General features: G+C 35.2%; 3 protein-coding genes across 5 annotated transcripts in view; 1 reads left to right on the top strand and 2 right to left on the bottom strand.

The window, feature by feature from the left end:
* Positions 1-25,384: 25,384 nt before the first annotated feature.
* Positions 25,385-52,690, top strand: LOC126820727 (collagen alpha-1(I) chain). Its single transcript, XM_050548817.1, has 49 exons — positions 25,385-25,708; positions 29,837-29,971; positions 30,709-30,731; positions 30,874-30,903; positions 31,348-31,401; positions 32,556-32,624; positions 33,822-33,920; positions 35,089-35,133; positions 35,432-35,485; positions 35,874-36,035; positions 36,610-36,663; positions 36,918-37,016; positions 37,161-37,259; positions 37,407-37,550; positions 37,793-37,891; positions 38,202-38,309; positions 38,988-39,041; positions 39,351-39,458; positions 39,637-39,681; positions 39,954-40,007; positions 40,179-40,277; positions 40,412-40,519; positions 40,690-40,743; positions 41,066-41,164; positions 41,392-41,490; positions 41,615-41,668; positions 41,811-41,864; positions 42,278-42,493; positions 44,046-44,099; positions 44,454-44,507; positions 44,718-44,879; positions 45,598-45,705; positions 45,931-46,038; positions 46,207-46,314; positions 46,540-46,647; positions 46,843-46,896; positions 47,192-47,245; positions 47,442-47,495; positions 47,742-47,795; positions 48,100-48,153; positions 48,322-48,393; positions 48,675-48,710; positions 48,943-48,978; positions 49,211-49,288; positions 49,449-49,605; positions 50,050-50,153; positions 50,604-50,708; positions 51,470-51,691; positions 52,038-52,690. Exons 1-49 carry the CDS (start codon positions 25,603-25,605, stop codon positions 52,188-52,190), a joined length of 4,359 nt encoding a protein of 1,452 aa, XP_050404774.1. The 5' UTR covers positions 25,385-25,602; the 3' UTR covers positions 52,191-52,690.
* Positions 52,691-53,823: 1,133 nt separating this feature from the next.
* Positions 53,824-67,093, bottom strand: LOC126820812 (cysteine sulfinic acid decarboxylase). 2 transcript variants are annotated; one of them, XM_056101235.1, is made up of 16 exons: positions 66,787-67,093; positions 65,072-65,175; positions 64,279-64,412; positions 63,169-63,262; positions 61,534-61,624; positions 61,089-61,195; positions 60,440-60,555; positions 58,955-59,089; positions 58,018-58,134; positions 57,438-57,502; positions 56,746-56,824; positions 56,193-56,274; positions 55,746-55,863; positions 55,038-55,092; positions 54,594-54,683; positions 53,824-54,113 (listed from the first exon to the last, which is right to left on the bottom strand). In XM_056101235.1, the coding sequence occupies exons 2-16, from the start codon at positions 65,172-65,174 to the stop codon at positions 53,934-53,936; spliced, it is 1,566 nt and encodes a 521-aa protein (XP_055957210.1). In that variant the 5' UTR covers position 65,175; positions 66,787-67,093; the 3' UTR covers positions 53,824-53,933. The 2 variants fall into 2 exon arrangements, with proteins under 2 accessions (XP_055957210.1, XP_055957209.1); XM_056101234.1 differs by lacking the exon at positions 66,787-67,093 and adding an exon at positions 65,850-65,976 and having other exon boundaries at positions 53,825-54,113.
* A 2,458-nt stretch (positions 67,094-69,551) lies between these two features.
* Positions 69,552-72,089, bottom strand: part of LOC126820597 (fibril-forming collagen alpha chain) — a 22,125-nt gene continuing 19,587 nt past the window's right edge. For both annotated transcript variants that reach the window (XM_050548643.2, XM_050548642.2), the window contains 5 exons: positions 72,062-72,089; positions 71,636-71,739; positions 71,051-71,125; positions 70,575-70,772; positions 69,552-70,167 (listed from right to left, as the gene is read on the bottom strand). The exon at positions 72,062-72,089 is cut by the window's right edge and continues 114 nt beyond it. In XM_050548643.2, the coding sequence (XP_050404600.1) occupies positions 70,021-70,167; positions 70,575-70,772; positions 71,051-71,125; positions 71,636-71,739; positions 72,062-72,089 (552 nt within the window). In that variant the 3' untranslated portion in view covers positions 69,552-70,020. The remainder of the gene's footprint in view (positions 70,168-70,574; positions 70,773-71,050; positions 71,126-71,635; positions 71,740-72,061) is intronic.

Here is a 72,089-nt window from a genome sequence, read left to right as displayed (position 1 = left end):
GAGGTATCTTCAAGTTCAAGATGGTGGTTCAACTTCTCTGAACTTTGTAAACTGTATTCAAACTATTATATTTGCCGGATATATCTCAGACCCCTCAAGGTATTATTATTTACTGGTGACACTCTCTGTCGCTTGAGAAAGGGTCTTTTTATTTGTAAATGTGGTATTGTTCACCCTTGGAAGTATAGGCAAAATCTGATGCTGTGGATTCTACCCTAAATTTTACCACTAAATAAATTGGCGAAGACGCAGACTTAATAATCTTGTGTTACTATACAAAACTAAGTAGTTACGAACTTCAGTTCCGTTCATAAACACAGTTGTAAATCATAAGTCTCTGGCGGACGAAGTTCTCTGGCCGTTTCTGTCCACTCTACCCCCACTTCTGTCCTAAGTCTATGGTTTTTGAATCGCAAAATTCCACTTGAAAATAGTAGTTTTAGAACATCGATATGAGGGAAATTTTGCCCGAACAGCGGCGCTACGGCCTACTCTTATCGAATTCCAACTGCCAAGGGATCTTTTACGTGCACGCCAATGTGTAAACGATACCTTGTCCAATCCGAACGACTAGACAGCTGTCATTGCTGGTCCTCCGTCATGCACCACTGACAAGGGGAAACCACGCCGGATACACCCGATGAACTTTCTCGGCCAACACCGGGATCCTGACCTCCAGACTAGCGTGTCAGCATCTTACTCACTTAGCTACTGTGACTCCTAACCGATATTGATCCTGTTCGTCTGCCATTTTCCTATGTTAGTGCAAAGTGAATTGTGACAGTAAGTGGTGTTCTTGCCGAAAACACAGAGTTGTTCTTTTTCAAGGGGGGATGCAAAGGACTTTGTTTTACTACTGTTGTGAATTGTCTGTTTTTATGCATAATTTCACGATGCCCCCCCCCCCACATTTATTTAATGCTCAGGTGTTGTTCTAAATATATTAACTTAGACAGATGAAAAATTACATTACCCTTTCAGACTACACTTTTCAGAATAGGAAAGTAATTTGGTTGGGTTACTGCTGTTTTTCATTTCATGGTAATGTATAAAATCCAGTGAACATGGTATGTGAAAACTATGTATTATTGGGTAAAAGACTGATCAATGTACTAAACACTCAAATTTGGACATGAACAGTTGAGTAGTCGTCCAGCAGTTACCATGACAGCAACAAGGTTAAAAGGAGAATTTCACAAAAAAATAACTTGGGTATGGGTATTTTGACAATTCTCATGAAAAAAAAAAAACCCCTTCAAAATCAATTCAAATAGGTATCTGCAGATATTCATTCACAGACAAGTATTGCTCATACTTGCTCCTATTGTATGATTAAAACATATGGTTAGATATTGAGGTAAAACTACTAAATTTATAAATCACTAGTTTCCCAATAGTCCAAGTATTTCAAATTTTTACATTTATTACATCATGTAATAACATATTACAATTTATCCCAGAATAATTATTTAACATCAAAGTAACAATTTAACAAATGTGAATTATGTGAAGTCATGCGTATACAAAAATATAACCAATTTTACAATAAAATAACGTTGGTATTTTGAAGTTATGAGTGAAGTTATGCATAAACAAAAATATAACCAATTTCACACTAAAATAACGTTGGTATTTTGACAAATTTCATGAAACAAATGTAAATAGGTATTGTTAGATAGACATAACAGTGATCATAGTTGCTTCTATTGCAAAATTAAGATGAGATGTTGAGGAAAAACTACTAAATATTGATGGTTACCATAGCAACAGATTTAATAAATTACCTTTTTTCCGAATACTTTCAGTATTTCAAATTATTACACTTACGTGATCATTATATCATGCAATAACATCAATATTATGTGAAAATATTATCAAATATTTGGTGAAACCTCACATATTATGATACATAAAGGGAGTCACGGTGGCTCAGAGAGTAAGACGCTGACTCGCAAATCAGGAGGTCTCGGGTTCGCTCCTGGTATTAACCTAGAAAGTTCCACGGGATTTTTCGGCGTGGTTTTCTCTTGTCATTAGTGCAGGACGGAGGGCCCGTCAAGGCAGTGTCTAGTCGTTCAGATGGGACGAGACCTAGCTAGGTCCTGTGTACACAACGTGACAGTTGAAATTCGAAATGAAGAGTAGGCCGCTGTCCAGGCAAAATTTCCCTCAAAGCACACTGCATTGCGTATGCCCGTCTTCTTTAGCCAGTCTGATATAAAAGTTGGACGTTAAACCCCATTTCATTTCATTTACGATACATAGATTCGATTTTCGTTTCTTACGAGATCCTATCAACACTATAAGAAAAGCTTTGTCATAAAGTCATACTGTTGTTAAAACATTGTATGTTAGCTATAAATGTTATTTTGTTCATATCAAATACCCATGACAACACTATATTTACAGTTTGTGTCATTACATTTTTCAAGAGATGTACAGAGAACAAGCTAAAAAGGCGATGTCTCATCCAAATCGATTTTTCGGACATTACTTATTGATGTAATGAAACTATGGGAAATGCGCATTATCGAACATAGTCATATGGTATTTCAGGGGCGGATCCAGGAATTTTTCCAGGACGGGGTTTGCCAGGTTCCTGAGAAAATGTACCCCCCCCCCTTCTCGGCTTGAAATTTTTTGAGAAATACATTGTCTCTATCGTCATTTTGGCGTATATACATACACATTGATCTTTTTAAACAGAGAAATCCAACATACTGTATGACGTCAATTTTTATTATGAATTAATACGATGACATTGTGATTCGATTTTATTGATGCAAAGCATTAATTGTGACATCACATATGTCTATATCATTATCTCGCGCTTTGAGTGCCCATCCTGTCGCACCATCTGACGATAAAGGATAAAGCACAATTAATTATGACACTTTTCTCATAAAAAAAGGTTGTATTTATGTAATCTGTATTTATGTAATGTTTTACCATCCATTCTCACTCAATAAGAAACAAAATTGTCGAGCTCCAAAGTCTCGACCAATCAAATTGCTTGTCACTCTACTTAAACTGAGCCGAAAATGCTCATTATCGAACTTAGTCAAGCTATTGATGTAATGAAACTGCAATAAGTTTCATCACTCTAACTAACTTAGAAGCAAAGTTATCGTTTCCCAAAGCATTGAGTACTCAAATTGCGTATCTCTGCTCATCATGGGATTCCTTTAAGGCATTCACCTAATAAACAACTCCACCAAGTTTGAAAATTCTAGCTCAATTATAAGCAGAATTATTTAGTGAGACGAACTTGCTTACCTTTACAACATGTTTATAACTTGTATGTAAATAAAGAAAAGAAACACCACGAAGGGACCAGGACCTCGTTCATAGTTCTACAGCTCAAGTAATGGATAGAACTGGAAATGTCACTCATTCAGAAAGCAAAGACGAAAATATCAGTTTCTGCAAAGAAGATCCGTGATTGGTGTTCTGCTAATCACCGGATTATGACATGATGTATTAATTTGTCATAGGGTTATTGCCCCTGAACCCAAAAACTCTTTAAAGATGTCTTTCCGCGTACAAACTATGAATTGATGATATATTTGGACTAAAACAAATATTCAAGCAAATTTATCTATCAAAAGTGCTACGAATCTCTTTCTAAACATTTGTATACGCCTACACGTATTTTACTGACATATAGTGGTCGCCCCTTCCTGTCCTGTGAACACGATAGAGGCTACAATTTTTACGGATCTTTTTCAAATTTGGCGTGAAACCTGGTGATCACGAGAGTTATTCCCCAAAATTTGAAAGGTGAAAGTTGATATTCAGCACTCATTCACTCGCGAACGCGATAGAGGGGACAATTTTCAACGGAATATTTAAAAATAAAATGTGTAAAGCATTATGGCCATGAAGGGGTCAACACTATTCAGTTTTCTGCGTTTTATCTTTATCTCAACATTTTCGAAAACATTGTGAACGCGGTAGAGCATCCATTTTCAGTTTATTGCCCATTTACCTTAAACATACATTATGTAAGAGCGAAATCTGCCCATTGCAGGCCTTTCTTTGGGCCTGGAATGTTATTTATATTATTAATTAGACATTAATTAAGTTAACCAGACCATAATCAACTATCGATGCCATCGCTAGCCTATGATATTTAGCAGATCGGAATACATTTTTTGAAAAATAATTAAACGTAAAAATGGATAATCGAGACTTTGTTCTATATCGTACCGAATTTAGTAATGATGATGGAGGCTAGTCCAAAATTCAAAGCTAATATCTCGGTTCAGAGTGGAGCAATTTGACTGAAATTTTCAGCATATTCTATTTACGTTACCTATTTTTTTTAACTCTTTATCTAATCTCCCATAATGCCCTTTTAAATATCGAAGTCTAAGTAAATTATTGTGTTATCGCCTGCCAACTTCTTAATTCGCCATTTAATCACAGAGTCTAATAGACGTTTAAGTCTCTCGGTGTTCTCACAACTGTTAGCAGTAAGAAGCAGCCCCTTACGTCACTCGAGCTGACAGAGACACTATTTCATTATGGGCCCACATTTTCATGTGGACGTATATTATCGTCGCCCCTATCCGTCCGGACGTCCGTCTACAATTTGGTTGTGGCCACTCTACAGCTCACAATTTTTATCCGATTTTAACCAAACTTTAAATATAGATTTATCTCCCAAAGATCCCCGTTCCTTTTGAAATTGGCATGTATTGGACTGGAAATTCGTGGATTATGGGCCCTGATTGTACGAAAAATTACGTTTTTACCTCGTGGACACGCTAAAGGTTACAAATTTTATCCGATTTTAATGAAACTTGAAAAGTATGTTTATAATCCAAAAATCTCGGTTCCTTTCGATATTCGCGCATATCGAATCGTATGTTTAAAACCCAAAGATTTCGGTTCCTTTCGATATTCGTGCATATTAAATCGTAACCTTCTGGATTATGGCCTCTGATTGTACGAAAAATCACATTTTGAGCTTGTGGTACCACCACTCGGCAAGCCTCGGCAGATTCCAGTACCTTACATCTAGCCTCGGCTGTATGACGAAGTCCGCTATTTGCACTACTTTCAAGTTTCCCGATTACCAACGGCGTTGCCCATGACGACGCCTTTGAAGAATGTTTTATCATACAAATATTTCAAAGTCTGAAGCTGTTTTTCTTTCAAGTTTATCCGATTTCCTTCAAACAAAGACAACTTTGCACTAAACATTCTACACATGCTTCGAACGACGCAATTTTGATAAGTTCTTTTTAAAAGCGACATGTTTTCCTAATAAGTAAACCGGTGTCGCATCGCAATTGTATAGGCGTAGGCACACATCACTTACCATCATACAGCCGAGGCTAGATGTAGAATAACGGAATCTGCCGAGGATTGCCGATTGATGGTCACAGTTTTTATCCGATTTACAAAGAACGTTCGAATATATCACCGTTACTCCATAATGGCGGCTCAGTTCGAATTCCGTGAAATTCGGATCGAAACTGCCAGAAAAAATTGTAAAATAGTGTAAAAGTACGGTATATCAAGGTTGTGGATTCTCTTTAGATCACAATTTTTATGAAACTTTAAATTTATGTTTATATCTTGTATGGCAACCGCTTGTTTTTGTATATTGAGCGCTCCATGGGTGGGTTTTTTTTCAGGGAATCCCAAAAATTTAGAAATACTGTGTGTCTCTACGTTCCATGTATATCAAATATGCCATTGGAAATACAGTGTTACTGCTTAAATTAGAGTTTTCGAGATTTTTTTTTACATAAACTTCCTTTAATTCCTTGATGTATTGTCTTGTCACCGAAACTTTTTCTGTTAGACACCCTGTTTTGACCTTGCTTGGGTTTCTCAAGTGCACAAACCACGTTCGGGATTTTTTGTAGTGGGGAACCACTATACACATTTCTACAAAATCAAATGTTTCGCTAAAAGGGGGCACAACTTCGAAAAGTAGGAAGTCCACCCCATACAATAATCAGTTACCATTGATATGCATATGCAGATCGACATATTATCTACCCTTGAAAAACATCCATTGAGCTCTCACAGAACCAAAATGTGAGGGTTTAACTAATTGTCAGTCTGGAGATTAAGGGCTGTCGGCTCGAGTGACATAAAGGTTGCAACGTAGATTGTCTGAACTCTTGGCGTTAGGGAGCGCTTGATGTGTACGTTGATAAACTTGATAGTAAGCGGACGTGGAAAAGGTGAAAGGCCTAAACGTATAAAAGAATTTACAATCCGAGAATTTGATATTTATGATAAATGGACAGCGATTAAAGACAACGTCGTCTTTTATCTGCAATAAATTCTCCTCAGTCTTCACGTCAGTTGCTAGGCACCTCGACAGCTATGTCACGTGTCACAAACATGACTTTTTAAAAATAGATTTGTTATAGCTCGAGGTATTTCCTCACAAATACGATATTTTGAGAGCGATTTGAAGTACATTAATTAGTTTGAATATGTTTTTAGTCCAAATATATCAACAAATCACCCAGTTTGTACGCGAGAGAGTATCTTTAATGTTTGCAACATTCAAGGTAGCGTTCCGTATTGTATTGTAGTCCTTGTGCTGAAGCAAGATGTCTGAATATTTACTAGTGAAAACATGAAGTAAATAACCAAAAGTGGGAATTAAGCCGACAATTACACATCTACAACATTTGTATATTAGAGCGTGGCCTCATTGGCCAGAAATTCATCTGAATTCCAAGTTTGACTTTCAACGGTAATACTTGAAATAACTGTTTTATAACTGTTGCTTTGATGTAACCACAAACTCCAACGTCATAATGTGGACATATTATGCCGTCGCCCCTGTTTGTGTGTATGTCGTCTACAAGCCGTATTCTTAACGTATCGTCTATAAACTTTGTATACTTATTCCTTATACCCTAAGGATGATCACATTTTTTTGGTGCATGCCCGACCCCAGGAGCAGAGCCACGCCCAACTTTTTTATTTGTCAGTCGCCTACAGGCTGTAATTATTAACATCGTCTTGAAACTTTGTATACTTATTTGTTATACCCTTAAGATGATCTCTATTGTTTTTGGTGCATGCCCAACTCCCAGGGGCAGATCAACGCCCAATTTTTATATGCGTCTGTTTGTCGCCTCTATTATTTTAGGTACATTTTAAAATGTACCATATCAGTGAAAGCAGGAATGTGGACGTATATTGCAGCAGTACCGATGCTCTAGTTACATGTCCTAAGAGTTAAGAGCGCAGGGGTTGTTGGACTACACTACTCAATATGTTTTCAATCATAATATAATATTAATTTAATGTGGCCTGTTGTCTGGACGAATATATTGATTACCAAAGTAGATAACAATGAAAATATTTACACACCATACATCAAAGATGGTTATTATATAATCACCAGAGAGTACATCAAACATTCCAATATTTTGATGACATGTGACATCGCGTGTCCTTTCACAGCTTACCTATGACAAAATATGACAATAAACAGCATTCATGATTCACCTTTTCTATCAACGTGGTAATGAAAAACAACTTAATGGGTGTGTTTCCTCTAGGGGGGTATGCTTCAGGTTTTCAAATACGGATCATTGGTTACGCGTCATCACGGAATTCGCGAAACAGGGTCTCTTGGACCGTAACCAATGTGAAATTTTTAGCAGTTGCATGATTGTTTTTAGTATATGATGTTTTTGTGTGTTTACGTAATACCCATGTTTCCATTTATTTGATTGGTGGCATTCTCCTTTTAATTATTCAGTATTTAATCTAATCTCAAATATTTAGTTCTGATATAGCAACACAACTGAGCAATATTTGAATGATTAAAGTTAGATGTACCGTTAAAAGATATCAATAATTACTTCCTACGTTAACTAATGTTTAATGTTATCTACAGGCACGATTACGGTAATTGTATTATTAAACTGATTAATAATCGCTGTACTATCATTCATATAGCCATAATCAGACCAACTAAAGACCCGAGTTATTAAACCATCCTTTCTTTATGTATGGATATATATCTCAGCTGGACTGAAAGACGACAAATTCAGTTCACATATTTACTAAATAATACATATTTGGAGGATCAAAGTTTCGAATGAAATTTCGGTGCCATACAACCCACATATTACATACTATGTGCCCCTAATTTTATGGTTTGTGTAATCTCCATTTGAAATCAGATTTTGACTAAATGGCTGGATGGGTTTATCTGGTGGATTTGCATCGGATGTTAGACGTAAATTTGGACACGCACCACTGCCCCACCCGTATTATATAGACCGGGGTATGAAGAAGTAGTATGAAAATGGGGTGGGTGGTTATTGGAAGGACCTTCGAGACCTAAGCACTGCCAAGATTATGGTGTCCCAAGATACATGTAATTCAAAATAAAAACGATACTTTATTTTATAATAAAATCTTTCGAAAGGACATAAACCGTACTTGTATGTTGAAATTAAAAAAGACATTTTTATACGCTCAAATTTTCATGTGTCCGTCCGTACACAATTTGTTTGCGGACACTATACACGTCACAATTCTTATCCGATTTTGACCAAACTTGAAAAATAGGTTTATCTCCCAAAAGATCTCGTTTCCTTTCAATATTGGAATGTATCGGATCGAAACTTTATGGATTATGGCCCCTAATTGTACGATTGAATTCGAATTTCGTGAAAATCGGACCGAAACTGTCCGACAAAATGGCCACTCCTCATACGCAAATAATGTAAAAGTATAGTATTTCAAGGTTGTGGACACTCTAGGGGTCACAATTATAATCCGATTTTGATGAGATGTCTATATCACAAAGACCTCGGATCTTTTTGATTTTTGGGAATATCGGTCTGTAAATTCCTGGATTATGGGCCCTGATTGTACGAAAAAAAAAGTAGGACGTTAAACCCCATTTCATTTCATTTGTACGACAAAAATCGCGATTTTAGCTTGTGGACCCGCTAACGGTCACAATTTTTTTTTCAATTTTAAAAACCCCTTAAATATATAACCGTTACACCTTAACGATGGTTGAGTTCGAATTTCGTGAAAATCTGACCGAAACTGTCCGATAAATTGACCGCTCCTTGTACGCAAATAGTGTGAAAGTATATTATACCAAAAGTTGTGGACCCTCGCAATTTTTATCCGATTTTAATGAAACTTGAAATGTATGTTTAAAACCCAAAGATCTCGGTTCCTTCCGATATCGGACCGTAACGTCCTGGATTATGGCCCTTGATTGTACAAAAAATCACATTATTTTTTTTTTTAACTTTGAGGCCCTGTCCATCTCTTGCAAAATGTAGGCGTATCTTGCATGGCAACCGCTTGTCTTGAATTTCTGGTCGTAAAATACCAACATAATTACGTTGAACACAGACCATTTCATGCCCTTATTGGCACAACCAATAATAATTTCAGAAAAATAGATTAACATTTAATTGAAGCATATAAAATACTAACAATATTTCGTAACAAAGACGTATAACTCTAGCGGTGTTTTTAGAAAACTGTTGAATATTCATTCAGTGGGATAGAAAACCCATGTCAATTTCAAATATGGATTATTGTACCCTTTATTGTGCAGACAGAAACGGGCGGTAAAACAAGGGTGATGGAAATATACGACCACTTCATAAATTTAACGTAATCTTATGGAAGTTCTTAACAACAAAAGCTAAAATATAAATGCATTGTTCAGACAATTATACCACAGAATCTTTTCAAAGCGTCAATGCGGTTATACAGTATAAAGATTTAGCTTATGATTTACTTTTATGGACTGGCGGACGACTAAGCTGCCGCGGGCTTATGCAAACATCTTGTGGCTGACGAAAATTGTTATATTTTCATTAAATTATAAAGTGCTAATGTGATGTATGATATATCCATGTATGTTATATTTTTATTAAATATATATAAAACATCGAAAAATAAAAAAAAAATTACATAAAATATTTGGGTTTTTTTCCATCTAATTACCTATAACACCTAATCCTAATCCGCTTAATCCACTAATCCTAATTAGACCTTAATTGGATTAATCAAAAGTGGGCACAGTGAGGACACACCGCGTGGATAATGTAGATCTGTTAGAAGATGTAACAACAATATTCAACTGTATACTCTTGAATAACGTAGAAATATATAATATGATCCTAAAGCACTTGTAAATACTGGACCCCATCCGCCAAACGAACAAATTTTTCTATCCAGTTTACTTCAGTCTGGATAAAGAAAATCCATGTAATCTTATATTTACATTTGATACTTTGGCTCCAATTAAGTGAGTTTGATGGAATCGAGTGTCTCGTATCTGGAAACACATTTACGAAAAGTGATTGAAGGAAACAAATGAAACCTTGCACTAACATTGCTTATGAAGACAGGCTTAAACATGCATTATGCAAGAGCTAAATCTGTCTATTGCAGGTCCTTCTTTATGCCTTAATCATGAACTTACCAAGACCATAATCAACTGCCGATACCATCGGATACTCTAGATTTTCAATAGATTTAAATGCGATTTGCGGTTGATGATTTAACGTAAAAAAGGGTAATCGAAACTTTGTTTATGATCGTAACAACGGTAGCGATGACAATCGAGGCGATACTGTAATTTTATCGGAACTCGGATCAGAGTGAAGTATTTTTACCATTATAGCGAGAACTATCAGCTCTTTATATAATCTTGCATAATGCCCCTTTAAGCCCGTTTTCGCTGCATTCCGGCTCTCATTTTTTACAGTAACTTTACATGGAAACGGTCCCATATTACATTTCCATTAGACCGATTTTATAGCCGGCGAAAACGCTCGCGGTAACGCCACAAAAACGGGCTATAGGCCATGCAATGTGCTATGGAGGAAATTTTGGGCGATGAGGAGCGCCCCCGCCTTCTATTCGTCGAATTCTGGTTGCAATGTGTCGTTTACTTGCAAGCCAACGGACTTTGGAAAAATCACAGAAAGTGGATATTGTGGGAGGCTCTGTTCAGAATTTACCATTCTTTGCAGCAATTATGGGTAGGAGCGTGCTCGACAACCCTTTTTGATGGGCAAATGAGGCTGGTGAAGGGCTGAACTACTATTAACAAATTTTACATATATCCCAAAAAAAAAAACAAAAAAAAAAACAAACAAAAAAAAAACCCAAACAAACAAAAAAAACACGTCAGTACGATTTCAAAATCAGAGAGGCACTTTAATCAAATCATTCTACAAAACGACTTACTAAATGGATCGAAGCAATTTTTTGTGAACAGTATGTTGACACATTAGTGATTAATTCATCACAATTCCAAGACATTACGAGAAGGTTTAGGGTCTGTACACAGTCTATACATCAGTATCTGGTGTGTTCACCGCGAGTGTCAATAACAGCAGCACAGTGTCTGTAAATAGAGTGGACCAGACGATTGATGAACGCCATTGGCACCTGGAACCACACTCTCAGAAAAACCTGGCACAATCCATCGGCTGTGTTTGGTCTCGATACGACGTTATTAAGTCTCCTCTGAATTTCATCCCAAAGATGTGCAATCGGGTTTAAGTCCGGACTAAGGGCTGGTCTGTGCAAAACGTTGACACCGTTCTACTGTAGAAAGTCCCGAGTAACTCTGGCGGTGTGGGCACGGGCGTTGTCGTGCTGGAAACCGTTGTTTCGATGAACGCCATTGGCACCTGGAACCACGCTCTTAGAAAAGCCTGACGCAATCCATCTGCTGTGTTTGGTCTCGGTACGACGTTATTAAGTCTCCTCTGAATTTCATCCCAAAGATGTTCAATCAGGTTTAAGTCCGGACTAAGGGCTGGCCAGTGCATAACGTTGACACCGTTCTGCTGTAGAAAGTCCCGAGTAACTCTGGCGGTGTGGGCACCGGCGTTGTCATGCTGGAAAACGTTGTTTCGATGACGTGTCAAATGTGGTATGACGTGGGGCCCGAGAGCTTGATCGATGTAGCGCACTGCTGTGATGCCGCCTCCTCTCCCTGAACCAAGATTTTGGAACACCGCAAGACCCAATCTCTGGTTCAGACCGATTCCAGCCCAAACCATTATACTTGGACCTCTCCATGAGTCTCGTTCCATGAGTCTCGTTGGTCAGAATAACACTTGTCACGTCGACGCCATATTCTGGTCCTGTCATCTGCAGTTGATACGCGATACCGACTCTCATCTGTGAACAGAACCGTTCTCCATTGCCTGTGTCACCAGTTCTGTTGTTGCTGGGCAAACTGCAAACTGGTGGCGAGGGTGAGGATCGGTCCACGGTAAGATTTACGGCAATGGATTGTCTCTCTGGTGAGACATCGGCGCTCTGTATCGGTACTGACGTGCTGTCTCAGATGCCTCTGTGAAGGGATTCTGCACGTGCTGTCGCACAACATGGCGGTCTTGTCGCCTTGTGGTAACCCTTGGTCTACCAGTTCGGGGAGACCATCCGTGGTATTGGTGGCAAGAAAGCGTTGCTGAAGCCTGGAGATGGTCCGAACATTGACCTGGAAGTAATTGGCAACGGCTTGGGCAGTGTGGCCGTCGAGTCTCCCAATCGCCTGGTTCCTCTGAGCTGTCGTGAGTCGTGGCATGCTGCTGACGTTGTAGTGTGAATGATTCAACCAGATATGGGGGGGGGGTGCATTTTTTAGGGCTGGTCCCGGTGAACAGCACTTACGGCATGAGTTACATGAAAATCATGGAGAACACATTACCATCTCAGAAGTCAGTTTGCTTTTTTGAGAACATTTCCTGGGTTCAATTCTGTGTTTGGGAAGGAGCCTTATTGTTCAGGTATTGGTCACAAATATACAATTAAAACATTTGGCATGTTTTATGCAATGCGTCTATTCAGTGTAACATACATCGTCAGGCATTATATATAAAGTATATGAAGTGATTCATCATTATAATATAATAAATAAAACTAAAAGCTTTTTTGTTTTCGTCTTTCTCTCACGCTGACTTTTATTTTACTAACAATAAAATGTATTGATATAATATGGCTGTAAAACAGTCCGCTGTAATATTCCAATTATCTGTGTATTTCAGAACTATTTTTTTAAAAACCAAAAAGGCCAAACCTAAACATACCTACATTTTGTTAGATTTGCGATATTTTCATTAGAGATAGCGTTTTATGATATCTGTAATGCATTTAACCTTTCTGTGAAAACCAATAGAATACCAAAGCTGTGACGTTGATGCTGTAATTGTACAACGAATCTGAGTTTAATATGATGATGTCTTTAAATTGACTCAACGTTGTAGGTGATATTAAACTCATTCATTACAAAAGATAACACGAAGTTATTTTGAGTGTTGGTTAGATTAATAAAATCAATGTAGGATTTAGCTTACCAATTATGCTACTGTTAAAAAGGTAATTTCTACTCAATATGATATAGTAAAAAAGTTTCGTCAGGGCTGTACTTATATTAGATGGAATAGAAAATAAAATGAAATGGGGTTTAACGTCCTACTGTTGTGCACTAACCGGGCTAATGAAGTCAGACAGACGCCATGTAGTGAGTGTGCTTTTAGGTAAACATGCTACGGTCTACTCTTACTTCCATTTCCATCCATAGAACTGCATTTGGTTAAAGTTAACATTTCTATAAGATAGTTTGAATATTATGAACATACGTTTTAATTATGTCATCATCTTCAACCCCACAACATATTTCATCTAATATTGCATAGCCGACTGCGTTTTTCTTCCAGTGACCTAAATGGGCATACCCTTGTTAGCATATTTCGGACAGCGATTCTGGACATTTCGTTGAGTATACCTATCACCTTTTACATTGTCTCTTACATTCATATGGGGACCGATTAAGCCATTTGAAAGTACTAGCCAAAAATTTAATTTTTAGTGTTTTTCTCTAATATTTGAATTTTACTTATACATGTATGTTTAAATGAGAGTTAGATATACTGTTATATATACTGTGTTATATGTTGTTCAATGGTAGAGAGCGAGACATTAAGTAATAAACGAATCTCACATGTAAAATGGAATCTCCTTTATTGTTTTTATATAATTTTTATTTGAACATATCCGATTCAATTGTATAATCACGGCAAATACATAATTAGTTTTTCCGACTGCTGAAAATCTCCCGTCAGCTGGAGCCTTCTTCAGCTTATGAAACTGCTTATGATAAATGGGGCTTGTCAGGACAACTTATACGACCATCAGCTAAGTCGTAATGGAAACAACTATTGTTATAACAGTGACAAGCTTTACAAGTCAACAAGCTGCCCAATCTAATGTTGCCGATCGAATATCTTGCCTGGATTGCGCTTCCAACTAAATTTTTTTGTCATGTTGGGTCTGCAGTGTCTATATATCCAAAGCGGTACAGGGGCTCACAGAGACTCACTAAGACTTGGGTACTCTGGACAGAAAATCTTTAGATGTTATGTCCTAATTGGCATGACAGATTTCAATATTATCTAATAAATTATTGTTGTATTGGTAAACCTTAAAGAAAGATTTGTCAATATTGGATGGAAGTTATTCAATTGGAAAGGGTTTAAAATAAAAGGGAGGTAACTTGTACGAGCTTCTTGTTACTGATCACTTGTGTCGGAAAAAAAGAACAGAGTTCGGCAAAAGAACTACAACACGAAGATTTAGATGGCTCAAAGTTCGGCATTTTAGTGATGGGTTAGATAAACGGAAAACCATTATTGCGAGATCATAAAATATTTCTCTGTTTTTGTTTTTTCTTTTTTTTTGTTGCGTTTATTAATCAAGTTAGACCAATTTAAAGTTGATTTTTTATTATGAAAAAAAATAGGTCAATATGAATTAACGATTTTTTTTTGATGGAAATTACGAAATAAATGTAATTTTCAGAATTTGTTCTTTTTTGCAGTTGTGATGAGTGTTGTTTTTTTTTTCTTTCTTACATACCCAAGTCTATGTTTTAACCTTTACATGCATTATAGCATTACATGAGAAAAATGTATGATGAATGCCAAGTTATTTATTTGCCATAACCACTGGCCAGATTCCACGGAAAAGCAATGAAGCGAAACTATAAACACTACCTAAATATGTTTCTGGGTGTTAAGATATTCTTATTTGAGGCCATAAAACAGTTTTATAGTGGGTTATCTATCATTTTACGCTATGTGGTCAAGCCATTATGGTGCCAACTGATGTTTTGGGAGTTTTGACCCAGATCATATCCATAGTTTATAAAAAGCTGACCTTTTAGAACACAGGTCAATCTGTTAAACTAATCAGCTGACCAGTTTCTTTCACTGGTAGTGACTGTTGTATGTACTATACAAGTTTATTTAGAGATTTTAAGAACTAGGTTTGTTAACCTGCTTGCACTTATGATTTTCCATGCTACATGTTATCTGTTCTGATCACAAGTCTTGAGTTAATTGTGCTGCAACATAAATTTATAATATGCAAACACAAATCCTTTTTATTATTTTAAACCAAAATCACCATATCGTATATCAATATAAAATAATTTCCAACCAACTTCGTTTTGAGTTTAGTATTACGCCCGTCTTCTTTAGCTCAGTATGAGCAGAACAGTAGGACGTTAAACCACATTTTATTTAATTTTGTTAGTATTACAAGCAATGGACTATTCTTTCAAGTACGCGAATCCCGTCTATGTTCAAGATTCTTGATTTTCTTCAAAACGCCCATATGAAGTTGAATATAATTGCTACCTAAAATGGTCATTTATCTTTTTGCTTAATACCTCATTTTAACCGGTCGGTACCTTTCAATCAATTGAATGGGGATATACTTCAGTTGGCAGAGAGCTGGACTGCCGTCGGCTACGCGAAGGTACGTCAGAGTCAGTCTCTCCCTCCCTCTCTCTGGAAACATCCCCATGATACAAACTAGGTCATTTCGGGAATAACATATGGTACAATATTATTTCTATAAGTCTTTACATAAACTAGGTTTATGATTAGGATTAAATGGTATATCATGGACCTTATAATAGGGTATTCTAGATCAGAAATCTGTTGCGAACCTCTTTACTAATTCCTTTACTACTATAGCTTCCACTCTTGTTAAACAATGTCATTGTCTTTAAACAAATTTGATTATAATTCAACTTTATTTCCAAAACTAGGAGTCCTCATAGTCTAGATTTTTGCTTACAGCATGTGTCAGTCAGAAGAATTTATTTACAAAGTAATAAACTCGAATACAGGGCTTGATGACATTCCGGCTCGCTTTCTCAGGGATGAAGCACATGTTTTAAAAATACACTTAATTTGATAGATTTGTCAGTTTCTGAAAATGCAGTTCCTGGTGATGTTAAAGTTACCAGGGTAAAGTCATTATACAAGACAAAAAATTCACGACAAGTAAACAGCAATATGCCTGTAAGCATTCTTCGTATTGTCTCTAAAATTTGAGAGAAATCGATATATGTACAGATTGAAACATATCTCAAGAAAAATAATTTCTTCTATGGGCATCAATCAGGATTCCGTGGATACTTCTTAACCAACACTTGTTTAATTAATTTATTAGACCACTTAAAGGATCAAAATGTTAAAGGAAATTTTATAGGCATAATACTTTTAAACTTACAAAAAGCGCTCGACATGGTCAATGATGAAATTTTATGAAATAAATTACAAATTATGGGCGTCATATCCAATGATTTGAACGCATCTCTCGGGTAGACGCTAAAATATCGGTCAAATGACCGATCCGGCTGAAATTTGGTGTGAGGTCGTGGTCAGCCCCCCCCCCCCCCTGAACATCCCCAGATAATTTCAAGTCTTTACGACCACGGGAACTGGTAGAGGAAACAAATGGTAAAGGTGGGTAACACACTTTCCGATTCGCCAACTGTATCATGCAGTGTCCCTCACGGTAGTATTCTAGGACTTTTGTTTTTCCTTAGTGGTATGGCTATTAGCATTCCTGCTGATTGTAAGCTCAGACTATATGTTGATAACAGTGTCATTTTATTTTCACATAAAAAAAACTCAGGAAATTTTTTCTCAAGAACTTAGTGAAGCTTCAAAGTCTTGTCCTGACTTGTTGGTTGACAATAAGTTGTCTCTTCATTTAAATAAAACTGAATGCGTGTTATTTGGTTCTCACAGAAAACTAAATAAAGTCAGTAACGTTGAAATATCTTGCAATCATCATGTCATACACGCAAAGAGTACTGTCAAATATCTTGGTCTGTACATTGACAATAAACTCTCAGGAGAATTTGTTGTTAACAACATCACCAAAAAGTTCAATTCTAGGGTAAAAGTTTTATTTATACAATAAACTAAAATCAACTAGAAAATTATTAACAAATGTTCTCATTCAGTATCACTTAGACTACTCATGTTCTGCTTGGTTTTCTGGTCTCGGCAAAAAATTACAAAATAAACTACAAATAGTCCACAATAAAATAATACGTTTCTTGCATGGTATTGGACACGAGACAAAATAACTCAAAATTTGTACATGGATCTTAACATGTTAAACCTTGAAATCAGAGTTCGGCAGTTAAAATTAAGTTATGTTAACAAAATCTTGTATGATGCCTGTGCCATATATTATATAAAATCTAACTTCAATGTGATCACTTGTACAGCACTAAATCAAGTGTCTACAATTTTATTTCTATAACATATATTATTTTCATTTCATTATGCCATTTTATTGAGAACCTACTCCCCAGTGATGACATGACCTGATCTGCTACTAAAGGACCCCATTGGAAATAAAGCAGTCAATCTGATTAAAATACAGATCTATATTTCGTTTCGTTTTTTTATACTTTTGATGGCCTATACTACATGAAGATCTGACAAGTTATAGTGGGAGTTCACGTCAGGCTTTTGGCCCTATGACCTCAGACATTAATTAATCAATCAGCGTTGACGTTTCTAGTGGTTTACCCACAATTCCGTGCACTAAAAGGCCAAAAGCTCGCCGTAACAGACCGTTTCATTGGCTAATTCCTCACATCAACCAGAACACGTCAATGATATCAACTCTTCCAGATCCTAGTGTAGTAAAGACAAGTAAAATGAAATTTTAAACTATAGAAACGAAACGAAATAGGATCTGTGTTTTAATTGGATTGTAAAGCAGTGTACATTGTGTACTTTTTCGCTGGTTTTCATGGGTTATCCTTAAAAGCAGATTATTCATGACATATCATAATTCATTCATTTTGTATCTTTGTCATGAATGTATCTGTTTCTTGTCTTAGAATAATAAATAAATGAATAAATAAATAGATATCTTTATTTAAATAAAATCGCTTGCGCACAGGGGACATTACCACAGAAACCCCACGAGGTTTACATACAGATACTTTCGGGCTCCCATAACAGTTTGAGACCGAAACCACGGCACTTAGTACATGGACAGCCCCCACCCCGCAATCCGCTAAAAACATACGGAATCTCAATCTCTAACGCCCCCCCCCCCTTGAAAACACACACACCATACCAAGCAACACAACAAAAACAAAACAAAAGACCTTCCAACTATACCAATACTGCGAAAGACACTCGAATAAGAAATACCAATACATGTGGAACAGGTCTTATAAGGAAACTTTAAAGAAAAAGCCCAAATAACTTGTCTGAAATTTTCAGGTCAAAATATTGAACTGTTTCTGAAGAAGTGATCGCTATACTTGTTTCATGTACAGCATTTACCGTCCAAGTTCTGTATGAAATTTCAAAATGAAATCTTAAAAATTGCAAAGCTCAACCCTTAGGTAACAATCTCAAAATAGTTGCAAATATTTGGCCAGGTGGTTAATCATTCAAACAATCGTAATAACTTTAAAAACTCTGATATATTACATTTCAGTGAGGGGTATTTAAAAACACCATTTGTCGGTTTTATCAAAAATACCGACATTAGACATTTGTTGTGTCAAAGTCGTAGACATAAGCTGTTGGGGTATATGTTATGTATAAAATGTAGTGTTAATACAAGTTACTAGATTTCATGTTTTAATTGCTATAATACGGCTCAAGGTTACATACTTATATGAAATTTTGTTTATCATATAAATGCAGATTGATGACTGCCTTTTCGGAAACCAAGTGTTTTTCAATTTTCTGATCCCGTACACCTCACTCATAGGCATATTTTCAGAGAGAACAATGCTCACGGAAAGTAATTGTTTCTGTATTTCTTGTATTTCCTTTAAATACGTGACTGAACATGGCGGGGTAGCCAAGAAGAATCACAATATCCATCATTATATCTTAGTTATTTAAAACCTATATTTCTTGTATTTGTTATCCCGTCTTATGAATAAATAGCTGAACATAGCGGGGTAGCCCAGAAGAATCACCATACCCATCATTATATCTTTGTATTTAAAATCTATGTATATATTTAATAATCTAAAGTACAACACTGCTGACACTTTCAGTGTTCCATAAAATATCTTTAAATGTGTTGTTCATTTAGTTGATGTCAGAGCGACATGACATTTTTTAAAATATATTTTTATATAAGTAAGCGAATTCTTCTCGTCACCGCCAACGCGTCCGCCCAAATAAGATATGTCCGATTATTTTCTTCCAACGGTAAATACAATAGAGAAAGCAGGGGAATATCAACCCTTGAAAATCTATTTTTATATGCCCACATTTTCATGTGGACGTATCTTGTCGTCGCCCCTGTCCGTCCGGACGTCCTTCCACCCGTCCGTCCACAATTTGTTTGTGGACACTCTACAGGTCACAATTTTTATCCGATTTTGACGAAACTTGAAATATAGGTTTATCTCCAAAAGATCTCGGCTGCTGTCGATATTGGCATGTATCGGATGAAACTTCATGAATTATGGCCCCTGATTGTACGTTTTTAGATTGTGGACATTTTAGAGGTCACAATTTTGATCCGATTTTGATGAAACTTGAATTACATGTTTATAACCCACAGATCTTGGTTCCTTTCGATATTTGCCCATATCGGACCATATCTACCTGGATTATGGCCCCTGATTGTATAAAAAATCACATTATATTTTTTAGCTCTTTCACTGTCAATCTCTTGCAAAATGTGGGCGTATCTTGCATGGCAACCGCTTGTTTTTTTTTTTAAATTATTGGATTCTTTTTACTTTGATATTTTGTTCCAACGATAAAAACAATATAAAAACTAATCTAGGACGCTTAAACTACAGTCATCTCTACAACAATATAAACATGAAACATACAAGATGCCGCATAAACTCTTTTTACAAGTGTTCAATCACAAGGACGATTTCGGTAGGGTCTGTTCTTTTGACTAGGTAGTTATAATCGATGCTAGCAAACTACGACCAACGTAACAAGGTTTTGTTGATAAGGGCAACGAATTTCTGATAATTCTGATTGTTTCAATGACTTGCTTGATGATCATTTTGATGACTGGCGACCAGAAGAAGGATGAAAGGTTTTATGAGAAATAGTGAGTGACTATTTAGTTCTCAACTGACAGCTCCCTGTTTTTGTATTAGTGAAATCACCAATATGATCCAGTTTATCCTACTTTTAAAAGCCACAATGCACGTATAAACTTATATCACAATGGATATGTTTAGGTTAGGTACTTTTGAAAAGTCGCTAATGATGGTCGATATTTCATTACTTCGGGAGTTCTAATAGAATATCTTTAAAAATTGGAGATATTTATCTCACGCAAACGAATCTGATCTATTATATACTCTTCAAAAAAAGTAGGGGATATTGAAATGCAAATACCTATGCAGGTTGTGATATGATAAATAGTCACGGACATTTGACATGCTTTGAGAGTATGTTCACAGATGAAGAACTTATCGCCCCAACAGAAACACTGAGCTGCACATGCGACACGCAATAGGGGTTCATTGTCAAATTTGACACTTCAAGGAAGGGTTGATGAAAACTGCCGCGTGCTGGTTTATCCTATCCATGTTTGCTTTCCTATCGGTTCTTGCATAAGATTTACTGTTTAGCCTAACTTTGCTTTAGTGTGTTACGTTGAATTTGATCGGTAAATGTGTTCGTCGACGTCAACGTCAACCGACAGTACTCAAAGAATCGGCCGTGGCACTGCAAGAGGAGTGGGTCAGATTGCCCCAAATCCCGATTGGACGATTGATTAGGAGCATGCCACGACGAATTGCTGAATGTCTGAGGATTGGTGGAGCAATTACTCATTATTAAGACAAAAATCAAAAACGTCCATTTTCACCTTTGCGAGTAAAATGGGGCCGTCAGATAAGCCACCCATATGAACTGTTTATGTTCATGTGTAGGCAATTGGCCTGTTATTAACATACACTGGTTACCCCTAATAAAAACATCAGTGCATTTCCGCAGTTTTGCATTGTTTCTGAATATCCCCTAATTTTTCTGAAGAGCATATATGAAAGGATATGACGATGCTTTAAAGTGCTGTGCTGCGAATTATTTTCAGCTAGATCTGTCCCAAATTCTGTTGTTTCGATTCAACGATTGTAAGCCATAGCCGATAGGTCAGCGCTAGCTCGCTACCCTGGAGATCCGGGGTTCGATACCGGTGTTGGCCGACAATGTTCTCCGAGATTTTCCAGTGTGATTTCCTCTTGTCTGTGGTACAGGACGGAGGGTCTGGCAAGGACATCGCCTAGTCGCTCCGATGGGACGAAAACCCGAGGGCCCGTGTACACATTGGTGTGCACGTAAAAGAATCCTTGACAGAAGGAATTATATATAAGAGTAGGCCATAGAGCCGCCTTTCGGACAAGATTTCCTTCACAGCCCATTGTATGGTGTATTCCGTGCAACTCTCATTAGCCCAGTCGGTGGAGAGAAGTAGGGCGTTAAACCCCATTTCATTTGTGTGTTCTCCAATATGTTATAATTAAGAAGAGACCTCTCCGCACAAGTTAATTACTGTAGTAAGGAATGGCCATGTGATAACCTCATAATAACCAAATTATGGTCATTTCCTTTCTCTGAAATATGATACTGACATTTTACTTTTTTATCATTTCGTCGCATGGACGCCAGTTCTTATTTATTAACAATCTGAATCTTCTTTAATAAAAACAAAATCCATAAACTGGAATATATTTTATTTAGTTAAAGAAACACAAACCCAAAACAGACAATATTGCGAGGAATCATAATTATTATACGCCCAAATTGAAATGTGGTCGTATATTGTCGTGGTCCCCGTCCTCCGTTCCGCCCGTCCGTCCGTCGGTCGTGGACGCTCTACAGGCTAAACTTAATATCCGATTAACTTTAAACATATGCCCAATAATTACTGCCAGAGTTATGATCCTTGACCACTTTGAAAAATCTTGTTGAAGCTATAGGGCCTACTAAAGTTAATATCTGATTGACTTTAATTTATACACAGTGTTTAAGGTCACGAGGCGAAGGATCCTCATTTTCAACAATTTCCGATAATTACTGCCAGATTTATGACCCTTGATCACTTTGAAAAATTTTGTGGATACTCTAGAGGCTAAAGTTAATTGTTCAAAGTCATGAGACAAACAATCGAAACAAATTCTAATGATTTCTGATAATTACTTAATGGGTTATCACTCGTAATAAGATTTTCATGTGTTGTAAACGTTCTCCTTAATGACAAAAAAAAAATATGCAACAACCTTTGCTGACTGCCCGGACGACATAGCTGCTGTGGGCGTATGTTTCATTGTCTGGCAACCTATCTTATGTGCATATTGATTTGTCACAATAAAAAGGAAAAACTATTGGAATCTGAGTAAAGTTTGAATTGAAGCTTAGTATCATAATATAATACTTTTTAGTCGTTTCATTTTATATGGTATGATTAAAGGGTTATAGAAACTTTTTAGAATAGAATTTTATTGCATCGCAACGTCCTTTGGGGACAGCAAACAATATACAAAGTATTAAATACAAGTACAAAAATATAAACGGGTATAAATTCAGAGCACTCATATAAATAGACAATAGAAAACTTGCATACATGATACATATAAGAAAGTGCGAAACAAAACGTACTAAAACGTACCAATATCTTACAATAATATCGTGGAACAGATGACAAAACAGAAATAGTGATCGTATTTCACCAGACCTTTGACACACATTGTGAAAAATAGGTGGAGTAATATATCTCCTTGACTGACCATTATCAACTTTTATTTCTTTTAATCTCCTGATGCCAACCTACATCCCATGACCTACAATCAAACCATAACCCCCATTATTTTTCAAAACACTGGCATGCATTGCACATGGTCCACACGCGCAAGCCATGGTCTCTTGGCCAAAGATTCTATCAGTTTTATGCCTTGCTCGAATTCTTGGAAAGCATTAAACATCTTAACGGAATCCATTAAAGTAATGCCATCAATTATAGGTCTCGACCCCCGTATTTGTTTTACCGCAAGGGTAACTGCACTGAGATAATGTATCTTATTAATATATCTCTTTTCGCTAAACTGACTCACTTGGAAACCTCTTCACAGGTTGTAAACCATGAAAAAAGTATGGAGTTCCGTCAATGACAAAATAAAAACCTACTTGACCAAGGTCTTTCTCCTTCATAAGAATGATGAGAATGAAATCACAATTGAAAGTGATAACATATTATTTGATATAAGGGATATTAGAACTGTCGAAAGATGGCTTTCTAATTTCTGGCTATAAAGAGACATATGTATAGAAATAAATAATTCAACAACAATTGAACTGTCTAAAAAAATCCAGTAGTTTGGGCTATCTTTTTAAATTTTTGTTCTTTTTTGTTGCATTTCCTAAATGTTTGATTTATTTGTTTGGCAACAGTTAAAATAAAAAATCAAATCAAATTCGCAAATGCATTTAAAATGAACAAGTGAAAAATCATTAGAGTTGTGCATAGAAGTTCTGGAGCCGTGTCGGCTCAGTGAGCAAGACTTTGGCTCGCTAACCTGGAGATCCCGTGTTTGATCCCTGCTTTGACCGAGAAAGTTCAGGAATGAAGGTCTGGCAATTGGCAAAGTTCAACGAATAGTGGTTCTAATGGCACGGAAACCCGGGGTCCCATACGTACACATTGGCTTGCACGTAAAATTAGTAGGCTGTAAGTCTGTCCGGGCTAGATTTCCCCCATAGCACACTGCATAACATATTCCCGTTTTCATACATCAATCACATTTCATTTGATTTACATAGAAGTTTACATCAGCAATATTGTGGAGTCTAGACATTCAACATATCAAGACGTTTTCAAAACGAAAAAAGGTCGTTAAACCCAGAGATAAGGTTACATAGTCATTATATCTTGTCGTGTCAAAGAGATATTTTTTCCTGACTTGCCGAGCAATTAAAATGAAATATCATTTTTTTTAGACTTTCTAAAACGTCCACGGAATACATTCCTTTCTAGGACTTGGTGAGATAAAGAACACATTGTTTTAATTAAAATAGTTTAACATCTGCGAAGAATTGTTTTCAAGAAAAAAAAAAAAAAAAATCCAAACATTTGCTAAAGTTTCCGTTGTTGCTACGACACAGAAGCTCAAATAGTCAGTTAGGCAAAACTACCCGATAAACCCAGTTTGCTTAAATTAACAGCTGACGTTGCTGGACTGCTGTTTTTTGTAAATAAACTAGAGCACGGTTAAATTCCATGGGAATAATGTACTTTAGAAACCGCACATCAGCTCTTTTTACAAACTACTTTAGCAGAAAACATTTCTTTAACAATGTCACGAACACTTCAAAATAATCTAAACACAGTCAAAGTAATTTATTATCTCACCATGCTGGATATATGTCTGAGAAGACAACCTCCCTTGAAAAAATGCTGATCCCAATAATAAAATCTCAATAATAATAATACAAAAAATAAAATAAATGATTTGCGGCAATTGAACCATTTTTCTAAATACAGTCTTATTTGGTTTCCACTAATGCACTGGAAATGAATTTTTTGATATTCTAAATAATTGGACGGACTAATTACGGCATTTATATATGACAAAATATAAATTTCTTCGAAATAAAGACAACAAAATGTATAAAATGAAGAGTTTGATATGTTTTTAATTGATAAATGTCAAGTATGAAATGTCTCTGCACATTAGAAATATAAATTGGCTAAAAGGTCTTATAATGAAAGGGTTTAAGTTTAATATTTGTATTGAATAAAAGCTCTTTCTTTTAAAATATATTTCTGGTGTCTATTGAACACGTTATTTTAGCCGTTAAAATATGATATTATAATAATTTCTAGTGTATAGATGTTCGGGTATATAGTGAGCTATACAGTATAGAGTTACACCACGTTATGGTTGCTGCCTTCAACACACGTCTTCAGGCTGAAGCACCAAGGAACGGGCTCTGAGAATAGTATCGCTTCCAAGCTTGCGATTGGCTCCTTTTTTGCATGGGGTATATTAAAACAGCCTGATATTGAAATGAGCTTTGGTCGCAGTCCTAGAAGACTGCACGCATTTTGTAACTAGACTAGGAAATCTTGTGTCGGGAGAGTATACACTCTTCTACGCACGGGTTACCCTAGGAAAAAGAGCTAGGTAGCCGAAAAACGGCACCGGCCAACAGGAATTGATCAATATATAAATCCGTGAATGTTGTGAGAGGTCCGATTCGGCCTCAAGAAAATAAGTGGGGAGGCATGGCGTCTGTAACAAGATGTTTACAAGGTGTGCTGTCATTATGCTTATTAATAGTTACCGTTCATTCAGCCCCAAAGGAAAAGGAGGTTGCTGAATCCGAAATAGGTATGTGTTATAAATATTTACCTTTATTAATAATAATTATTATTTATTATATTGATAACCATTACAGTCACCATTCAACAATTTCGTTTCATAAAATGGAAACGGGCTAAAAAAGCAAGTTCTGTCTAGCGAACGGATTGATCACATGTATGTAATATATTTGCATATTTTCAAATGTATACATTATGCATATATATTGATAAACTTAGATAATTTTATTTTTAATTAAACTTATTATATATTTTTTTCAATGATGTATTGCCGTTATTTTAATAAAAAATAGTATTTTAACTTATGGAAATTCGTTTACAGAATTGTGAATGTGCTTAAAATAACGGGACAATTTTGTTTCAGTTAATGCCATGCATTGAAACGAAACTACTCTCTTTTGAGTTTATTTCTCAAATTATTTAGAATCATACAAATTTTGCAATGTTGACACGTTGTGAGATGTTTCTTATTGTCACGTGATCTCATTAATATAGGTCATCTCGGGTCATCCAATATGGCCGAATATACCAGCCTGCAAAGTTCATTATGCCACGTCTGAGAAACCTGCGTCAGCAGTTTAACACGATGACCGAGTTTACAAATAAATTCAAACATTGAATGAAAAAAAATAATTAAATAATAATTCTTTCTTTTGAAGTTATGTAATTTTTTAAATCTTGTTACCTTCTGTCTTTTTGTTTAACATTTATTTTTCTTAATTTTAAACAATTCCTACATCAAGTGATTGATCGATTGTAATTCAATATTATGCAACAGTTTAACTGTTGCATCGGGTAATTAATTTTTTTTCAATATTAAAGTCTTATATTACACGATATTGATTATTTATTGAACTATTTAAATTAGGTATGTAATATTGCTAGACCGATGGATTGATCGATTTGATTAATAGACTGCATTGTTTTACCTTTTTCATTGATAAACGGAATTTCAGGTGACTTCTGTTGATCAATACACAGAATTCCAAGTGACTTGTTTTGATCAATACTCAGAATTTCCAGTGACTTTTTTGATCGATACACATATAATTTCAAATAACTTCTTCGATCCATACACAGAATTTCAAGACTTAAAGTTGACATTGATTTTCCTGCATTCATCGTTCGGTTCGATTGACATATTAGAGTGATGGACTGAAATTCAGTGATTAATTTGGTTTTAAAGGGCCGACTGGGTTTACTTTTAAATAGACACATGGAAAGGGTAGGGTGGCATTGTGGAAAACTGGAGATGGATTGCGCAAAGTAATTGATCAACAAAAAACACCGCACGTGGGTGGCTGGGGGAAGCTTTATACCGGTCATGTATCAGTCGCTGACAGTACCAGATAATGTTGATTATCATAAGGGTGGACATGCCTGATTTTACCTGAAATTCGTTACTTCGTGACCTTGACCCATATCTGAACACACCCATTTGAAAAAGAAATATCCGAATCATTACTTATATTGAATTTATTTATGTGCATGTATAAGGGCACCTTGTGTTTATAACTGAAATGCTTGTGTTGACCACGAAGTGTATTAAATAGTTGTTTTAACAAATCGTTGACGAATGCAGTACGTTATATCATAGTTACAGTTGTTCTGAGAACCATTCAGATTACAATAATACCTTCATTCAACACTGGCTATTCACGGATTGTGGGTCAAAGATTTCCATTGTATACTGGGTGGATGCAGTGTGTGCTGAGTGAGGTATAATACCATGAAATATAGAATTAATAATACCATGTATATCATGAAATATAGAATATAAGCCGAGTAATATCAGTAATACCATGAAATATAGAATGGGTAATATCGTACCATGAGAGAGAGACGTGTGGTTTACCGTCCACTCGACTTACATAAATATGGCAAATTTGACCTCTCTCTATCTCTCTCTCTCTCTCTCTCTCTCTCTCTGTAAAAGGGTTACCAGATTATTTTAATTGATTTCACACACTCTAGTTGTTGATTACAGAGTACGCTATGAACATATTACATGTTGTATTTAAAATGTTTGAGAAGTTTTATTACTTATCAGCGATGGCAAAAACAGTCGTTACGACACACCCAAAATAATCATCATCATTAAAGTCTTGTGTTTTAATAGACATTTCATTCCATAATTCAAACGTCAAGTCAATATTAGGGCATCGTTATACCAATTACACGTAATAGAAGCACCAAAACAGGTTACTTTTTGTATTCTACCGTAATTTCGCTATGAAAATTTTGCATGAATAAAACATTTGACATAATTTATATACTATATTCATCTAATTGTTATGTGATAGGGATAGCATCCCGCCATTTTAAATTCAAAATAGGTCTTTTGACCGTAACTCCCATATTATTTTATTTGATAATGGCCCATACGTATAGATTGTAATAATTTTCTAGTCCTCAAAGATTAAATTAGAAATAGTTTATCTGCATTGTTATTGTCATCGCACAGGAAGTACCACGTGTGCATATTTTATAGGATGTCATGGTAACCTGTTTTAAGGGTGTGTTATATAACAGAAATGGAATTAAATCTGCAATATATGTAATTGTGTATAGTGCATTTATTGATAAATTATATCGTATAAAATTAAACATCGAAACTGTTGTCATAATAATGAACATTATGTCTATTATATACGTATCAATTTGAAATATGACTGCAGCAATAGTTCAAGACATAACTAGATATTAGAAATTCTGATTCTTGGAATCAGATAATAGATGGATAATGAAATATTTAATTTCGATAATAACAGGTATATTAATCTAACTAAGGCATTCCTATCTGTGTACATGTACAATTATAAAAATGTATTCGTGGATACATCACGGCATTACCGCGGAATGCCATTGCCATTTCACACATGCAACCCGTTATACTGGGACACTCAAATAGCTTTATCAATTCAGTATGCATAAATGTTTTAGTAAAATGCAGGTTGACATTTAACAAACATATTTGCAGTGACACAGTTTATAGCAATGGGTCAAATTTGTGATCCCAAGGAAAAGCTTATTTTATTTAAAAAGTCAGAGTACAGTCCCGTGTTCTTATATTATAGGCATAGTAAATTATTGCCAAATATGGGAGGGGTTATAAGCCAATACGTCATATCAAAATGATTGACAGTTCTGACAGCTTCACCATTCTCGACTTCCTTTTCCAATTGAAATCATATGCAATTGCGGCATAGGACAATCTAAATAAGGAACTAATGAAACCCTTTTACGTGTGTTGCCTAGGACAACGAATTAAACAAAGAATCTGTATGGGACACATATGCCAGTTATAAATGGGTTCCATTAAATAGCATTCTACTGTTTAAAGAATGAAAGGAAATAACATAATTACCTACATATGCGGAAATAAATCGTTTCGAATATGAGAAGCAAGAATTTTGTGACCTGAAGAGTTATGTTAATGTCACTCACATTAGGGTTTAGTGTGCATATACATAAAATCACACCGCTATAAATAGCATAATTAATGGAAATTGAATGGGGGTTTCGGGGAAGGGGGGACGGCCAATTATAAATTAGAAGACCACCACCTCCTGTAGCACTATGCATAGAGCTATGAGCCGCGGTTAGATGTGGAAATCCCCACATCTAACGTGTGACGCATACTCTCTTCTACACTATTTTAATAGCCTTGTGATCGTCTAGTATTTGTAATTCTCTTCTTTGGATTTCTTTTCACGTTTTGTATTTCATTCTTACTATCTCAGTAATTTCTGCATTGTTAGATGACTTAATTCAAAATATTTAATTTAAAAATTAAGAACTTTTAATTAGTTTTTCATTGGTTTTTTGTGTTGTCTTTTCTTATACTGTTACCATAATGATGTGTATAAAACCTCAAACCACGTGCTTGACGGATTGTTTATGGTTTATTATTGTTTACATTTTGAATTGTAAACTATATGGGGCCACCAAAATCTTCCAAGTGCTTAGGATCTCTATAGTTCTTAATTCACACCTGATTTTGGGCGATTGGAAAAACTGAAACTGGTCTTTGTCCATTCCTTGGTGCAGTGGTCAAGATGCCTCAGCTATACAAATGGTTGGTTGTTTTAATAGATTGAATAGTTTTAATTATTATATCAATTTCTATCAATTTCAGCGTGTACCTTTAATGGAGAAAAGTATTTAGATGAAGATGTATGGAACCCCGATCCTAACAATACTTGTTGGGAATGTATTTGTTTGAAAGGGGAAGTATCTTGTGCTTTCAAAAAAAACTGTGAAATTGAGTATGGTAGGTGATTGTTTAAATCAGTGATATTAAGAGACGGTTTGCCAATCGGCATTTCTCGATAAATTACAGTAAATTTAATGTATACGCGGACATTTGGCGGCAGAACAATCATCGTTACGGCATAAGTTAACCGTAAAAGTCGGCGATGTTATTTAAGCCACTCATTAGGGTAAATAAACTTAACGCTCTATAGAGTTTGTTCGAAATAAGTTAGATATCGATCCTCTATTGAAGTAAAACAAATCTATACGCATTTACTGATCACATCTGCTGTATACGTAGACAGATTCATTTTTATAGTCCGGTAGTCTAGTCAATATGGATCATTTGCTATAATACGGACAACTTTGTCTAGACTACCCGGCCATGTGGATAGAGAATCCAATTGAAGATCAGCAAAGGATCGAATTTTAAAGAATTAAAATACTTTAATATTTAATAGTCTCACGAAGTGACCTTTTAATTCTTGATTGTTCATGGCCCTAACTGAATTATCGTAAAATTCCTCTAACAAATATGTTTGGAGACAACCTTTGACGGGGTGGGTATTTTAACCCTATTTCAAATCTAGTCTGATTTTGAAAGTTTCTAATTTAAAATTCATAGTTCATCTACTGTCGTCAATATTTCCAAATAGATAATGATACTGATTTCAACTATTAAAATTACCACTGAATCAAGATTAAAATGAAAATGTTATAGAAAAAGTACCTAATTTGTATTTATATTTTTTGCAGCTTCTGCTACCAACAGAGATGCTGTAAGTATTATATTGTCATTATTTTTTGTATTGGGTCTGACGCTTTAATGATTTTACGCCCATTAGTTTACCACAGAATAAGTAATATTATTGCGCAAGATATTAAAAATGAAATAAATCAATAATTTATGTTTTTTTACAGGCACTTCACGCCGCTTTGTCTACTGTCCAAGTAAGTATTTATAATGTAAAGCTTAATAATATAAGTATTAATAAGACTCATTAATTGCAGTATAAACTGTCAATATTGTGGAAATATATACAAAGCTCTGTAAAAATTTTAACTTATATACACTCACTCGAATAAAAAGGATGGAACACAGTTTTTTTTAAAGATTACTTAAATTTATTTTAAAAACTATAACTCTCCCCCAAAACATTTTATGTTGTTGGATTAAGTCATGTAGTGGCCATGTCTGATAATTGTAAATAACTTTGACAACCCATTAATGAGGGCAGGATATGCGGTGGCATAGGCACCAGGCGACTAGGATTTAATTTGGATATGGCGCAAATGCCAACTCCGTAAATAGACCAACGTTATCTCAAATTCACATAAGAGAGGCAAGGTTTTTTTGTTTACAGTATCATAAACTATTTATTATTTTAATTTCAGGGCCCCAGCGGAAGCGTTGGATTTGCCGGTGTTTCTGGTAGAATTGGACAAATGGTAAAATTTTAAATTTGTTGATCTTAATCCATATGTTGTTACTTAAGTTTCACTCCCAGTTTAGAAATGAAATGAAATGAAATGGGGTTTAACGTCCCATTTGTTCTGCTCCGACTGTGCTAATGAAGACGGGCCCCCAGTTTAGTGTTGACAGGCTAAATGCTATTTAGACTGAACTTAGTTTCAAATGATAGTTTATTATATAAATATCAATAGAACATTGCCAATCGCCTTGTCGTCGTGATCAACCGACTTTATGATGTTCTAAATTGTAGCCAGGTATTAGTTACAAATATTGCTTCCCTGATTTAAAGCTTGACTAATTATTAAGCAGCTAGAAAGGAATTCAGAAAAGAATGTCATAACAGCCCTTATGAAATAGAAAGCCGCGGTGGCTTAGTGGTTCGATACCGATGTTGGTACAGGAAGCTCTACGCATTGTTTTCCACATGTCAGTGAAAGAGGGCCCGAAAAACCGAGACGGCGTAAGGACAAATATAAAAGCTGGAATTCGATGAAGAAAAGGCAGAAACGCCACTGTACGGGAAATCCCCCCGACCCGTCCCGTCCCGTCCCCATATCACACTGAAGTTGTTGTTGTTAGTTAGTTGTATTTTACGTCCGCTTCCACCGAGGTGATATCGCAGACATCACACTGAAGGGCGTATGCTCGTTTTTATAACACCCCGCTTAGTGCAGAGAAGTAGGACATTAAACGTCATTTCATTAAGTAGTTGTGGTGCAATTTATAGTTCGCCGTTAGGGAGGTAATGTACACGCCCCTGGAATATTTTAATTCATCAGAATTTGTTTTAATTATGAGGTGTACTGTGGCATATAATTCAGTAAACAAAGGCAAGGCGGCCACAATATGCTTGCCAGCTGTTCACCTCTATAATACCACCAAGTTCTCTGCGATGAGCTCCTTAACTTAAAGGAGCATTATTAAAGATTTTTTCATCCACCAAATTCTCACCCGAAGGAATAATTTTAACCACATTTTAAGAGTTATGTGATCATAGCCAAGCATTAGTCATTAAAAATTTAAAATATTTGCCATATGCAACACAAATTCATTGAATAAGCTTGAGTAAATGCATGTATAGTATATAAGAAAATCTTGTATGAATTAAATAAAATATTCTTGTTTCTAGGGCGACACAGGAAAAGATGGTGTCAGTGGAATTCCAGGACCACCAGGATCTCCAGGTCAAAGTGAAATGGTAAGTGGCATATTTTATTTCTGAACAAAAATCCAAAGATAATAGAATATACAAAATAATATTTCACGCATTTTGGAGATGCTGATTCCAATCAAATAGTGTATATGAAAACCATTACACTTTCCAACGTGTGCAATGTTACATTCTTAAATGCGTTTTACTATATTTACCTGTTCCATGCTAGGTAGGGGCATTTGCCATTGACTATTGTACTTGCGCCTTTTCTTCTTTGGATCCCATCTGTCCAGGATTCGTTAAGGTGTGTGGACAATTTGAACTACATACTAGACAACACTTTCTTTCTAAGTTGCCAAGTGAAAATCGGGCGTGCGGCATTCCAAAGTTTCTTGTTACCCCACACCACCATTCGAACTAAGGACCTTCGAATCATGAATATGGCACCGTGATTGGTCAGCCCTCCCTTCAATTACAAACCATAACCACAACATACCATAACCACAACGTTTATTGTTTTTTGATATTGTTATAATTTCCTAAATAGTACTTGAACATTGCAGTATGTTATTTGATATCTATGTATATTGATAGTGAACATAAGATCGTATAATTTGTTGTGAAGCTATGAGAAGACACGCATGAGATCTATCCTTTAACAGCTAAGACCATTTTGATAACGTGACCAAATTTAAGCTGATTTATAAGATAACCAAATATAAACAGATTTATAACATCAAATTTAAGCAGATATATAAGATATCCATTATTGAAACAGATATGTTCAAAAACTCTTTTAATGAATTTTATATTATCAAAGACCCTTTCTCTAACAACTTCCTATTTTTAGACTTCGTCATATTTAATGTAAATAATAGAAACTGGTTGGTGGGTATATATATATATATATATATATATATATATATATACATGTATATATATAGAGAGAGAGAGTTAAAGTCCCTGTGGGTTCGTCTGGTGCCAGTATATACATAAATACATTCCTCTAGCGACCATGAACTACTAACATAGCTTGTAAAAAAACACTTGACTCAACGTCGACAACGTCGACTTGAATTTATCAAATATCTGACCCTCTGCTTTCGTTTTGCTCTCACTCGTCCAGATGTATATACTGTGCTCAAACCTCTCCGTACCATGGCTCTATTTTACAATTTCTTCTACTGTCATCAGTTATTGGTAATTTTTTTATTGATGTGTATTATTTGTATTTTTGCCCAGTCAGCAGATCAGGCATACAATATGTACTTTGCTAGAAACTTTGGTGATAAAGCCGGAGCTGCTCAATACCCTGGACCTCAGTATTTACAAGCACAAGTAGTAAGTATTAGCTATTTTATTTTATCTTTTTAATCATTTTTTTATTGACCAAATATATTTTTCTTTACCAATTTAACATCACATTTACTTAGTTTATATGGCATATTGATTGTGTTGAATCGAAAGGTCCATAAACGGTCAATGTACAAATATTGAAAAACGGACATAATATATGAAAAATGTTGTAGGTTAATTGCTCTTGTGTCTATTGTATGTTTAACTAATTTTGAAAACCTGACATGCATTATTTGAATTGTATAATGGGTTTGTACTATATTCATTATGCATAATTTCTTAAACAATGGTAAGCCAAATGCTGAATAATTTCAAAATGCTGATCTACGGCGTGTATGTAATTCACTTAATCCACGGCATATGGTAGTTATGAAGTTAGCGACTAGGAAAAAATAACAGCACATATGTAACAGTTTTGTGTTGGTAGCCCATTGTCAAACCAAACACGGAAACGACATGTCTGCCTTCCCCATTCTTAACCACGTGTCACTATAACAACAAACAGTCTCATTATTTCATAGTTTTTATGTTACATTATTTTCTAAATATAAAAACATCAAAGTCTAACAGTGTTAAAACACACATTTTCTGACCCGAAAGACTGCGATCAGCATTTAATCCATTTCACTATTTTATACCTGAGCTTAGAAAATGATGGTTCAATATAACAATGGAGAATCTAAGAAATGAAAAATATCCCCCTATTTTTTACAGTTTGTGTGCAGTATTTAGTCAGTCATAAACAGTCAGTGTGCAGTGTTTAGTCAGTTATATAAAGATCTATGCAGTATTTACCCAATTATATAAAGACGTATGCAGAATTCAATCAGTAAAATAAAAGCATATTCATTGTTCTGTCAGTTAAATAAAAGAATTATGCACTGTTCAGTCAGTTACATACACTTTTATGCATTAGTCAGCAATAGTTTAACTACTTTGTTTGATCGACGGCAATAAACGATTCTACGTCATTTTCTCAAGTGTCATGTGCTTTGGTTTATTTTGTACATTTGTCCACCAGATTGTGAAGATAAGCTTCTGTATAATGAATGTTCTCTGTTTAAAGTATGATGAAAGAATTTCCGGTGGGGAAAGTATCAGCTGATTTTGATGTGCTCTTTACTTTATATTAATATTAGAAAATATTTTTCAGGGACCCATGGGACCTCGTGGACCTCCCGGACCCCCAGGAACACCCGTAAGTAACACTTTTGTTTTCACAAGATTCTTGAAATTATTTTGGAAATTGTTAAGTATTATTTTTAAAATCTGATTGATTATTCTTCGACTTTATGTTGGTAATGGCTATAACAGTTAACACAGTAAAGCAAGGAATCCACATTTTTTGTATTTTGCATATTAATGTATGGGCTGTAATTGCATTTTGTATATCAATATATGGGTTGTAATTATATTTTGTATATAAGTGTATGCGTTGTAATTGTATTTTGTACATCAATGTACGGGTTGTAATTGATTTTTTAAATTTTTTTAAGGGACCTCAAGGACCCCAAGGATTACGTGGTGAACATGGCGACCCTGGTCCACCAGTATGTATAAAGATTTATTTTCTTATACAAGACCACTATTTCAAATAGATGTCAAATACAAGTTTCAGTTGAAAGATAAATAACATTATCCAGAGTTTGATTATTGATCGAATATGATTAGTTCAAAGGGAAGCTTTCACTACTTGTTTCTCTTAATGCTATACGTAGTCTTTAAATATATGCACTATAAAATCAAATAATACCATGTGTTCACGGTATTTGACCTTTCACGACTTTTTCGTTCTAAATACTCCAAAGAAATTCATAAACAAAGAAACCACTGCCAGGTTTAGACTTATCGCAATTTTAATTAGGGGCTTTTAATCATTTGCATAATTTTGGAGAAAAATCGGCCAGAAGCTTAAATAAAGTTTATTCGTATTTCCAGGGAAACCCAGGAACACGAGGAGAAAATGGACCACCTGGACCACCAGGTAGTCAAGGAGAGACTGGACGACACGGAGAAGATGGTTCGCCTGGACCCGCTGGACCCAGAGGTCCACCTGGTGCTGCTGGTATGCCTGGTATGCCCGGATCACAAGGACACAAGGTAAGACAACAATGTCCTCTTTAAAGGAGCTAAATCGCTAATATTTGGGATTTAGAAATTGACACAAATGGGCCGCAACGCATATACTAATGTAATGTAATATGAATGTATATAAACTGATTTACATTCATTCGTTTCTTTTTTACTCTCATTTCAAATCAATTATGTTCGGTGAAATACGCTAGAAGTCTCAATCGAATGGCAATCTCTAGCGTCTGGTTATTCCAGTCTACACCGAGGTATTTATTGCACATGCTCTCCAGATACGAATATGGTGTCATCAAAGACACTGAATGTTACAAATGGCACTGGTAAAATGTTTGGTCCTAAATATTGGATATCAGTAGCCCATCTTTTCCCCGGTAAGATCACAACATCAGTGTTCATTTAAATTGACTAATAATTCGTGTTTTCGATGTCTAAGACTTTGGATGATATTGGGTTAGAGACTTAGTACTTTAAGTAAGCGTTATTCAGCATCTTTGGAATCTGGCATAGTTACATATAACATACAATGTAACCTCTTTCAATTACGCAGGCTTGCATAGTATTCATCCTGGTATTTTTCTTGTAGGGATTCCGTGGATTCAGAGGAAAACGTGGAGAACAAGGTCTTTCTGGAGAAACTGTGAGTATGAACAATCAAACAATAAAAACCTCTATCGTCAGACTTTTTTTTTAGGTGTGCATTGTTCTTTCTTTCAAGAAAAGACTGGCATTATATATGTATATCCCTATATTGAGAACTAAGATTTAGAAAACAACATTAGCTCCCTTAAGGTAATGCAAACACATTTTGAGGTAATATTGTTTTAAAATATTGTCTTCTGGTTTGATATATAGACACAAGAATTTATTGTTTTATTTGTTATATGTTTTCAGGGACCCGTTGGATCGCCTGGAGCCCCTGGACCCTCAGGACCACAAGGCCCACGTGGTCCCCCCGGAGGACGAGGACAAGACGGTTTACCTGGTGCACAGGTAAGCAATGTTATACTTTTTGATTACCTCTAAAAGTCAATTACCTGTAAGCCAGGATCTACTATATGTTCTTAACTGATGTATGTGAAATGATAACTATCGTAGACACAGTTGATTTAAAAACTTTTTTGACGTTTGTTACAGGGTTTGAGTGGAGTTGATGGTTTGGCTGGTCAACCTGGTCCTAGTGGATCTGTTGGTCAACCTGGCCCACCTGGAGTTCCAGGACAACCTGGTTTAAAGGTGAGTTGTTTTCATCGGTATATAACCAAATGGTATAAAAATAATTTACTTTTACCAAAGTACACAGAAAATATATATTTTCAACGTCTGTAATTACACCGTTCTCATCTTGTTCTGTGGTTTAATAATATTCATTAAATCTTCCAGGGTGAAGCTGGTTCTGCTGGACCCAAAGGAGGTTACGGACCCCAAGGTCCTCGTGGTGAAAGTGGTATTCCTGGACCCGATGGTGATGTTGGTGCCCCTGGTCAACCTGGTATGTCAGGAGCTGATGGAGATAAAGGAGCTACTGTAAGTATTGTCCTTATTGCCATCTGTCAAAACAGTTGATAAACCATTTTCTTTCATGCTATAAGGTTGTGTAGGCTACATACACGTTTTTTAGCAGCAGGTAATCCAAACCAGCACGAGTAAAAAAACTTCAGAATGGCTGCATATAATCTAGATCATAAAATACGTATTGTGTGTTGCGCTATGAATGTATTATTACTTATGTTATATCATTATATCTATTCTAAATATTGTTGTTTTAGGGAGACCCCGGTGCTGCTGGTGCCCCTGGATTCCCCGGACCACGTGGACCTCCAGGTCTTTCTGGAAGCCAAGGTAACAATGGTCCAAAAGGAGCAGTGGTAAGTTATTCTATTTTGTCTGCGATATCACTTCACTGGAAGTGGACGTTAAATAAAGCTATTTCACACACACACACGTTATTCTATTTCGCATTCTTAAATTTTCCCAAATTCGAGATTTTATTGTTGGACGATTATATATAATAATGAAAGCCCTCTATTATTTCACACACACACACACACACGTTATTCTATTTCGCATTCTTAAATTTTCCCAAATTCGAGATTTTATTGATGTACGATTATATATATAATAATGAAAGCCCTCTATTGTTTTTGGATAAACTATTCTGTTGGTTGTACATTTTAGGGAGAGTCTGGACAACCCGGTTACAAGGGAGAACAGGGAACCAAAGGTATTCCTGGATCACCTGGCGATAGAGGTCGACCTGGTCCCCCAGGACCTCAAGGAAATAGAGTAAGTTTTAAACTTTGCAATTTCATAACTTTTGATATCTTAAATTCAATTATAAAAAAGTTTATATTCTGAGAGTTTCAGAAATGTATGAAAGTAGCTAAATCACTAACATTTTGGGGACTAGAAATTGACACAAATGGGTTGCAACGCATATACTAATGTAATACTAGTATGAAAGTATATAAACTGATTTACATTTACTCTTATATCAAATCAGTAATGTTCGGGGAATTTCGCCAGAAGTCTCAATCGAATGGCAACCTCTGTGTCTGGTTATTCCAGTCTACACCGATAGTATTTATTGTGCATGCTCTCCAGATAAGAATATGACGTCACCGTTTGACATGACTTGTGGAATAAGTCTAACCTCGTTCTTCGAGTCCCTTGTTACAAATGGCGCTAAAAGCATTATGGTATACGATTCGTGTACCAATGGTAAAATGTTTATTTTGTCTTAAATGTTGGATATCAGAATCCCATCTTTTTCTGGTAAAATCACAACGTCGATGTTGATTTAAATTGACAAATAATTCGTGTTTTCAATGTCGAAGACTTTGGATGATATTGAGTTAGAGACTTAGCTACTTTAAGTATGTATCTTTAGGTTTTGCTTGCTGTTTTGGTTTTAAAACAATAATATTTTATATTTAGGTATTTATATATTTGATATGATTGTAGGGTGAACGTGGTTCTCAAGGTGCTGCTGGACCTGTTGGTCTAGAAGGAGAACGTGTAAGTATTGGTAATTCACTTAAAGCAACTTTGATACTGAAAAATACAGCCTAGCTCGTTATTTATTAGAATGTTATATTAGAACTAGAAGAAGAAGCAGTAAGATATCCTTGAAAGGCATTCACTTGTGAAGGCATTATATATATATATATAATACAGACAACTTCATGGATATCATTCGCTAAGTTTATTAACTGCAATGTTTCAATGAGGTATCAAGCAATGGTACAAACATATTACAGATAAGTTAGGATTAAGCTGAAAAAAGATGGTGTCTATTGTTTGATATGATTCTGTTTCTTACTCTAGGGTTTGAGTGGTGCTCGAGGTATTCCTGGTTCTCCAGGATCCCCAGGTACCAAAGGAGAAGATGGCGCAGCTGGTCTAAGAGGATCTCGAGGTGAATCTGGTTCTATGGTAAGTTGAACTTAATTCTATAAAATTTTAATTTTTATCCAAATTAATGGTGCATTAATATACATGTATTCACCAATGCTAATTTTTACAAGGTAACATTCGGCTAGTTTTAACACATTTGACTAAAGCAGATTATTTCTTTTTTATTGTCATGCCTACTTATTTTTTAATTTTTTAGGGTGAAGCTGGTCGTATCGGCCCACCCGGTCCCCGTGGTGAAGCTGTAAGTATTTTCATTTCATATCATTTTCTCATTCATGTCATATTCAAGACATGAGTTTTCTTTGTGGTGAATGATATCAGATTATGTGTATATATTTAAACAGAGATGACTTAGTATTAAGTATTTGTTTCAACGCTGTGTCATCTTTGATTTGGAACCACTTAATAAGAACACCAATAACATAATTACTTTAGGATTTAGTTTACAATGAAAACGATTGTTGATCAACAATTTGGAAGCTATACTTTAATGTAAAATAATTTTCTATTTAGGGTGCCCCAGGACAACCTGGTCCCGATGGAAAATCAGGATCTCCCGGTCCTTCTGTAAGTATATTAAACATATCATTTGTTTCATTCAGATAAATTTAGATAATCAATTAAAGCAAAATTTAAAAAGTTAACATGCCACGCATTTAATAAATTTGACTTTGGTCTAATTAATGCAAATTATATGTCAATGGACTTAATATTGGTGATATTAATTTTAATTAACAGGGTCCACCCGGTAATGATGGTCGACCTGGTGAAATGGGTCCCCCTGGTCAATCCGGTCCTCCTGGTGCCCAAGGTCCCCAAGGAGCTGCTGGCGAAAGAGTAAGTACATTTTATAAAACTATTGTTTGTATAATTAATAGATATCTCTCGCTTACTTTGGATACTAAGAATCATGATGGTTTCGCTGTTGATACATTATCAAATCAAGTGGTTAATACCTTCGTTACTTACAGGGAAATCAAGGAAAGAGTGGAAGTCCTGGTATCCAAGGAGAATCCGGACCCCCCGGTGACACTGGTGCTACTGGAGAGATGGGACCCCAAGGTGCCCCTGGACCCGAGGTAAGTTATCATTTCGATCGCTATATTTATATTTGTCATATTTTACAAATTTTTATATCTATTTTCAAAAAATATACAAAATATATAACAGATTGATATTTGTATAATTTCTTAGTTAATTTTAAGATATTACTTCTTTAATAGTATGTTATCTGCTTGTATTTTTCTAGGGATCTATGGGAGAACGTGGAGCTGCCGGTAACGATGGTCCACCAGGATTCCAGGTAAATTTACAGTATCATTATCGATATTGATTGATCAGAATAGTGTATCAATATCTACAATTGATACCTGAACTATTTTTAAAAAAAATTATATTTAAGGACATAACCCATTTTCTCTTAGGTAATAACAAAGGGTTCATTCACATAAACGGTTCTAAATTATTCAAAGCAACTTAACCAGTTAGTTTTATCTATTTATTATTAATAGATAATAGATAATCAACAAAAGAATAAGAAATATTTCCGTGACAGCTACCCCGGCTATTATTTTGTTACGGTTGATAAAGGGATAAAATATATGGTAATACGATTTTTGTTGTAGGGACCTCCTGGATTACCTGGTAACCCTGGTGAAGCTGGTACTGATGGTGAGCCTGGTATTCCAGGACCACCTGGTGCATCTGGCAAAGCTGGATACAGAGTAAGTACTATATTATGTCTTAATGAAATGACTAATCTGTATTGATATGTTTTAGAGTGTCACGAATTATATCTTTAATAAGATATACGTTTGTCAATATAAAGAACATTTGGAATAATGTTTGTAAAAACTTCATTAGTATTCTTGGAAACATATTTGAATTAAAGAGAAACTAGTAGTTATTTTTACACTTTTCTACGCTTCTCAATGTACGTTTATCTTTTCAGGGTGAACGTGGCTTCCCAGGACCTCGAGGTGAACCTGGTGCTGAAGGAGAATCTGGTAATGCTGGTAGTGATGGTCCACCTGGACCTGATGGTGAACGAGTAAGCATTTCTTTCTTGGTTATCTTATTCGATATTTGAGAATGCTTTAATTTGAAACTTTTTTATGTTATTTAGATCCAGTTACCATTTTATTTCATGTGATCTTTATTATTTTCTTTTATAGGGAGCTCCTGGTGAGAAGGGTATCAAGGGAGAAATGGGACCACAAGGACCTATTGTGAGTATTGTTATTTATTCTAAGCTACATCAATTATCTGTATTTATGCTTTATGTAAATGTACTTTTCTTGAATTTCATTATTTTAAACCGTGCATGGTATCGATGGACTTGTGGATTATAGGAACATCTTTATACTTCAGGGACCCCAAGGAGGACGTGGACCTACTGGACCCCCTGGAACTAGTGGCGATAGTGTAAGTATTTTGATACACTTATTTAATGCTAGTCTTAATAAAAAAATATAGATATTTGTTTCGTTTTGATCTAACATATCCGGGGCAACGTCCGACAGGGTTTGCATTATGCACGTGATTTTATTGAGTTTGTATGTAGATCAGCGGACGATGTCTTGGCGTGATTGGAACTGCTGCCATTTCAGTGATTGTTTACAATGTATTGATAAAACTGGTCAGGTGTTTAGTAAAACTAAGCCCGGTTAAGTAAACTTGAGTCCAGTTTAGTAATATTGAGGCTCTGTTTTCGCCATTAGACAAATCAAGTCAATGGAATGGTAGTGTAAATGTTTAAAAAAATGAAAATACAACATACAGTTAATAATATTGTTCTTAAACCTTCAATTTATTTTGTATTTCTCATTATTTCAAAGGGTGAATCTGGTGCCCCCGGAGCTGATGGTTCTCCTGGACGACCTGGAACCCCAGGTGCACGTGGTCCTCTTGGACCCCCTGGCTTAGCTGGACCCCCTGCTGCTAAAGGATCTGCTGGTGATCCCGGTCCTCCGGGAGAGAATGGGCCTCCTGGATCAGGTGGAGAACGTGGTGTTGCTGGTCCCCAAGGAGAACAAGGATACCCCGGTTTACCTGTAAGTTATTTCTGGATCGTTTGAAAACTTGCTTCAATAAATAGGTATGTGTAGCACTATACAATGCTATGCGTCGCTAGTTAGATATGGAGAGACGGGTCACGCATACTCTCTTCTACCACATATTTTAATGGCCTTGAGATCATCTAGTATTATCTCTGGTTATATTTGTTTCTTAATCTCTTCTTTGGACTCAGCCGTTAAGACGCTTATCTACCAGGAAAAACAATGGATACATAGGTTACAAGCTTGGGTTACATTATAATTCTTAAAATTAACATGTCTTTCTCTCCACCCCCTAATTTACAGATTGACGTTACTGACAGAACACACTACATCATATGGCTCTCCTACAACCCAATAGTGTCTACTCAATCCAGATGGTGTCTCTTGAACCTCAGCGGCATCTCTCTCTCAATGCATGTCTCCTCCCTAAGAATTTAGCGGCTGTCTGCTGATTGCCCAGAACTCTGATAGTTATCTAACCTTGGGTTTCGGATTTCAATTATATGACGTAATTAGTTATAATCATTGTTTACTAAGCCAAATGATGCAATGGTAATTGTCCCCCGCCTTTCGAAGAAAGCAGGGGAATGTTAAAATGAGTCTGTCCGTCTGTCTGTCTGTCCGTCACACTTTTTGGGACACAATAGCTCTGCTTCTAATTGAGGTAGAATATTCAAACTTGGTGTAGGTGTTTATTAGGCGAATACCTTGACGGAGTTCGAAGATAAACATTTTCTGCTTAGCGTAAGCAGAGATCAGCAATTTGATTGGTTGATGCTTTGGGACATGATAACTTTAGTTCTAATTCAGCGAGAGTGGTGAAACTTGGCGTATAGTTTCTTTACATCAATACCTTGATTAAGTTCGATAATGAGCATTTTCTGCTTAGACGAAGCGATGAGCAGTTTGATTGGTCAAGACTTTGGAACATAACAACTCTGCTTTTAAATGGAGGTAGAATGTTTAAACTTGATGTAGATGTTCATTAGGTGAATGTCTTGACTGAGTTCAATGATTAACATTTCAAGCTAAAGCTAAGCCGAGCTAAGCAATTTCATTGGTCAATGCTTTGGGACAAGATAACTTTGATTCCAACTGATAGAGAGTGATGAAACTTAGCGTATAGTTTCACTACCAGGTACATGTACTTCAAACCTTCACTGAGTATAGATAATCAGTTTGATTGCTCAATACTTTTGAAAAATCATTTAATCAATATGTGTCATCTATTTATTTTGGGATTTCGGCGGGGGACATCAGCCTGTTGGCTTGTTTTCCTACCATTAGTGATAAACATGATATTCCGGTTTCACCTAGAATCGACTATGGTTTGGTTTAATAAATCTTTTTATATGTCAACCCGTCACTCATTTTATTTTAAGTGCCTGACATTTCACTTCTCTACAATACTTGTATGTGAACCCAATAATTAGTTAACGATATAATATTATAATGATATTAATAATTTAAAGATCAACAATTCTATCAACATGTTTGCGTATTTACATGCACTGCTCCACTGTCATTTGAAATCTTTATTTATCAGGGTGCTGCTGGACCTACTGGAAACAAAGGTGAACGAGGTGCCCCAGGTTCCAAGGTAGGTTGAATATAGTAGGTTTATTCACACGTCTTCATCAATTCCACCTAATACATCGATTTATTTTATATAGTTATATATTCAAAAGAACCGTAATTTACTTAAGTCTTGAGAACCCAAAAAGTAATGTGCAGGCATCAATTTAAAAAAATCTGCTAGCCGAGATAATCATTTATATAGATTTTAAGTGTTTGGTGGAAATGTACAGATTTTAACAGTTTAAATGGTGTATACATATTTTAACAGGATAAATGATGTATACAGATGTTACATTTTAATGGTGTATACAGATTTTTACAATGTAAATGTTTGGTTGTATGTTAGTGTTTAATGTTGATATTTTTATTTATGTAGGGAGAGACCGGTAATGCTGGTGCTTCTGGAGAACCCGGATCTCCTGGACCTCAGGTATGTATTTATACTAGAAAATGATGGTCCCAAGCTATGGAATTTCCTCCTGTTATTTAAGTAGATAATAAACTTCCTTGGCCACGAAACAAAAACTGACATAAATTGTACATGCATTATTACACGTGTACATATATTCCATGAATGATTCAAAACTAATTGATTGGTTAAGTAAGACTGATATACTATTTATTATTATCCATTATGCAGGGAGTTCGTGGTATTTCTGGTAGACAGGGAGCTCGTGGTGATGCTGGAGTCGATGGTATTCCCGGAGAACCTGGCAACCCTGGAAGTCTCGGACCACCAGGACGGGCTGGACAGCAAGGATTACCGGGCCCATCCGGTCCACCTGGACGATCTGGCATCAAGGTAAAGTCAAGTACATTTTTATACGCCCATATGGAAATGTGGTCGTATATTGCCGACGATTCTTGTGAACACTCTACAGACTACATTTATCATCTGATTGTTTCGAAATTGATAAATGTTGTTTAAATTAGTGAGATAAAGAAGTCTATTTAATTTCAATCATTTCCTTTAATTTCTTCTGGAGTAATGACCCTTGTTTCACTTTGTTGAACCTTGTGAATGCTCTAATGACAAACTTTATGAAATTCATATGCGTTATTTCAATTAATGAAACAAAGAGGCCTATTGAATTTCAGCAATTTCTGTTAATTACATCTAGAGTTATGGCCTTGTTTTACTTTGTTGAATCTTATGAATGCTCGAACGACAAAAGTCGTCATCCGATCTGTATGAAATTTATATGCATTATTTTATTGGTAAAACGAAAAACGCTGTCGAACAATTTTTGTATATTACTTTCAGAGTAAGGCCCTTGTTTCAGTTTGTAGGACACTGTGAACCCTCAAAGGACGAAAATATTAATCTGATCTGTTTGAAATTGTTTCGTTGCCTGGCAACCTATCTTATATTTTTTTTATGACAATTGATCTGTGTGATTAGATAAACTTTCGCATTACCTTTTAAACAGCAGAATAAATAGAACAATCAACAAACGTATACAGTATATACCATACTAATAGATACACACTGAATATCAAACTAATTTGGTATATTCTAGGGTATTCGAGGAGGAACTGGTTCTCCTGGACAACCAGGAACCAATGGAGCTAGAGGTCAACCTGGACAACCGGGTAACAAGGGTATTCGAGGTGAAGAAGGAGCACCCGTAAGTGTTAACATTATATTCTTGTCGATACATTTTAAAGTTTCTTATGTCTGTTTAATATTAAAATTTGTTTTCTAATTAAGTAACAATAATCACTTTAAAATAGTCGCCATGGACGTTGAGTCCGACATGGTTGTGCTCTGTATCGATAAAATCTATATATGTAGCACTGAATGTGATTGCTTTAATTTGTTGTATTATCTGAATAATTTTGAACTTTTACAGGGATCTGTTGGACCTCCAGGTGCTGCTGGACCATCTGGTGAACGGGGTGAAGCAGGACAACCTGGTGTTGGCGGTGAACGTGGTCCTACTGGTCCTCCTGGTTCAACTGTAAGTATGTCGCCTGAATTTAAACATAGAGTATAGATAATATTCCACTTAGAGTATGCTATCAATGAATAACCAAAGAGAAGTCATAGTGTAAAACCATCAATCTGTAACAGAAAATAATGATTTTTTGCTCAATTATCACAAAAAGAAACATGTTGGTAATTTCAGGGTGCTCGAGGTGAAGCGGGTAGACGAGGTCGAAATGGTCTTCCTGGATCACCAGGTCCTGTCGGTAATCCCGGTAACCCTGGTGCTGTAGGCGAACCTGGTCAATCTGTAAGTGTTTTTTTTCTTTCTTACTAATTGTTTTAAGCCATAAAATTGTTAACCTTTCGAACAAGAGAATCCTTGGAAACACGAATATCCCATATAATTCGCCCTGCACTATTGCATTGTTTAAATTCGTGACGTAGATGACAAAATTATAAATAAAATCAAACAAAATCTTAATTAATTGGATACCGTAATGAATATTTATTATTAGTTCGTTTTTACTTACAGGGTCCACCCGGTAATGATGGTACTCCCGGATCTACTGGACGACCTGGAGAGAAAGGACCTGATGGTGAAGCTGGTCTTGTTGGAGCACCTGGTTTACCAGGTTTACCTGTAAGTTTGCTAATAGTGAAACTGATACACAATCAGCTGTTTTGATGACATTTTATGTGCCAGATACACTGAATAATTTAGTCATTTCACATGTACATTTTAATCTGGTATATTGTAAGGTTGTTCTTGATATATTCGATCTATATAACGATATTTAAGTATATGGCTGAAGTGCTAACATGTAACTGATTTCAGGGCCCAGCTGGTTCATCAGGAGCTACCGGACCAAGTGGAGATACTGGTGTTAGAGTAAGTACATCTTTAGCCATTAATACAGTATTCTTATAAATGCAATAAATTTAATAATTAATTTAGAAATGTAATAAATTTTATCATTAATATATATGTAATAATTTAACAAAAAAATAATCATTCATACGATATTCTTAAAAATGTAATAAATTTAATCATTGATATAATAAGTTTCTTGTTGCTATTAAATTATTCATTTACTCAACTACTTATTATGTTTAAATACAGAGATAAATTGTAAGTTTTCAATTCCATTGTTCTAATTATTTCTTTTGTATATTTCCCATTATAGGGAGAAATCGGACCTGTTGGACGTGCTGGCCGAGCAGGACAACGTGGACCTCCAGTAAGTGATCTTATATTATCACCTAAATAATGTATATTTCTCCATAAAAATAATATTTAGGAATAATATTATATATTACGTTCTACGGTGGATAATCCACGCCTAACAAAAACTTAAATTCCCAAACAAAATAATGTACGTCATGCATTTTATACATATTCTAATGTATAGTTTAATACAATTATGTGTATTACAGGGTGTACAGGGTGCTCAAGGTATCCAAGGAGGAGAAGGAGACGTTGGAAAACAGGTAGGTTATTTACCATTTCTTAAATTAATTATCAATAAAATGATACATTTTCGATATACAAAAATGAATTCTACATTCAGACTGGTTTTAGATTTTAAATACATTCCATATTAGTGGTGAAAAAAATATATACGTCAAATACATTCTCTTAAGGTTTTCAGTTAGTAATAATGATAATAATACATTGTCTGGCTTATACTGAATATAAAATCATTATGATATAGCAGATGATTAATTTACTTTTAGGGAGACAAGGGTGATCCAGGTTTCGCCGGTATGCCCGGTCTTCCAGGACCTCAGGTAGGTTATTGTTACTCTATATGTTTACCCCACATAAATCTATTCTCCATTTTATTATTTCTATCAACAAAAATTGTGCATTGTTTTACAACAGCTTATACTATTTGGGTTAAAAAAAAGTCCTTATTTAGATAACCCACATTAATGGCTGTCAGTCTTCAGTTAACTCCACCATTTTCACTATTAAAATTTTCGGTTGAATCGATTGTTGTTTTCCACAATGAAGATGTCTGAATCATAAAACGTCGTTATTTCTTTTTATAAATTACGCAATTTAAAATTTGTATTGTATTGATTTCTTTAGGGAAGCAATGGTGAGCCAGGTCCACCCGGACCACCAGGACCTCAAGGTAACCGAGTAAGTATACAATATAATATACTATAATATTACCATACGATAATATCTAGTTAATATGAATATATCTTAAACATTTATATTGAATGAAGTTAATTGTGTTTTGTGCTATAAATGGGGTATTTAAGATAATTTCAAGCTTAAAAATTAATCTCGATTGTTTTCTTGTAGGGATCTGAAGGCAAACGAGGTGCTATGGGTATTGATGGTAGTGTTGGTCAAGATGGTCCCACTGGACAACCTGTAAGTAAAGACTCTGAAAATGAAAAGAAAAAATCTCCAAATAAACAAACAAAACCCAATGTTAAAGGGTCAATAATATTTTAACTGTATATTGGTATTCAAAAAAGTAGAGTGAATTTTTAATTTTTCGTAAACTAATCATTAGTTCGTTCATTGTTATTATATTGTAAGATATGTCAGAAATGTTAAAAGAGTTGAAGAAGTTGTGATTTATCATTAGAAATAATCATAAATCTCTGTTTTGAACATTAATATGAACATTTATATTTGATTCAATTTAGGGTCCACGAGGTCCACCCGGAGAAGATGGTCGACGTGTGAGTATTATTTATTGAACCGTGAAAGTTTTTATAACAACCGTTAGATTGATTTCTAGCTGTGTATGGATGATAAAACAGTTTATGGGGGTAGATAAAAAACATATTAATACAAACACACCCTTTAAGATTAGGGTGGGCTATTTCGTGACAACATAATAAAAGAATCACGGAATTCATATCTATTAAGTTAACAACATTTGTAAAAGGTATTTTGAACTGTTTGTTTCAGGGTTCAGTTGGTCCAGGCGGTCCACGTGGTCCACCCGTAAGTATTCAATGCTGGAAACCAATTTTAAAGATTTTATTTATTTTTTAATATATCTAAATATTATTAATTATTGATGTTATTCTCTAAATGCTGAAATGTAATTCTGTTTCTTGCAGTAAAGTAAATATCTAATAAACAATTTACACCAGAATAATACATATATAGGATAGTTTATAACAAGGTTGTTCGCATACATGTCATTTTTATAATTGTACCTTTATTATATTAGGGTCCACCAGGACGAAGTGTCTATTCCAATGCCATTACTGGTTTCTTCCAAGGTGGTGCCAAGGCTGATCCTTATTTGGTAAGATTTGTTTTAACATATGTAAACTAACAAGTGAAAAATGGATAAATCATTCAATTGTAATTCTCAATAAAACGGCAAAAATGGGTTTAAGCGATGTGGCTTTTACAGCCTTGTTCATAACGATGACCTTAAAACATATTTTAAAAATATATTTTAGGCTGATACCAATGGCGATGAAGAAACCAAGAAAGCGCTTGAACTCATGGACAAAGTTAGGGATGAAATCGCCAAACTTGAAACACCAACAGGAGAAAAAGATGCCCCCGCCAAGAGCTGCCGAGATCTCGCCCTAACCCAACCAGCACTTGTTGATGGTGAGTCTTCTGAATTCGCCTAGCTTGGTACCGTCAAAATATTAATAATGGTTATAGAAAAATACACCGACTGATGATTATTGAATATAAAGGAGGTGGATGCAACTTGATGCAGATTGATCTCATAATATTAGATTTGAAATCCCACTGCACCCCAATGTGTAGATGGAACTGTATAAAATAGTATGGAATGATAAACCCGACACAAAGTATCATACTGTTGTTACACATCTTGACACATTAGACAATCCGTATATGTCCTGCGGACTGCTTCTAGTAAAAAGGTAAAACGGGTAATATAGGGACTTTGTTGTGTCGATTAAAATCCCAATTACTATTCCCTTATGTTTTTCTTGTATTTTGTCGATTAGCAACGCATGTCTTTAAATCCAGTTATTCAATAATTATTCATATACTAATCATGTCTGTGTTTTCTCTCTAAAGGTTACTTCTGGGTTGATCCCAATGGTGGTGGAATTGCCGATGCTATTAAAGTTTATTGTAAATTCGAGAGGAACGAGACTTGTGTTCCACCACAAACTGAGACAGTACGTATTGAATTTAATATAAGTGTGACTTATCACTGATTTCAATAATACAAATAAAAAAACTGTATTTGGAGTTCTCAAATCCATAAATATTTTTGTTAGGAAAATCTTATTACTTAAATTTAGATTCTGCTTTCGTTTCGTTTATTCGGTTGCTCACTTAACATCGAAAGACATGTTTTACAGCATCATAATAATACCTTAGGAGGATGATTTATCAACGAGATATCTCGAGAAGTAATGCCTTTCGCGAGATTGTACGGAATTTCGTGATAAATGCAGCGTTTGATTGGAAGGTTGAACTGCGAATTATTGAACACGCCCAACAGAAATCTATTTCGATCGAGATGAAGTGGACTTACCAATCAAAACAATTTAACGAAACGAATTATTGTGCATCAGTTATAAGATGTTTCATTTCAAAATTCCTCAGTTTGTTGTCTATTCCAGTTTGAAAAGAAACAATGGTTCGATAGCTATTTAGGAGAAAGACAATCTTTTGCTGATGTTTCCATGTCATCCATGGCTGAAAAGGAAGGCCTTGAAAGTGGCACTGTAAGTAATCCCCAGGTTTGTGTTATATTATTTTATTACTTTATATAGAGATAGCTTATTGACTTATCAGCTTTTGACTATGTAATTAACAAACTGGAGCTATGAAGTTAAAACTAGCAAATCTCTGTACAAATGTAATAGATAATAATAACGACTGTGTCATAACTAGGCCTATTTGATTTGGGTCAAAAATAGAATTGCCGATTTTACTAAATATATAATATGTTGATTTGTTTGGTGGGATAACAATCTGTGTTTTTTTCAATAAATTATAGGTCGATTGATAAAGTTACCTTTGAGATGTAACCCACTATTAGTGTTCCACTGTCAACACCCGAGACCAAAATTAAGTTTATAAAATAAAGCCGACTTCCACTTGATCAAATATAGAATCCTATAGATGTTGCTTCATGAGATCAACCCAATTCAATTCTCTTTTTTTAGACCCAAATCAAAGAGGTTCATCGCTGCAGCGGCTCAATTAATTCTAATTTTTCTCGCCAATATTGCAATCTTATTAAAAATTTAATCCTGTTTTTGTTGACAACACCCATTGATTCATAACGTATTAACTGGTTTACAGGATAAATTTATAGGTAATATTATTCATTGTAAAAATAATTATGAAGAATAATGTTGCATTTTAGCTAAACAAAAAGTAATTTAGGACACACAGAGGTTCGGTATAACGTTTAGACTGATTGGAATATTACACCTTTTAAAAACAAGCATTGAATAAATTTGACCTTCTGTATTTTCAGTTCCGATATGTTCGACACGACTCTGCTTTCAACTTCTTGAGATTAGACCACAATAAGGCAAGACAAGAAATCACTATTAATTGTAAAAATACTAATGTTGTCTTTGATCAATCCTCTGGTGATTATAATAGCGCCATTGAATTATTGAGCGATGACTATGAAACAATAACATCTAATGGTAAAAAAGCATTTAAATATCGAGTTAGAGAAGATGGTTGTAGAGTAAGTATTATATCTATTATATGCTATTTAATAATATATACACTGACATCCATACTATATACACTGGAAATTAAGACACATGATACATTGCTTGCAGTTAGCAATATATCTGTATAATTTGTAATTATGTCTTATTATGTATTAAACATCCAAAACAGCCCAAATTTCGATGTTGTGAATGGCGTTATTGGTTCCACAAATCAAGATTTTTACGTTTAATGCTGTGAATCAATATTTAAAACAGTAAATCACAATTTTAAAAGATAATAACTAGCAAGAAGGTTCTAATTTAATAAGATTATTAGAAACATGTCTTAATCACAAATAAATATTTTTATGTTTCTAGATAAAAGATGGTTCATGGAGAAAATCTGTGATAGCTGTACAGGTTAAAAATAATCGTATGTCACGATTACCAATTAGGGATATAGGTTTATTTGATGTTGGTGGGGCAGATCAAGAAATTGGTATAGAGCTTGGACCAGTTTGTTTCAGTTGAGGCGTCATTTCTATTCATACACATTAGACAATTATTCTATTCAATTATTTTTCTCACTAGAAAGACTATTTTCCAAATCACTCGACATCATTATTATGTGTTTTTGTTTATATACTATTATGATATGATCTGTCTGAAACAACAACCAAATAAACAATGAATATTATTCTTTAAATAAGATCTTCTCAAGGACCAAATGAGAACAGCGGAAGACCAAGGCGGACATATTTTTTTGTTTTTTTTATATTGCCGAGGAGTCATAAAGCTGGCAACTCGTGAAGTGACTGTGATGTAAACAAAGAGCTCTACTACTGCCATTAACAATTCATACTGTGTTATTAACGCTATCATTCTAGATGAAAATATTTGATTATTTTATTTTGTAAATAAAAGTGATAAATGTCAGCATTTCATTGCTACCTCCGCCAATTATTGTCACAGCAATCCGTCCATCTGCCGGTTTTTACTGAAATGAATAAATAAAAAAATTCCAAAAAATATACTCACTGTGTTGTGTGGGTTCCTTCTGGTGAATGTGGGAAAGGGGAAAACAAGGTGGCTTTCTGGGGTCGGTTCCTATTTGACCAAATGGTTGGGTCGGTACACCACAAATCTTATCTTACTTCATCCATCCTCTGCCATCTTAGGCATATTTTCCAGAACACAGATAGAATTAGAAACAGATATGCATACGAATATCCATTTGTTTATGAATCTGCTGGAAAATGATTCAACAAATTTCAACGCAGATTATCGACAAAAAAACTTGCATATTTTTTTAATAAAAGAATGGCCAACTTAACGTTCACAAGTTAGTATATCGCAAGTGCTTTAAACCTCGTGTCTTACAGACTTGACTCTCTCAAAACCAATAGTCACGATTTAAGATCACTATCAGTGAATTCAAGACAAATTAATTGCCATTTGCCTAACCCACGAGAATCTGGTTCATCTGGCTCTTTTACGTGCACCCCAATGTGTAGAAGACGGGCCCAGGCTTTGTGTCTCATTCGAAGGTCTAGGCGCATCTTAAGTGTCTGTCCCAAAACTCCGGTTCATCCCCAGATACTTTTGTCCCTAGCCACCATAGTACTGAATTGAGAGAGAGAGAGAGAGAGAGAGAGAGAGATGGGGTTTAACGTCCACACGACCCAAACTAGGTCATTTCTGGACTAACACATGATTCAATGTTATTTCAATAATTCGCTTGCGCGTAGGGGTCTTTAGCAGTGGGAAGAAACCGGAGAAAACCCACGAGGTTGGACAGGCGATCCTACTCCTTGTCACGTACAGCCGAGGAATCGAAACCACGCCAGTTGACTCAATTACAAACCTTATGATACAGCGCGCATGTGCTAACCATTCGGCCACCCAAGCCTCCTACTGAATTTGAAGATAAGGATTAAAGAATATCACTTGAGTGAATTGAAAGATCATTTGAAATGCAAGGGGTAATGCTTTTTTTACAGTTCAACGGATACTACTATATCTTGCAAGCACTATACCGTCGTTAATATTCCCTTTAATAAAGTCATGATTTGAAGTTCCAGTTAAATGTCTTCAAGAAAAAATCCTGATTAAAATCATAAAAAAGATAACACCGTTTAAACATTTATAGTATATTCTATAAAAAGATAACATATCAAATAATTTGGTATTGCGTAAAATAAACCAACATTTGTCTGTATAACTACAACATACAACCTATCTTGGAAATACCGGTAGTTATGACCTTCCTTTGAATTACAAGTCATTTCCTAGTCTTTCAATTTCCGTTAAGACTTTATCCATATCAGAGTATTCACAAGCTGGGTTGACGACGATGATTCTGAAGAAGTTGACATGACCTTTCATAGAGAGCGGACAGAAACCTATCATCATACTACCATCCTCTATCATCCTTTGTTTTATAATCGGAGAAACCTAAAATTAATTTCAAATTTTCATTTAAATACTTTTTTTTAATTCCGGGAAAGGTGAGTGGTTGTGAGGTGGGTGGGTGGGTCCTAGATAATCGATTGGTAAGGACACGGTACTCTCGACTAGAATATCCCGGATTACAAACCAAGCCTGGGCCTAGCTAATCCTTGGGATTCCCCCCCCCACCCTGGTTCCCACTTGTAAGGGATGGTGCCGCCTGGGGCTAAAAAGTATAATCTTATCTATTCTTTTGGATTGGACGAAGAATCTAGGTCCAAACATCAACCGTTGGAATTCGATGAACCTTCAGTTGGAAACGCCTCGTGCCGGACAAAATTCTCCTCCCCAGAATTGCATCATATGTTAGTTTCAGAATGACCGCTGTTGAATAGGGCGGTCACTTCTTGCTCAATTTTTAATATTGTACTAATGATGCGCTATTGATTTCTAATATAAATGATCGGTATACATTATGCTACTTACTTTAGCTATCTTGGCCCACCATTCTGGAGTTTCTTCTTGACCACGTAAACTAGGAGGTATATACCAAAAACATATATTGGTACATTGAAACTGAAAAATAAATCACATATTATATACATGAACTATCGGCACTGACGTGAAAACAAGGGAAGACAAACAAGGGTTATTATGAAAAGGACTACATACCAACACCTCACATGAAAAGTTGTATTAGGTGTTCTAGAAAAGGTAAGTATAGCCTACAATACGATTTTGGCAATCGTATTTGCAAATGCTACCAGCACTGTCAACTTTAAAAAAAGCAAACTAATGTACAATAAATATTTGTAGGCTCCTCAAATGAGAAATTGTATCAAACGTTATAGAAATAGTATACATAATCTGCCCCTAAAGAAGACAAAAGACTTTGTGATAACATAATTTGACTGTATAAATGTATTTTACCTCGGGTATAACTAATTTAAATCCATCAGTTTTCCTTAATTTAGTTGCTAAATATCTGTAAAAAAATCATTAAATTATTTCATTGAAGCGATAATATTTGCTTTAGTCTCGTGTGTTATTATGTATTATACAGGAAAATCCGTTTTAAAAAATGATAAAGTTGCATTGAAGCTTTGGAGATGATAGCTAGTCTGTAAAAACATTCATTTTTTTTATTTGCTGTTATTTGACAATAATATTAGATTAGGGGATGTTAAAATTAGAATGTATGCAAAATTTTAGACATTTCGATCGTTTCTTACGTTTCAACACCCAATTTACCAACCATACAAAGATTGGGGTGGTTTTCATGTAGTTTAACGTATGTTGCCCCCCCCCCCCACACACACACACACACCCACACCCACCCAAACACACAAACAAAGAAAAAAAATAGGTCATTTCTTGATTTTTCGATAATTAAGTGAGTCTAAGATTAGCACCCGTATTTGCTCATGATCATTAAGCTAGAAACCTCCTTTGCATAAAAATTAAAAGTGAGTGTAATCATGTTAAATATGACATTATATAAAATTATTTACATTTATTTTCTTGCTGATGCGATATTATCACTTTAAAAGTTTTAGCACAAAGATTAACGCCCGAATCCATTGTCCAGCATAATATAAGCTATATACAAACCGGCTGTGCATAAACATTGCAACTTACTGGGAATTATCAAAAGCTTTTTCAATCCTTTCACTCAACCCACTATCACCTTTTCCTTTCCATAATAACCAGAGTTTAAGAACGTCAGCCTTTCTACCACACTGAACAGTTTTATCGCCTGATAGAAAATAATATTATACAGGTGTAAACATTTTACCCTTAAAATATAAAGTCGGTTAAAATATGTCAAGTATTTTAGCACCCAGCAGCAGGCAAAATACTCTTATATTATTGCACATATTGGTCTAGTTTGCAGGGTCTCCTTCTTAATGAAAGCTTTGTTAGAGATGGCATTGTTGCTCCATGTCAGTCAGAGTGAGAAAATGTAACTTGACGCGAACTTGTTGGTCTCGAATTCATGGATTATATGACATTCAAGTTTTAATCGGGTCATTTTAATTGTTAGCTTGACAATTAACCTAGATAAGCCCTGTATATTTCACTTACCTATATCATAAGAAACATCATAAAATTTATCTGGTTGAAATAAATATTCGGCATATGCTCTGTTGGCCTTCTCCAGTAGACCCTATTATGAAACATAATGGTAATATTAAAAAAAAGGAACAATCATATATTTTGATTATATTGGGTTGAGGGCCTCCATTGACGTCTTCAGAGGATTCAGTTAGTAAGTAATCTCTCGTGGGGCCATTCATAACCGCTTATATTTCTCTACCTACAAAACGGTCGCCGCAGAAACGGGGTTGTGCCTATTGGTGGAATTAAGTGAGCTGGTACCTTGTTCTAAACAAATCATTTAAAATCTCTTTAAACCGACTGTATTGGTTTCCTTAATAAGCTGACCTTCATTATATTTAGTCGCAAATGACTTTTAGGGTATTTAATGCTTTTTTGTGGCAATGTTGCTACTTCTTGACAATTTCTTGCCTGGTTTCTGACTCATTGTAATGGTAACATCCTAACTATCACAGATGATAAAGTATTGGCATTGGTTGCATAACCATTGTACGATAACCTCAATTCGTTCCTTTATTACCTTTTCTTTGACAAATATTCCTGAGCATTGAATATTGGCACCAACCATTTTATGAAGATTCCAAGCAACTGAATCAGCTCTGTAAGCAAATAAATATAGCAAAAATCAAACACGAAGTAAGTCTTTGATGACCATGTTTCAATTTGTCTGGCAGGTCCGCCACCCATGCTAAATTGCTTCCATATATTTCTTCACTGCGTACGCATAGTGTTAAAACAACGACACAACACCCCCATTGATATTATTATCAACAAATACACCCTCTAGCGCTTTTCCTGAAACTTGAAAACAGACAGAAGATTGATCACACCCAAACTTGAATTGGTAAAGACATAATGTTAAGTTTGTTGGGTTTTATAATGGGTATAAACTTGTGAATAAGCTGTTAAAAGTCGTTGACATAAAGATCAAATGGTAATTGCTCAAAAACAATTAATGATACCTAGAAAATATTTTACGAAGTTACTGAAGTCTATCGCATATGCACAAATTACATTTGAGAAACACGTGTTTTAAAACTGAATCTTAAAACAAGCTTCTGCTTTAAAGCCACAATATTCCAGACTAAACGGCAACTATGGTAACTCAGCCCATGCACACTAAGAAACATATGGGTTCGCAATTTATTAAATTTAACCAATTCTAAAGTAAGTGTATTTTCTATAATTTGAAAGAGGTAGTGGAAATCTCACCTCTCAACGCCATCCATAAGATGTTTGTGTTTTGATGACAATAAAACACCGCCTCCCCATGCTGCCTACAACCACAAGTATGACAAAATAATTATTTAGCATGCTAAGCAAAGCGTCTTATCTCATTTTACTTAAACTAAAGAAATTTCTGCATTAATTAGAAGAAGGACGGGTTTTTTCAATTAAATAAATTAGGTTTAATTGGTGGAAATTATTATCTAATAAAACAAGATGAAGCTTTAGCTATGCACAGTTTGCATGACATAGGCCACGAGCCATATATTTTTATGAGAGTACATATTTAGACCACATTTTTAAAATTTATTACTGCAGAAAAGAACTTGGAAACCTGGTAGAAATGATAATGTCTCATAAAGTCACAATGGCCTTATATACTTCCGTTAGGCATGTCCGTTTCTAATCAACATGCACAATTTAACGGGTGAATTGAATATGGTACACATTCTACGAGTTAAATATTTCATCAATAATAGTTTTTTCCTGTAAACGATAATGACAAACAATAAAAAATATCTAAAAAAAAAAACTTTTAATATACAATGCGTCCAGACGTACTTACATCTATATGGAACCACATGTTATGTTTAGAACATGCGTCTGCTATTTCATTTAAAGAGTCATATGACCCTAGAACTGTAGTACCACATGAACCCATAACAAAAAATGGTATATGACCCTAAAATGAAAAGGGATAAAATTAAAATCGCTGCCAGCCAAATGCAGTGAGGTGTATAAGTGGTATGACACAGGATTATTTAAGTGGACTTTAGAATTGTAATCAGCTACGGTAGAAGTCTCAAATCAGCTTCTGATCAACTTATATTAAAAACCTGTAAAAGTAAAACGGAAACGGATCTTTTAATGCACAGCCTATGAAATAGTCTTCCTTTTATTTTACGTATTAGCCTCTGTATAGCGTTTCAATGGATATTCATTCTTATCAACAATTTGTGGTTGTAATTCATCTTTGAAAATTATTCATTTTATTATGCATAATTGTATCATTCAAATATTCAACATTTTTTTCAAAAATTAATATTAGAGAAACGTTGGGATTTGCAGAAAATATTACAATGTGCGAAAATGACATAATCAATAGTTCATTATGAATGGTCATGCTAATAAAGATTACAAAAATAGAAAAGTTGCAATGAAAATCATTCCGGGTTGAGTTAACTAAAAGTGGTGGATTGCCGTGTTCGGAGTGGACGGAACCTTACAGAACCAAGATCAACATCTGAATGGATCCAAGCGTAGGACGCATCTGAGAGTACATATCTATATTTCACATAAATTTTATTCATTTTTAGTCTTACCCACGCCTCAAAACTCCCATTATTAGAACAGTAATAGAATGATTGTCACAAATCTGAACACACGCCGGACGTTAAATGAGGCCGTTGACATTTTTGTTTCCTAGTAAACGACATGCAATGGTCGTTAAAACAGGGTGTTAATACATTATACTTAATGCATTAAAATTCAAAATTTTAAACCTTCTTTTTTGACTCCTCAACTTTGACCTCCAAATCATCAATCAGCATTCTGCCACCATCGTCTGTTTTGATTCTAATGATATTGTCAGTACCAAATCCCAGGTATCCACCGGCTTTTAATAGGGAATAGTGAGCCTATAATATATTGATGGGTGTAATAATGTGACATACCTTATAAATAAATGTCTACAAATTGTTTTCATAAAATTATCGTCAAGAAGAAGTGGGTATTAATTGAGATATGAGGTATTACATGTTCGACTGTATATGATCTAGTGCTCTTTATTTCATTATGTATGGCCCTGTGCCCTATATTTGTGTCTGGTTCAATTTTATTTCAATAATTCTCTTGCGCGCAGGGTTCTTTTGCTGTACGAGGTTGGAAAGGCGACCCCACTCCTTGTCACGTACAACCGGGGAATCGAAGCCACACCAGCTGAATCAATATGACAGACCTTTAGGTACAGCGCTAACCATTGGACCATCCACCCCCCCCCCCCCACGCCCTCTTAGAAAAAGTAATGATAATTTTGCTATATGCTTTGTAAAAAGCTAACACATTTTTCTTGACAGTTTTTGGACATTTGTGTGCATTTTATTTTCTATAATAACAACAGTCTCTTAACACTAAACTAGTATATATTTGGAGGTTTTGAGATATATGAAAACGACCACGCTTGGTTCGTCTATAATATAAATTTCACTTATATTTTCAATGATGTTATTTAAGGCATTCGCATCAAACTTCTAGTTTGAAATTTGAAACTGCTCGAGGTCGTGTTGTTGCCATGCAAATTCGGTCAAACCTGTTATCATTTGACTGCGATGACGCGATATACAAAATAATATATCCGCTCACTTATTATCCTATTTTTTCCATTTCATATTGTTACTGTTTGCTTTATTTGAAAAAAAAATATGTGCTGAAAACCAATTTTAAATTTTGAATTTGAGTAATATGGGTGTAAAAGGAATTGTACGTTACTATTGTATTTTTGAGGTACGCTTCTTGTTTATGTGGAGATTTATATATTGAATGGGTTTTCCAGTTCTCCCCACTACAGTCCTAGTTATATATCAGTCCCAAAATGATCGGTTAGACTCTCTGTGTGTCTCTTTTAAACATACATTATGCAAGACCTAAATCTGCCGATTTCTTTAGGATTGAAATGTTATTTAAATTATTAATTAGACATTAATTAACTTATCCAGACCATAATCAACTCTCGATGTCATCGCTAGCCTGCGATATTTACTGGATTAGAATCCGGTCTGCTGTGCAACGCTCATTGATGATTAATCCAAAATTGGATAATCGAGACTATGTTTTTTTTTTATCGCTAAATTCTCGGTTCAGAGTGGATCAATTTGACTGTAAATTTCAGCAAATTCCCTTTACATTATCCCGGCCATAATGTATCTTTAAGTTAAGTTACAAGTGTGATGTTGTTAGGACAATTTGAGTTAATTACGTCTTTTACTTACTTGATCAGATGTATACAGATCTAAAATAGGTTGATTGTACATCCCTTCTGATTTCATGTTAGGATAACGTTTATACCTAGCTAAGTGGGTAGCCATTAAATTACAAAATGAACCACCTGCAAAAATATACATTTATAACATAATAACCAATAACGTCGTTAATAAAATTCTTGATTACCTAGATTACAAATTGTTTGTAGACATTTTTCTAAATATTTCAAAACAATTATACAATGTTGATGTCAGTAGATTTGGGGAATATAATGAAATTTTTATTTGTTTTATTCTCGATTAGCTTGAAGATTTCTGCTGAAGCAGCTATGAATAGAAAAATGTCTTTTGAGGCATCCGGTGTTACAAAACACGTTTCCGTTCTTTTACTCGTCCACCTGTCATGTTTTTATTGGATTATTTTTTCAACTGTAAAATGTTGTGCAATTAGCAGTAAAATGGCCCCAAAGAACAAATAATTAAATATAAAGAGCCTTATAATTTTTGTATAAACATTATTCCGGGCAATGACAAGCATTTAATGCATCCTATACTGACATTCTGTGTATGTCTAATGGGAAATCTCAGATGTGTTATTTGAGCCTTAATATAAAATAGGAAAATTATCATCATTATTAAGATATAGGTCTGTACATACCGGAACCAAATACACCGTCACCATTTTCATAGCCAATCAAACTACAAATTTTCTGTACACAATATTGTTCTAATAAAACAAACACTGGCGCTACTTCAAACGTATGACTACAATAGAGTATAAGTAAGAGAATTATAGGGGAAAATAAATAGAGTTTAAGCCGAGCAGCAACCCAATTCTTTCTGGACAGGTTAAAAAGTTCACAGCAAGTGTTATATATAGAATTTCTGTTTCTTAAAGCCCCCACCACAACCCCTCCCTCAAATAGGTAGATGACAAAAAGTTTTAGTGCTATCAGGTAAATTTCTTAGTGGTTCTCCTGACATTATTGTTTCGGCAAGCTAACTGCGAGATTATTGCCAGAATCCAATCGAAACTTCCCAGTCTTCAATCTAATCCACGATTACCGTAACAATAAGTAAAGGTATAAGTAATGGTAACGTACATGTTAGTATTAAGAGCATCAGTTATCCATGAACCAGCTAAACTATACGGTTCTATACCAGAATATAATTGATTGTAAAACTGAACACTACCTGAAATACAAATACCATGTTAAATATGTTTGGAATATACGTCGTAGTTATTCAAATTTGAGTACGGCAACTTCAATGTAATAACATACGGTACATAATACTAAGGAGTAATCATGTACAAAAATCTATAACTTCGAGGAATATCTCGATACAATTTACTGTTGGTCTTAAACGAATCTTACAAATTGGTGAAACAGATCACCCTGTACCGCGTGTTTTGTACATGAGTAAACATGCACAACAAGACACACACTGCTTTTGCTATTAGCCTACAAGTTGGAAATTTGTCATTATAAAACATCATAAATTTTAAACAAAGATGACTTAAATCGCTTCTACTGTTCAATGATAGAGATGTTGGTCGAAAGAAGGTTGTAGATAGAAATATAACTGTATGGGTGCAGTGGTTGCTAGAATTCTAACTGTAGTTAACGGATCATCTACGTACACGATCAATTGGTGCCATCCGAAAAACTGGATAAATGGACCTTGTCATGCACGCCATTGAGAACCGTCCCTGCAAACGCGAATTTTTTAAACTTTATAAAGTATTTCCAGCTCGGAACACGTAATAAAATAAGCCAAAGTAACGCGTCATTTGAATATTTTTTAACGCCATGTATACAATCAATGTAACAAGTAATTAGAAGTTGATTTATATTAAAATGCATTATGGACATTTGCTATTTGTTTATGAATATTCTTTGCAATATAAATCTCCAAATCATTTATTTCTCCAAGCTTGGAAATTAAAAGAAAAACACACACTATTTAATAAGACCTTAACCTGGAAGGGGAAATGCCTAAAACAACAACAACAACCAAGTTGCACATTTTTGTCTAATAAAACAAAATAATACCCCATAATTTCATTTCCCATGAACTGGTAAAATGTCCACGGATGACAGTTTAATAGATCTATATATTATCTTAAACACATGTGATGTCTAGAAAAGGCTCATTTAGCACTCTTTAACCATACTCAGAACTGACAGCGAAACCAGTTGAGTTTTGAAATTATTCGGGGTTTCAGATATCTCTCTTTTTTGCTTATCTATAATTGCGACCTAATGGAAAAGGCAAGAGTCACGCCGTATTTTGAAAGAAAACTAGCTATTTAATATTTAAGAAGAACTTAACAAGAAACATAAACATATATTATACTCCAGTAGGCTAAACGCTATATGTGGCATGGCCACATTCAATTGGTGTTTCAGAAGGGAATGCCAGTTGTGATCATTTTGTTGCAAACTTTAAGATTGTTAAAAATTATATGAAAGTAAGTGTTGGGTTCGCAATGACTCCTTTTATGTGTAATTGGTAAAGATAAAAGTATTTAAACGGAATTGAGAGGTGGGGATGGGGGAAGGGACAGGGTCCTAAAATTTTTCGCATCCATTCAGCCCCTTTTCCTTTTTTCGACTGTTACATGCGATACAATGATATGGAGTTTATTGAGATCTAAAACAATTGCGCTGACCGTGCAAATTGAAGAGGATCGCGTATTCTAATAAATCTCCGTTAGCACAGCATTTAATACCTACCAGTTTTAACACTGTATTTAATAACTCTTTTACAATCTTCTAATATCTCTGCCGATGTTGCTGGTTCATTTTTTACAGGTAGTTGTAATAATTTCTGAAATCAAATTTACGTATTGTACATGGGATTGTGGATACAGATTTCGTGATCGAGTGGTTAAGTGCGCCCCATGGACCTAAGATCTGTCATTATTTTATGCTTGCTGTCAGTTAAATTCACATTGTGTGACTAAATGGAAAGGCGTCGTTTTTTACGATTCACTCCCACTGCAAAGATGTAGAGCTGCTACAAAAATAAATGATTAGTTTATGTCTTGGAAAATAAGATGAATATAATGTTATTATCTAATTTATAGAATATAACGTTTTATTTTATATAGGTTTACCATCTACTGTGGGTGTCTGGTCGTCTTGTACTAGACATAAAATGTCATAAAATGTTTTTGTGTGTTATTGTTTTAAATGAGTTCTCACTGTGCATTTCCTTTTTGTCAAACGATGGTTGTCGTTAGCCCCGACAAACTTAATTCAAGGGATTACTGATTTAGATTACGTGTCGCTTGTTTGTATTTATATAACTGCACATTTGAGCAACATTGAATGAGTTTAAGTAAGATATGCTGACTTTAGGAACCATTTTGTAAATTCAGCATTGACACACAAAAAGTGCATTTCAGCAAAACAAAATCTCACAGAGGATTATTTCAAAATTGACTGACGTCTTTACGGGAAGAATTTTGCAAGGGCAATTTTCAAAGTGCCTAGCCAAGTTTTTGCTCAATCTAATTTCAACCCAATTAAAACTATCCATTTAAATCTATTTATTCGACAGATCATTCGATTGATATATAAATGACATGTTTAAAGAAACTGTGCATTGGAATAAACAACCCAAAATAAAACGAAACTAAATGGTGATATATTTTGAATTAGTCGGAGATAACGTTCTAAAAGGGAAGCAATATTACATTTGACAGCGGTTCCTATCCTTTCAATGTTTCGGGTAACAGTACTATACTTGTTATCACTTTCATTGGAACTGCAATTTTCATACATGCTTATAACGATCGGGTCCAATTTGCCATATTTTCTGTAATAAATCTTATATCATACCTTAAGTTCCTCAGGATGTCTGAATTCAACAACAGGTGCCTCTCGAGATGTCCCTTTAACTAAAGCATCATCTACCATAATTTTATGAACATCTTCTAAAAATTTGATGGTGGCGGGATCTTCATACGTTTTGTCTAGAATCAAATACTATTATAATCAACATGGTTCTGCAGATAGGTTTAATAAATCTGTCTTATTTTAGTCTATAGTGCTCAACCTTTTATTAATATTGTCTGATACACGGACGATTACCCAGGAGTTGCCAGACAAGATACGTCCACATCTTGCAAGAGATGGACAGAGTTTTCGTCCTTTCCGAATCAGGGGATTCGATGGCCGAATGGTTAGCGCGTGTGTTGTATCATAAGGTCTGTCATTGAGTCAACTGGCGTGGTTTCGATTCCCTGGATGTACGTGACAAGGAGTATGATCGCCCGTCCAACCTCGTTCAACCGCGTTGGTTTTCTCCGGGTCCTCCGGTTTCCCCCCACTGCTAAAGACCCTTGCGCGCATGCGAATTAATGAAATAAATCGAACAATATGTTAGTTCCAAAATGACCTAGTTTGTGTAGAGTGGACGTTAAACCCCATTTTCACTAAGTTACACCCCTTTGTTAGCCCTACCTACGTTGCGCCTGACGAGAGAAGTGGGTTTGAAAAATTCTGAGGGTTTTCATCTAGCTAATCCAGGATTCGAATCAAATCTAGTCCGCTATTTGAATACCCTCGGCCCACCAGAACTATTAAACACGCTGTCAGCCTTATTACTCTTCTGAAGCTTAGTACATCTTACCTGACATCCTGTTTGTAGTATGAAGTGACTGTTGGAGTGCTACCAAACTTTGACGATTCTTTAATGTTGACAAATATAAATTCTGACATAAAGGTCTTAACATACTAGAAGATGTAAAAATCTATGTTAAGAAATCAAAACATTTGCAATTCATTGAAATGTTAATTAACTAGCTCACACGCCCTAAAACATAAAAATAAATTCCTCCAAAATTCATTGGCTCTCTCCGAATTCTCAACTCATATATCAAATAGGGGTTGGGTGGCCGAATGGTTAACGCGTGATCGTTGCATCATAAGGTCTGTCATTGAATCAAGTGGCGTGGTTTCGATTCCCTAGTACGTGACAAGGAGTAGGCTTGTTTGTCCAACGTCGTGGGTTCTCTCTGGGTCCTCCGGTTTCCTCCCACTGCTAAAGACCCCGACGCGCGAACGAATTATTGAAATAAAATTGAACCATAATTATGGTAGTCCCGAAATAACCTAGTTTGTGTCGAATGGACGTTAAATCCCATTTCTCGTTCTCTTGCTGCGTCACCTGTGTGTGTTTGTGTGTGTGTGAAGTCTAATCAACAGAAGTTTGTATGCTAATCTACACCATGTATTAGTCTACTATAGCTTAAAACCCTATTTAAATATGCTTCTCGTATGTTGTATTATAACATTGGCTTAATGAATTGTTTGACATCACATCCAATAGCCTATGTATTATTAGTAAAACGTATTTCATAATATGCTTTAGATATGTCGATTTACAATTATAAAATACGTATACTTACTAGTAAAACTCAGCCTTCTATGATTATTTAAACTAGTATGTCCGTGTACATTGTACTATTGGGTTGATGAACAAACGGCCTTGAATATCATATTACACCAAGTAATGTGGCGTGTTCATCATTTTCCCTGGATATATTCCAAGTTCAATTACCTATTGACATACTTTTATACATTGTACTTTTCAGATGAGCAAATAATATTTCGGGCCCTTTATGTGTAAAACTCTACTTGAGAATCATCCGTGCATCGATGAATTGAAAATTGACAGTTATCTCCATCCATTACGTGCTTATATATCAAATTTCTTATGATAAATTATTATGTGAATTTGATACGAAATATAATATCATCAGATTCTGCTCTAGTAAGCAATTTAACGAATAACATGATTGTACTCAATTCGTTAATATGGGCATAAGAATGATTTTTTCCGATGTCACCAGTTTTAGGAAAATTATCTTCATTGTATAAGCATAAGTGAAATGAAATAGGGTTTAACGTCCAACTGCTCTCCAACATATTTGCCCGGATCCCGGCACCATGGATTACTAATTATATAAGAAAGTCATTTGAAAAAGTGCTTATTATAAAAGACGTTCATTATGAATGCCATTCATTATGAAAGGATTTGTGATTTCGGTTATACTAATATGATCATTATGAACCATGACAAACCATGACGATAATTATGAATGACAATTATGAAAGACGATCAATATGAAAGAAGATTAGCACAAAAATAGATCAATATGAAAAATATGTGACCATTGAAACAATTGTGTCCAAATTATCAGACGTTAACCCACTAGAGATTGGCTACATTCCATTACAGATTACTCCACATTCCGTGGTCAATTTAGTTAAACGCGTTTCAATATACATGATTTTAATCATAAACCTATTGATATTCTTTTAACTGTCGTATAAATGCCTTACCTGTTTGCAATTTAAAACATATGTAGCATATAATGTATTATAAATTATATTATAACTTAACCTTTATCCTTTATATAGATGTTTACATAAACTGATAAGCAGCCACACATATTATATAGTTAAAATGGGACAGTGGGTCATATAGAATAATCCTTTCGTAATCGACATTATAGAGTACTTAAAGTTTGTGTGATTGCTGGCGTCCTACTTTCCCCAAGAACTTGACAATGAGACGAATTGTTGGCTAATCCTTACCCATGGGGTAACCTATATTATCCGGTGGAAACAGGGAGCCCTCTAAGCTATCAAATTAGCTAGCCGGCTAAAGATGGGTGTATAAATTATATTGCTCCTATGTTCAACATACTAGTATATCATTGTGACAATAGAGAATATTGATAAACGCAGGTCACCATAACCTCAGATAAATAAGCATGTAGATGTTTTGCAGGTGTACATACAATCACAAAGGAAAATCGCGGATAATACAGAGTGTCGCTGGAAGCGAGAAGGGGTACGTCTTGAAACTACAATTTGCCCTTCCTAACTGAAAATGATGTAGTTAATAGTAGTTTTAGCTGAAATGGCACTTGGACAGTTTGTACATAAATGTGTACATGGCTATGGTTGGTGGCGTTCTATTTTATTGAATTATTTTTTCTCGTTCTTTTTAAAAAAGAAAACAAACCTGCGACTTTAAGGTAACGTGGTTAAAGGGACATCTTGATCAGACTGAAGCCCACAGAGTATCTTTGAATTCCTTAATATGTGGACCTTCATATATATAAGTCCATCAATAAACAGAATAGGGTAGTCACCATTTCAACTCTTTCACTTAAATCTTATGGACGTTATAAGAATGGGGATATTTTTTAAACGCCAAAAGAGTGAGGATATTTTTTTAGACATTAGCAAAAAATTCCTTTAAGGGCAGAATAACATATGTAAGGAAAATAAACACATATACACATATGCAGTAAAAAGTGTTTTGCTCTACAAGTTTAGTGATATTTCGTATTTATTTAGTCTGCAAGACACGATAAATAGCTGAGACATGCAGTTATTCCTGAATAAGCAGTCTTCAGCCAGTGTGATAGTTGATATCATATGGTTCTAATTTACACAACGACATGGTATTTCAAGTCACACCCTAGTTTCTGTAAATTTAAAGAATTGTTATCGCCTTGTCGATTGTCGTCTAAATTGTCTACTAACTGATATTGTTCTCTGGGGGATTTTTTTAAAGGTCTAATTTTGTGGAAATCAGTTGTTTTTCCCTAAATCCGATTCATCTGGAAATGTCCAGCTGTTATTCTAACAAATCTAGTTTTTGTGGATATTGCTGAGCTATTTGTGTTGAGGGTTTCATTTGGTGTGTAGCACTTCTGCCAGATCCGTGGCACCATAGTGATTTTCTCCCACTGCTACAGATTTTGTGGAAATCAGTTGTTTTTCCCTAAATCCGATTCATCTGGAAATGTCCAGCTGTTATTCTAACAAATCTAGTTTTTGTGGATATTGCTGAGCTATTTGTGTTGAGGGTTTCATTTGGTGTGTAGCACTTCTGTCAGATCCGTGGCACCATAGTGATTTTCTCCCACTGCTACAGACTACTGCAGTTATTGAAATTATACCATATAATGTTAGTCCCGAAATGACCTAGGTGGTGTCGAGTGGAAGTTATACCCCCTCTCTCTCTCTCTCATATTGACTTATATACGTCCCGTTATTCACATAACTTAGTTTGATTCGATTATTACGTTCTGCAGAGTCCAACACGTTACAATTATGGGCGTAAATCTTTGAAAATATATGTTGTTGAGGAAGTTATGGGAGATACCGTAGCCCACCAACCAGAGGATCCCGGTTTCGATCCTGGTCTTGGCCGAGAAAGTTCCTCGCCATATGTCAATGTGATTTCCTATTGTCAGTTGTGCATGACGTAGAGCTTGTCAATGAACAAAATATTATAGTAATTGGGGTGGGACGAAAACCAAGGTACGGTGTACATTTTGGCGTACACGTAAAATAATCTTTGACAGTTGGAATTATCCCATAGTACAATGGATACATGTCTTGACTATCCCGGTTGGTGCAGAAAAGTAGGACGTTAAACCAAATTTAATTTCCTTTAATTTCCCAATTCTGATAATTATCGGCGTATAGCTCTGCTAATTTACGTTCTTCAGGGGGTCTCAAACGTAAATAATTTTACTGATATGCGGCCAGGCCATTCACTATGGATACTGGTATTGGCAAGTTTGGTGCTATAGGTCTGGATGTGCGTTTCATAGTTTTCTAGGGTATGTGTCGTATTCACCCCCACCTCACTCCATGGTATATATCATTAAGACCGACTACTTATTGCTTAAGGGACTGTATTCACCCTGGACAATGACAAATCCATGTCTATAGAGTTATAGCAAGAACAATTGGGTGTTCTAAAAGTCAACATCTGTATAACTTATCACGGTTTAACCAATAAATGGGTAAAAAGTAGTCATTTAAAAAACGAAGCCTTAATTATAATTCTTTTATGTTAACAATACTTGGGCGTGCAGGTGGTTAGTGGATATGCAGGTGGATAGGGGTGGAGTTATGATTGTGGTATTTTGGTTGTTCATAAGCATTTTAGGGCTATCTTGTCGACTGGAACTTTGCTCCGTTCTGCTTCTAGTAACGCTGGGTGATATCTACAATTGATACCCGCAACTGATATTAATTTTCTGAAATAGCCCCTTCTTACAGATACAACAAATTAGCTCTTTTTTTGTTTTTTTTATCTTTTTTTTATTTCAATACTTCAGCTATATACCGACAAAATATAACAGAATGGTCATTATACAGATGGACATCTATGTTTTATTCATATTTATAAATCATAAGAAACAAAATGTTGACGTTTTGAAACAGCTTTTGGTATTTGAAGATGTCCTTAAATGGCAGTGAGGTTGATATCACATTATTATGTACATCACAGTTTATACGTCACGGCCCCGCCATATCCCAGTGGAAGATGGCATCACAGATCCTTGAAAGTGAGGTTGGTATATTTCATAACGAGGTCCTTGAGTCACGTGATATACAAGTTAATAAAAAAACAAATGGACGGAATAAGATAAGGCGCTTTTTTGTACAATGTCTGCTGCAAATATTATGTAATGAAAGGCAACGTTGGCCCCTTAGCACCAGAAAAAGATGAAGAATTAATAATAATCTAAATGATGCGTCGGTTTAGCTAAAGCATACATCTCCCACTTCAATACCAAATTGTTGATTCTCACTACCGACGTCAAACAGCCTTACATCTAATATAGGCATTATCTTAGGCTTTTTGGTTTCAACTTTAAAACTGGCAGAGTGCCATTGGTTATCTGTTTTCTGTAAGTAAAAAATGAGATATGCATTAAGGATATGTTAAAACATATATAATGAGCAACCGTACATTGGCTTACAATTAGGGGAGGACTATGTTGAGTGTGGCTAGAAACAACGTCTCATTGGTGCCATAAGAACTGGAATATTGGGCGAAAATCGTTATGGAACTTCCGTTTCCTTTTAAATTCTGGTGTTACAAGACTTTAGACATTTGTAAAACTAAAAACAACACACGTCTTCAGTGTTTTAGCTTGAAACAACTGCCATTAGACAATAAACCTGTCAGGATTTCAGATAAACATCTTCGTCGTAAACAGGCAAACTCTTTGTTTGAGTTAACGGAATATTGACCCTGAATGTGACATTTCCACAAATGTTATTTACTAATAATTTAACAAACGGATACTTACATTACAACCACCCTCAGAGTGAATAATTGTTGCTTTTCCTATACGCTTTTGTGTTGTATCTATTTCATTATCATTATCCATGGCAAGTCGCATGCCATACACATCGGAATTCAAGCAATTGTATACAACTGTTTGACGAGCTTTCTCTGAATGATCTTTCAATGCGTTAAGTTGTTTTTCTCTAATTTGATATTTAAACTGTAAAAATAAAAAAGACAAAAACATTATTTGTCAAGATTCTTGTCATATTATTAGCGCAATATATCACAGTTTCTGTGTGTCAAGATCTTCTGTGACAGTAAGGTTGTGCAAGGCATTTACTGTGACATACCAATTTTCAACTGCAAAGCAAAACGTTAATAGTCTTTTTATGCTATAACTATGGTATATTGGAATTAACATAACGCACACATCATCTGAAAAGTAAGCAAATTACGAATAAATTGCGTGACAAATTTATCAAACATTAAACTTACTTCTGTATCATCATTAAGTTCTTCCATAAATAGATAACCTCCCTGGGTACTTTGTGTCCATCTTTGTGGTTTGTACTGAAAAAAAGAAAACAGCAATGACAAATAACAAAGTGGTAATCAAAATGGTAGTTTGAAATGTACCCAAGAAAAATGTCAACTTCAACATTCATAACTAGCAAATGAAATATTTAGGCTAGTTAAAGATGCATTATGTAAGAGCTAAATCTTCCTAATGTAGATCGTCTGTTTGGCCTAAAATGTTATATAAATCATTAATTATACATTTATTCACATGCAAGGCCCACAACCAACGCTCTAGATTGCTAGTTAATGATTTAATTAAAAAAGGATAATCGCGAGTTGGTTTATTATCATAACAACGGTACCAATGATAATTGAGACTATATTATTCTGCTAACGGTAAAAAAAAAATCCGCTTAGAATGAAATAATTTGACTGGAATTTTCAACATATTCCCTTTTCATTATCTATTTTTAATCTATTATAGCGAGAACTGTTAGCCCATGAATGACTAGATTTATTAATTTGTAAATGGAAATCAAATAAAAACAACATGTTACTTACGATGGGGCTTTTGGCTTTAACACAGGTTTCTGCTTGTTCTTTTTTGCAGAATACTTCAATTGAGTCAATACCACTTCCACCATTAGGATCGATAACGTAAACACCTAAAATTCGTCAAAACAACGGTTATACATTAAGTGCATTTAAAAAGTATTTAGTATTTAACGTATAGATCATTTTCATAGAACATATTTACCACTTCACCACTAGAAAGTTTGTAAACTGTTCGAAACTGTACTTTGTTATTCATGAATGAATGGCCATGAATAATCTGCTAAAAAGGCCTGCATCAAGCAATGAAGTTATTACTCAAACTGTTAGACTTTTTTTTATTGTTTGTTCAGAATAGCAAAGATAATTATAGCTGTAGATAAAGAAGTTGTATTAAATTTTGAAAATATTACACTTATCATTGAAAACGCTTACCATCTTCGAAATCTTCATGATCTTCAAA

Source organism: Patella vulgata, chromosome 5 (assembly GCF_932274485.2).
Source record: "Patella vulgata chromosome 5, xgPatVulg1.2, whole genome shotgun sequence".
Classification (NCBI taxonomy): domain Eukaryota; kingdom Metazoa; phylum Mollusca; class Gastropoda; family Patellidae; genus Patella; species Patella vulgata.
Note: the sequence above shows the minus strand (reverse complement) of the source record. Positions and strands in the feature narration are given on the sequence as shown.

What these genes read in the sequence shown, in the direction of transcription:
- LOC126820727 (XM_050548817.1), top strand. Translation starts at nt 25,603, where the DNA reads ATGGCGTCTGTAACAAGATGTTTACAAGGTGTGCTGTCATTATGCTTA. An exon ending in CCGCTTTGTCTACTGTCCAA is followed by an intron (nt 30,904 to 31,347) that starts GTAAGTATTTAT and finishes TTTTAATTTCAG; the next exon opens with GGCCCCAGCGGAAGCGTTGG. An exon ending in GAGGTGCCCCAGGTTCCAAG is followed by an intron (nt 44,100 to 44,453) that starts GTAGGTTGAATA and finishes TTATTTATGTAG; the next exon opens with GGAGAGACCGGTAATGCTGG.
- LOC126820812 (XM_056101235.1), bottom strand. Translation starts at nt 65,174, where the DNA reads ATGTTAAGACCTTTATGTCAGAATTTATATTTGTCAACATTAAAGAAT. An exon ending in ACATGTGGTTCCATATAGAT is followed by an intron (nt 57,503 to 58,017) that starts GTAAGTACGTCT and finishes TTGTGGTTGTAG; the next exon opens with GCAGCATGGGGAGGCGGTGT. An exon ending in AAAGCTTTTGATAATTCCCA is followed by an intron (nt 55,093 to 55,745) that starts GTAAGTTGCAAT and finishes ATTTTTTTACAG; the next exon opens with ATATTTAGCAACTAAATTAA.